The sequence below is a fragment of the Vicugna pacos genome, unplaced genomic scaffold, assembly GCF_048564905.1.
Source record: "Vicugna pacos unplaced genomic scaffold, VicPac4 scaffold_21, whole genome shotgun sequence".
Classification (NCBI taxonomy): domain Eukaryota; kingdom Metazoa; phylum Chordata; class Mammalia; order Artiodactyla; family Camelidae; genus Vicugna; species Vicugna pacos.
In genome coordinates this window covers 11522843-11593664 of record NW_027328742.1, presented here as the reverse complement: position 1 = coordinate 11593664, position 70822 = coordinate 11522843, and the positions used below count along the sequence as shown (strand labels likewise).

At 53.2% G+C, this 70822-nt stretch overlaps 1 protein-coding gene across 1 annotated transcript; it reads right to left on the bottom strand.

Moving 5' to 3' along the window:
- Positions 1-18477: 18477 nt before the first annotated feature.
- Positions 18478-44696, bottom strand: LOC116278544 (rho GTPase-activating protein 20-like). The gene is made up of 9 exons (XM_072957663.1): positions 44399-44696; positions 40278-40344; positions 37729-37917; positions 30467-30645; positions 28901-29062; positions 25477-25586; positions 22853-23042; positions 21580-21694; positions 18478-20431 (listed from the first exon to the last, which is right to left on the bottom strand). The coding sequence occupies exons 1-9, from the start codon at positions 44540-44542 to the stop codon at positions 18582-18584; spliced, it is 3006 nt and encodes a 1001-aa protein (XP_072813764.1). The 5' UTR covers positions 44543-44696; the 3' UTR covers positions 18478-18581.
- Between the last annotated feature and the right edge of the window lie 26126 nt (positions 44697-70822).

The window sequence follows — 70822 nt, the reverse complement described above, 5'->3', positions numbered from 1 at the left end:
GCCCCTCCCCCTCCCGCCTGCCTGACAGCAGCATGGAGGCTTGGCTGCCACTCCAGCAGTAGGGATGCTGCGAGTGGGGCCGGGCAGTGGGCCGGTGGAGCTTCGGGCGGTGGGGCGGTGGGGTGGTGGGGCGGTGGGGCGGTGGGGCGGTGGGGCGAGCCCAGCCCGCGGCCAGGGCTGGCCGGGTCCCCAACACCAACGCGGACCCCCACGCCCTCCTCCAGGGTCCCGGCCCCCAAGTAGGACCACCACGGGCCCAGGGCCAGGCCTCACCCCACCAGCCCCGCTACCACTGCTCGCCGACCCCCCACCCAGTCAATGCCTCCGCACCCCCTGCCACGCCCGGTCCCCGATCCACTGCACCCCCGAGACAAAGCTGCTTCTCCTCACACCCAAATCCCGCCCCAGGTCTGCGCCCCACTAGGTCCTAAGCTACAGCCCCTGTAAACCGCGATCACCCCTCGGGCCTCACCCCAGGTCCCCCCACCGTCCGCAGATACTCCCCTAACCCTTCACCGAGGAATAAGCCCCCACCCTCCAGCCAGGTCACTTCCGCTCCCAGCAACCCCTCCCCCTCACCCTGTCCGCCCTCATCGCCAGATCGCCGCACACCCGGAGTGCACCCCGAACCCAGATGACCCCCTCAGCCCTCTCCTCGCGAGAGCCGGGCGCTCCGGGCTCCGATCACCACCGCGACAGCCGCTAGACAGGGATGCCCCGGGCCCACGGCAGGCACGCAGTCCTGGCTCCCAGGGGCGCGGCCCTGGCGGCCGGGTGGGCGGGGCTTGAGGCCATTCCAATTCCCTGCCCCACCCCCACGCCCACGCCCCCATCCCACCCCGAAGCCCAATGCCTCCTCAGAGCCCATGGGATAGGTGGTCCCGAGCTGCACACCGCTCGCCAGTGGGCCTTGGCTGCTTGATGCTGGTGCGGGGAGGGAGGGTGCAGCCTTAGCCCGGCCCTCGGCCCCCGGGATGGACAGCGGGCAGCAGTGGCAGTGGCAGTGGTAGTGGTAGTGGGGGTGGCGGCGTCGGCGGCGGAGGCGGGACAGGGCGGCTGTCCTGGGAGAGCAAGTCCACTTGCTCCCAATTCCCCCGCCGCCTGGCCTCTGCTGCCAGAGCTTCCTGGAAGGAGTTTCCCCCTGTCAGCCTGCCCCTGGGAGGCAGGCCGGCTATGGCCAGGGGGGCGGGGCGGCGGCAGTGGCAGCAGCAGAGCTGGAGATGGCAGGATTGGGGCTGACCCATACTACTAGCCAGGTACTTGCTCCCATTGCCCGCTGTCTCTGTCGCTGTCGCTGTCGCTGTCTCTGTCCCTGTCGCTGCCCCCGCCCCTGCACATTGACTGCACCACGCCCACCTCTCAGGAGCAGGATCACCTGAGGACAAGCCTCCAGGGACCCTGGGGCAGCAGAGACCGCCCCCAGAGCAGGCTGAGGGGGACACGCGAGGAAATGCACAGGATTGCCTTGGCAGCCCCCGCCCCACGCTGCCGCCCGCCCTCTCTGCAGCCGCCCCAGACCCCGCCACCACCACTGCCCCCTGAGCACACCGCGCCAGCATCCCGGGAGCCGGACAACACGGACATGTGCACCCAGTGAACCTGGCGTAGCACAGGGCGCCCCCTGAGCAAGCTGAGGGGTCACGAGAGGAAATCCACAGGCTTACCTGGGCAGCCCTCACCACCGCTGCCGACCTCTCTGCAGCCTCCCCTTCCCCGCCCCGGGCCACCATCCCCTCAGCGCACCGCGCCTGCCTCCTGGGAGGCATCCAACACCTAGGCTTGCAGCCAGGGAACCTGGGTTATCAGAGTCCGACCCCAGGCCAGGCCAAGGGATCATGGGAGCAAATCCTCGGGCTTCTAGGGCAGCCCCGCCTCCTCTCTGCAGACCCTGACCGAACCTCCCCAGCCTCCCATGACCTGGCTGACAAGGAGACTTCAATCCCGCAAACCTGGGGTGGCAGAGGCTGTCCCCAGGCCAAGGAGAGGGGGAGATGGGAGGAAACTTACCAACTCGCCAGGGCAGCCCCCTTAGCCGCAGTGCCTCCGGCCCCTCCACCACTGACCTCTTTCACTGACCGCACCACGCCCGCTCCCAAGAGCAGGCTGATTAAATGGCTTGAGTCTGAGGAACGTGGGAGAGCGGCGGTCGCCCCCAGGCTAGGCCATTGGGGACATGGGAGAAAATCCTCTGGCTCACCAGGGGCACCCCAGTCCCCGGACCCTGTCCCCATCACTGTCCCCTGACTGCACTCCACCTGTAGTGAGTGTGTCTGTCCGTCTGCCTGCCTGCCTGCCTGCCTGCCTGACTGCCTGGCTGTCTATCTATCTGTTGGAGGAGGGGAGAGGCTAGTCTATGTCTGTGTGTCTCTGTGTGTCTATGTAATGGAGGAAGAGGAGGCTAGTATGTCTATCTCTCGGCCTATCTCTCTGACAATCTATCTAAGCAATGGAGGAGGCAGAGGAGGCTAGTGTGTTTGTCTATCTACCTAATTGAGGAGGAGAAGGAGTGTAGTGTGTGTGTGTGTGTGTGTGTGTGTGTAAGTGTGTGTGTGGGTCTGTCCATTTCTGTATGTGTCTATCTAATGGAGGAGGAGGTGGAGGAAGCTAGCGTGACTTTCCGTCTGTCTGTCTGCATACGCACCTAATGAAGTAGGAGGAGGCTACTATGTTCGTCTAAGTGTCTTTCTATTGGAGGAGGTGAGTGTGTCTGTCTCTCAGTCTGTCTGTGGGTTTCTTTACCTACTAGAAGAGGAGGCTAGTGTGTCTATCTACTTACCTACCTGATTGAGGAGGAAGAGGAGGCTGCTGTGTGTGTGTATCTCTCTGACAATCTATTTCATGGAGGAGGAGATTGGTGTGTCCATCTACCTACCTAACTGAGCAGTAGGAGGAGGCTTCTGTGTGTGTGTGTGTGTGTGTGTGTGTGTGTGTTGGTGTGTGCCTGTCTGTCTTTGTATGTATGTATCTGTGTACCTATGTAATGGAGGAGGAGGACGAGGTTAGTGTATCTATCTGTTAATAACAAAGAAAGAGACTAGCGTGTCTGCCTATTTATATGTCTGTCTCTCTGTGTATTGGAGGAAGCCTCCCGGGACTCCATTGACCTGGAGAGATGTCACATGCCACCCTGAGGCAGAAGAAGGCGCCCAGAGAGCTGGCTGAGGGGGACTCGGGAGGAAATCCACAGGCTTGCCTGGGCAGCTCCCGTCCTTCGCTGCTGCCCTCTCTGCAGCCGCCCCGCCCCCTACCCCAATCCCGGCCCCTGGGCATACAGCGCCAGCATACGCAGAAATAAATTCAAAATGGCTTAGACACTTAAACGGAAGACAAGACACCACACACCTCTCGGTAGGAAACGTAGGCCAAACAGTATCCCACGTACACCTCACCCATTTTCTCCTAGGGTAGTCTCCCCAAGCAACAGAAAACTCAGCAAAAATACAAACACAAACGGGAGCAAACTGAATTCATCAGCTTTGGCACAGCAAAGGAAACCAGAAGCAGAACTAAACCACGGCCTACGAAATAGGAGACAATCTTTGCCAAACATGAGACTGACTAGGGGTTCATTTCCACCATATCCAAACAGCTCATCCGACTCAACGGACAGAAGACGACCCAATCCAAAAATGGGCAGAAGACGACCTCAGGAAGCAATTCTCCAGCGAAGACCCACCAGCGACCAATGACAGGCACATGACAAAACAGGCTCAAGGTTGCTCATTATCCGAGGAATACAAGGCAAAACTACAATGAGGTGGCATCTCGCCCCAGTTAGAGTGGCCACCATTCCAAAGCCCACACAGGATCAAGGCTACAGAGGCTGTGGAGAAAAGGGATCCCTCCTACACTGTCGGTGGGAATGTCGTTTGCTGCAGCCACTGTGCAAAACAGGAGGGAGGGTCCTCAAAAGACGGAAAATACACTGGTCAGAAGCTTTGGATCTCGGGGGCAGGCCAACAAGCTCCCAAAGGCCCGGCCTCGCCCCTGCTTCTGCCCCAGCTCGCCTGTGCCCCACAGGGTCCGGGGCGGCCTCCACTCCCAGGGCAGGGCCACCCGCGCGGGAAGGCCTCGCAAGGCCTGAGGGCCAGTCTCGGCTGGCCCGGGGCCGTCCAGCGCCCTCCCATCTCCCGGGGCTGCTCCCACTTTGCCAAAGCCGCCTGTGAGCGGCGGCCAAGAAAGCCGCGCGGTTCAGCCAGTACTAAGGAGGGGGAGGAAGGCACCCCAACCAGGCCGGGGGGGCCCCGGGACCCGCCTCACGGTCCCAACCTGGACGCGCGGCCTGGACCCCACCGACGCACCCCTCCCCCCACCCCCGGGCGCCTCCGCAACTACAAAGCCCAGGCCTCACCCGCCGACTCCCCGACCTGCGCGCCCCCACCAGCGCCCCCTTACCTGGCTCGCGACGGCAGCAGAGGCGACAGCAAGCGGCGGGAGGCCGAGACCCCAGGCAGCCTTCCTCCTCCGGGAGCTGGTCCAGGAGCACCCAGCTCCCGCCCAGCTTCCTCACGTTCTGCGCGCGCCCCAGCGCCCCGGCGTCCCGGCGCCCGTGCGCGCGCGCGCACGCGCAGCTTTCAGCGCCCCTCCCCCTCCCGCCTGCCTGACAGCAGCATGGAGGCTTGGCTGCCACTCCAGCAGTAGGGATGCTGCGAGTGGGGCCGGGCAGTGGGCCGGTGGAGCTTCGGGCGGTGGGGCGGTGGGGCGGTGGGGCGTTGGGGCGGTGGGGCGGTGGGGCGAGCCCAGCCCGCGGCCAGGGCTGGCCGGGTCCCCAACACCAACGCGGACCCCCACGCCCTCCTCCAGGGTCCCGGCCCCCAAGTAGGACCACCACGGGCCCAGGGCCAGGCCTCACCCCACCAGCCCCGCTACCACTGCTCGCCGACCCCCCACCCAGTCAATGCCTCCGCACCCCCTGCCACGCCCGGTCCCCGATACACTGCACCCCCGAGACAAAGCTGCTTCTCCTCACACCCAAATCCCGCCCCAGGTCTGCGCCCCACTAGGTCCTAAGCTACAGCCCCTGTAAACCGCGATCACCCCAAGGGCCTCACCCCAGGTCCCCCCACCGTCTGCAGATACTCCCCTAACCCTTCACCGAGGAATAAGCCCCCACCCTCCAGCCAGGTCACTTCCGCTCCCAGCAACCCCTCCCCCTCACCCTGTCCGCCCTCATCGCCAGATCGCCGCACACCCGGAGTGCACCCCTACCCCAGATGACCCCCTCAGCCCTCTCCTCGCGAGAGCCGGGCGCTCCGGGCTCCGATCACCACCGCGACAGGCGCTAGACAGGGATGCCCCGGGCCCACGGCAGGCACGCAGTCCTGGCTCCCAGGGGCGCGGCCCTGGCGGCCGGGTGGGCGGGGCTTGAGGCCATTCCAATTCCCTGCCCCACCCCCACGCCCACGCCCCCATCCCACCCCGAAGCCCAATGCCTCCTCAGAGCCCATGGGATAGGTGGTCCCGAGCTGCACACCGCTCGCCAGTGGGCCTTGGCTGCTTGATGCTGGTGCGGGGAGGGAGGGTGCAGCCTTAGCCCGGCCCTCGGCCCCCGGGATGGACAGCGGGCAGCAGTGGCAGTGGTAGTGGCAGTGGTAGTGGGGGTGGCGGCGTCGGCGGCGGAGGCGGGACAGGGCGGCTGTCCTGGGAGAGCAAGTCCACTTGCTCCCAATTCCCCCGCCGCCTGGCCTCTGCTGCCAGAGCTTCCTGGAAGGAGTTTCCCCCTGTCAGCCTGCCCCTGGGAGGCAGGCCGGCTATGGCCAGGGGGGCGGGGCGGCGGCAGTGGCAGCAGCAGAGCTGGAGATGGCAGGATTGGGGCTGACCCATACTACTAGCCAGGTACTTGCTCCCATTGCCCGCTGTCTCTGTCGCTGTCGCTGTCGCTGTCTCTGTCTCTGTCCCTGTCGCTGCCCCCGCCCCTGCACATTGACTGCACCACGCCCACCTCTCAGGAGCAGGATCACCTGAGGACAAGCCTCCAGGGACCCTGGGGCAGCAGAGACCGCCCCCAGAGCAGGCTGAGGGGGACACGCGAGGAAATGCACAGGATTGCCTTGGCAGCCCCCGCCCCACGCTGCCGCCCGCCCTCTCTGCAGCCGCCCCAGACCCCGCCACCACCACTGCCCCCTGAGCACACCGCGCCAGCATCCCGGGAGCCGGACAACACGGACATGTGCACCCAGTGAACCTGGCGTAGCACAGGGCGCCCCCTGAGCAAGCTGAGGGGTCACGAGAGGAAATCCACTGGCTTACCTGGGCAGCCCTCACCACCGCTGCCGACCTCTCTGCAGCCTCCCCTTCCCCGCCCCGGGCCACCATCCCCTCAGCGCACCGCGCCTGCCTCCTGGGAGGCATCCAACACCTAGGCGTGCAGCCAGGGAACCTGGGTTATCAGAGTCCGACCCCAGGCCAGGCCAAGGGATCATGGGAGCAAATCCTCGGGCTTCTAGGGCAGCCCCGCCTCCTCTCTGCAGACCCTGACCGAACCTCCCCAGCCTCCCATGACCTGGCTGACAAGGAGACTTCAATCCCGCAAACCTGGGGTGGCAGAGGCTGTCCCCAGGCCAAGGAGAGGGGGAGATGGGAGGAAACTTACCAACTCGCCAGGGCAGCCCCCTTAGCCGCAGTGCCTCCGGCCCCTCCACCACTGACCTCTTTCACTGACCGCACCACGCCCGCTCCCAAGAGCAGGCTGATTAAATGGCTTGAGTCTGAGGAACGTGGGAGAGCGGCGGTCGCCCCCAGGCTAGGCCATTGGGGACATGGGAGAAAATCCTCTGGCTCACCAGGGGCACCCCAGTCCCCGGACCCTGTCCCCATCACTGTCCCCTGACTGCACTCCACCTGTAGTGAGTGTGTCTGTCCGTCTGCCTGCCTGCCTGCCTGCCTGCCTGCCTGCCTGCCTGCCTGGCTGTCTATCTATCTGTTGGAGGAGGGGAGAGGCTAGTCTATGTCTGTGTGTCTCTGTGTGTCTATGTAATGGAGGAAGAGGAGGCTAGTATGTCTATCTCTCGGCCTATCTATCTCTCTGACAATCTATCTAAGCAATGGAGGAGGCAGAGGAGGCTAGTGTGTTTGTCTATCTACCTAATTGAGGAGGAGAAGGAGTGTAGTGTGTGTGTGTGTGTGTGTGTGTAAGTGTGTGTGTGGGTCTGTCCATTTCTGTATGTGTCTATCTAATGGAGGAGGAGGTGGAGGAAGCTAGCGTGACTTTCCGTCTGTCTGTCTGCATACGCACCTAATGAAGTAGGAGGAGGCTACTATGTTCGTCTAAGTGTCTTTCTATTGGAGGAGGTGAGTGTGTCTGTCTCTCAGTCTGTCTGTGGGTTTCTTTACCTACTAGAAGAGGAGGCTAGTGTGTCTATCTACTTACCTACCTGATTGAGGAGGAAGAGGAGGCTGCTGTGTGTGTGTATCTCTCTGACAATCTATTTCATGGAGGAGGAGATTGGTGTGTCCATCTACCTACCTAACTGAGCAGTAGGAGGAGGTTTCTGTGTGTGTCTGTGTGTGTGTGTGTTGGTGTGTGCCTGTCTGTCTTTGTATGTATGTATCTGTGTACCTATGTAATGGAGGAGGAGGACGAGGTTAGTGTATCTATCTGTTAATAACAAAGAAAGAGACTAGCGTGTCTGCCTATTTATATGTCTGTCTCTCTGTGTATTGGAGGAAGCCTCCCGGGACTCCATTGACCTGGAGAGATGTCAGATGCCACCCTGAGGCAGAAGAAGGCGCCCAGAGAGCTGGCTGAGGGGGACTCGGGAGGAAATCCACAGGCTTGCCTGGGCAGCTCCCGTCCTTCGCTGCTGCCCTCTCTGCAGCCGCCCCGCCCCCTACCCCAATCCCGGCCCCTGGGCATACAGCGCCAGCATACGCAGAAATAAATTCAAAATGGCTTAGACACTTAAACGGAAGACAAGACACCACACACCTCTCGGTAGGAAACGTAGGCCAAACAGTATCCCACGTACACCTCACCCATTTTCTCCTAGGGTAGTCTCCCCAAGCAACAGAAAACTCAGCAAAAATACAAACACAAACGGGAGCAAACTGAATTCATCAGCTTTGGCACAGCAAAGGAAACCAGAAGCAGAACTAAACCACGGCCTACGAAATAGGAGACAATCTTTGCCAAACATGAGACTGACTAGGGGTTCATTTCCACCATATCCAAACAGCTCATCCGACTCAACGGACAGAAGACGACCCAATCCAAAAATGGGCAGAAGACGACCTCAGGAAGCAATTCTCCAGCGAAGACCCACCAGCGACCAATGAGAGGCACATGACAAAACAGGCTCAAGGTTGCTCATTATCCGAGGAATACAAGGCAAAACTACAATGAGGTGGCATCTCGCCCCAGTTAGAGTGGCCACCATTCCAAAGCCCACACAGGATCAAGGCTACAGAGGCTGTGGAGAAAAGGGATCCCTCCTACACTGTCGGTGGGAATGTCGTTTGCTGCAGCCACTGTGCAAAACAGGAGGGAGAGCCCTCAAAAGACGGAAAATACACTGGTCAGAAGCTTTGGATCTCGGGGGGAGGCCAACAAGCTCCCAAAGGCCCGGCCTCGCCCCTGCTTCTGCCCCAGCTCGCCTGTGCCCCACAGGGTCCGGGGCGGCCTCCACTCCCAGGGCAGGGCCACCCGCGCGGGAAGGCCTCGCAAGGCCTGAGGGCCAGTCTCGGCTGGCCCGGGGCCGTCCAGCGCCCTCCCATCTCCCGGGGCTGCTCCCACTTTGCCAAAACCGCCTGCGGGCGGCGGCCAAGAAAGCCGCGCGGTTCAGCCAGTACTAAGGAGGGGGAGGAAGGCACCCCAACCAGGCCGGGGGGGCCCCGGGACCCGCCTCACGGTCTCAACCTGGACGCGCGGCCTGGACCCCACCGACGCACCCCTCCCCCCACCCCCGGGCGCCTCCCCAACTGCACAGCCCAGGCCTCACCCGCCGACTCCCCGACCTGCGCGCCCCCACCAGCGCCCCCTTACCTGGCTCGCGACGGCAGCAGAGGCGACAGCAAGCGGCGGGAGGCCGAGACCCCAGGCAGCCTTCCTCCTCCGGGAGCTGGTCCAGGGGCACCCAGCTCCCGCCCAGCTTCCTCACGTTCTGCGCGCGCCCCAGCGCCTCGGCGTCCCGGCGCCCGTGCGCGCGCGCGCACGAGCAGCTTTCAGCGCCCCTCCCCCTCCCGCCCGCCTGACAGCAGCATGGAGGCTTGGCTGTGACTCCAGCAGTAGGGATGCTGCGAGTGGGGCCGGGCGGTGGGCCGGTGGAGCTTCAGGCGGTGGGGCGGTGTGGCGGTGGGGCGAGCCCAGCCCGCGGCCAGGGCTGGCTGGGTCCCCAACACCAACGCGGCCCCCCACGCCCTCCTCCAGTGTCCCGGCCCCCAAGTAGGACCACCACGGGCCCAGGGCCAGGCCTCACCCCACCAGCCCCACTACCACTGCTCGCCGACCCCCCACCCAGTCAGTGCCTCCCCACCCCCTGCCACGCCCGGTCCCCGATCCACTGCACCCCCGAGACAAAGCTGCTTCTCCTCACACCCAAATCCCGCCCCAGGTCTGCGCCCCACTAGGTCCTAAGCTACAGCCCCTGTAAACCGCGCTCACCCCTCGGGCCTTACCCCAGGTCCCCCCACCGTCCGGAGATACTCCCCTAACCCTTCACCTAGGAATGAGCCCCCACCCTTCAGCCGGGTCACTTCTGCTCCCAGCAACCCCTCCCCCTCACCCTGTCCGCCCTCATCGCCAGATCGTCGCACACCCGGAGTGCACCCCTACCCCAGATGACCCCCTCAGCCCTCTCCTCGCGAGAGCCGGGCGCTCCGGGCTCCGATCACCACCGCGACAGCCGCTAGACAGGGATGCCCCGGGCCCACGGCAGGCACGCAGTCCTGGCTCCCAGGGGCGCGGCCCCGGCGGCCGGGTGGGCGGGGCTTGAGGCCATTCCAATTCCCTGCCCCACCCCCACGCCCACGCCCCCATCCCACCCCGAAGCCCAATGCCTCCTCAGAGCCCATGGGATAGGTGGTCCCGAGCTGCACACCGCTCGCCAGTGGGCCTTGGCTGCTTGATGCTGGTGCGGGGAGGGAGGGTGCAGCCTTAGCCCGGCCCTCGGCCCCCGGGATGGACAGCGGGCAGCAGTGGCAGTGGCAGTGGTAGTGGTAGTGGGGGTGGCGGCGGAGGCGGCGGAGGCGGGACAGGGCGGCTGTCCTGGGAGAGCAAGTCCACTTGCTCCCAATTCCCCCGCCGCCTGGCCTCTGCTGCCAGAGCTTCCTGGAAGGAGTTTCCCCCTGTCAGCCTGCCCCTGGGAGGCAGGCCGGCTATGGCCAGGGGGGCGGGGCGGCGGCAGTGGCAGCAGCAGAGCTGGAGATGGCAGGATTGGGGCTGACCCATACTACTAGCCAGGTACTTGCTCCCATTGCCCGCTGTATCTGTAGTTGTCGCTGTCGCTGTCTCTGTCTCTGTCCCTGTCGCTGCCCCCGCCCCTGCACATTGACTGCACCACGCCCACCTTCAGGATCAGGGTGACTTGAGGAGAAGTCTCCAGGTTCCCTAGTGCAGCAGAGGTCACCTCGAGGCCAGGCTGCTTGGGCGTTGGTAGCAAAGCTACCGGCTGGCGGAAATCAACGCTCTCTTCTCCTGCTGTCTCTTCCGCCAGGGCATCAGCTGCCGTCGTTTTGGTCTTCCCTTGTGCTCCCTGACCGAACCGCGCAGTTGCAGGAATGAGGCTGTCCTCAACACGTGAGTGCTGCAAACCTCGGGAACCAGATGCTGCCCACAAGCCAGGCCGCTTGGGAACTGGGAGAATGTAATTTTTATCCTGATTATTTATGTTATTTGTTGGCCTGGGTTCATGCAGAGTGCAGCATCTAGCATGGTTGTTTCCTCAAAAGCTTTGCTACCATCCCTGGGAAACACCCAGCCCTGGGGACCACGCAGTCCTGGGGAACACGCAGCCCTGGGACCCCTGGTGATGCCTGATATGTTGGAAGCCTCTTCCCATGATCAGCCCCTTTCCTGGTCTTTTCTTGGAATTGTCAGCTCTTCTAACCTACTTGTGTCATGTCCTGAGGAATACTTTACACTCCAAAAAACAAAAAGTGTATTGGTTTGGTTTTGAATGGAATGTCCTGTAGTCTCTTTGAAGACTAAGTGTTCTATTGTATCATTTATGACAACTGCTGCTTTAATGATTTTCTGCCTGGATGACTTATCCATTCATTTAAGTGCAGGTGTTAAAATCCCCTAATATTTTTATAGTATTTTTAATTCTGCCTTTATGTCTGTTAGTATTTGCTTTTATGTTTCTTTAGATGCTACTGTTTTGGGTGCATGTGTTTACGGATGTAATACACTTTTTTTCTTGTACTGATCCCTTTGTCATTACAAAATGCCTTTCTTTGTCTTTTGTTATAACCTTTGGTTTCAAGTTTATTTTGTCTGATAGGAATACTGCTTTCCCTGCTTTCTTGTTTCTGTTAGCATGAAATACCTTTTCCATCCTCTCTCTTTCAGTCTGTGTGTCTTTAGCTTTGAAGTGAGTCTCTTTTAGGAAGCGTAGTGTTGACTCTTGTTTCTTTATCCAAACAACCACCCTTGTCTTTTGATCAAGAGCAATTAGTCCATTGACATTTAAAGTAACTGCTGATAGAGAAGAACCTATTGCCGCTTCATTATTTGTTTCCCAGTTGTTTTTGTAGTCCTCCTATGTTCATTTCTTCTTCTTTCTGTTTCTTTCCTTGTGGTTTGATGATTTCCCTTAGCAGAATGTTTGTGTTCCTTTCTTCCTAGTTTTTATGTTCTATTGTAGATTTTTTGTTTTGTGGTTACCATGCGTTTCATAGATGTTGATGTATAATTATATCTACTTGTTTTAAATAAGATAATCATTTAAGTTCAATCATATGGTAAATGAGCTACATTTTAACTGCCCTCCCCTACATTTGTTTTTTTATGTTACACTTTACATCTTTCTTGCTTATCTTTTATCTGTTTATTACAGTTATAGCTGCTTTTGCCATTTTTTGTCTTTAAACTATGTAGTGGCTTATTCAAGCAATTGATCCTCAGTCCTTACTACATATTTGCTTTTCCTCCTGAGTTTTTCCTTTTCCTGTAGATTCTTACTTCTTTTCTCAATTTTTAACATTCTTTTCCACCAAACCCCCCAAACCCCCCACAAAAACCAACCAACACACTTATGTGATTGCAGGTACTTTCTTTTGTCAGGACACAGACCTTATTTCCCCCCAGAGTTAACATTCTAAGTTCAGGAATTAGATCTAAAAGTAAAGGACACTGCTGCTGCTAATATCGTCATTAGCCTGTGCAGTTTGATAATTGGCTTTTTCACTGTTGAGATTATGTGTGTGTCTCCATTTCTGCTTCTGAGAGGCCCAGGCATTTGGGGACCCCGGACAGGGAACTCCTGCTCATCATAGTGTCTTTGAGAAAAGCTACATAGAGGGCATTTTTTTCCTTCAAATCACTGTTCTCCTTTTTAGAAGGAGCAAAAAATGCAGGCAGAGAATCTCTTTACAAAGTAATCTGTTTATTTTGATGGGAATGATGTTTCCAAATTTGGGAGACTTGGAAAACACTCTCATTACATTCTTGCCTAGGCAGCAGCTTAGGAGTCCTCAGACCCAGAAGTGTTGACCTGGGCCGGCCCTGTTATAGCTCATCACCAAGCCACCTGCTCCTGAACCTACCCCTCTCCCAGCTGTGCAGCCCCGGGAGATGCTGTCTCTCCTGGGCTCAGCCTGATGGCACAGGGGTCTTTGTTATCCTCCAAGCATCAGTCTAAGAAAGTCAGCAGTTTTGTTTTCCATCTCCTGAGTTTATGTAGGAGTGGAAAAACTCCAGATAAAATATTCAAATCTAGGCTCTATCCTGGCCCCGAGATGGGTCCTCTTGGCTTACGGGGGCATGTGACCTGCCTGAGTAAGTAACCTTAGACTAAACTGGGAGAAGAAGACATGGAGGCAGGATGAATGGTCCTCAACTGGCTACAGCATCACTAAACAATGAGTCCAGCAAACAAGAGGGATGGTAAGGGAACTGGTGTGATCCTCCAGGCTTCAAAAGAGGAGGGGTCTCTGTTCTCTGTGCGAGTCAGAGGAGGAGACTTGGGAGGTGGGGGCAGGTAGCAGAGATAAGAAGCCAGCAGCTGGGTGTCACGTTACAAAGTTGAAAGGAAGTAGAGAAACCACAAACAGGCGGAAGAAAGATCAGAGAAAGCTATTATTATGCAGTATGCCCATTGCAGTCGACAGGCGGCCCCTGCCCTTCATCTTTCTTAACCTCAGATTCCGAGAAAGCCTTTGTTACAGCCTGGTCAGTCACACACAGGCACACGCTGGGGTGAGGCCAAGGTCTCTGCCAACCCCACTCTGGACAAGAGGGTAACTAAACTTGGGAAACCCCTGAGGCCTTTTCAGGTTAGCCCCATCCTAGTTGTCAGTTTCCCAGTCTTAGCTTCCTTCTGTTGCCCCCGGCTCCAAACCAAACCCCTCTGAGGGCAGTGAGAAAGTGAGGCTGCCTCCAGCATGGCCAACAGCAAGGTGTTCAGGGCCCCAGTTCGCCCACGTACTTGGCAGGCGCCACCCTGGACTCATGCTGACTTGAGCTGAGGGAAGTGAAAAACCTCACTCATCAAAGAGTTGTTTTGTCCACATGATACGAGACCAACCACTGGTTGAGCTAGTGTGACAGGGCGCAGAGAGCTGCCTTGACTGAAATCAGCTCCTCTGAGTTTGTCCGTCGCCTGTGGCCTGTGTTGGACGCCAGGTCGGGGACAGGTAGAGCTGTAGGTCAGAGCATCCCTCAGACCCAGCCCGGCTGAGGGGAGCTCTGTTTGCGTGTTCCCCTCTGGCAGATCCAATTGCTGCTCTGTCCGCTGCCACAGCTCTGAGTGCGTGTGTGGCATCAGCAGGTGTCCCTGTTGGACGGCGCGTGGAGGGGAGAGGGCATTTTCTTACAGATATTTAGCAGAGACACAATAACATAGTAAGGTTTGGATGGGTCCTCATGTACACGCCTTGTGTCTGCTTTATTATGGAAGAAGTATTATCATGCCTATTTTAAGAAAGGGTGAAAAAAAGAGCCTGGAGTCAGAGTGAGGTTCTGAAGGTACCCACCACATAGGATACGGTGAACATTAAATGAAATAACACAATGTGAAGATTCTCTGCTTTTCAGTCATTTCATTCTTGGGAAAGATAGAATGTTCCTTTTCCTTCTGAAAATTTTAGGCAATAATATTCACCATCCCTGTGACCTGGGAAAGATGGAGTATTTCTTTAAAATACCTATTTTACTTGCTCAAAGTAAAGGGCCTGCCTCACAAGTACAGGTTTTTAGCTCATTTATTTACTCCTCACAGCAGACCAAGAGGCTGCGAGGAGTCCTAAACTGAAGTCCAAGTTGCTGTAATCTAAAGATCAAACCTAGGTAAAACAACTAGCATTTAAATCTCAACACCTCCCAAACCTGCGTCTCACATTGTCGTGTAATATCAAACTCCAGAAAGCATATTTACTTTGCCTTAACAAATTAAAATAGGTTAGAGAAACACTTTGAACTATCTACCTATGTACGTATGTGCACCCTGGCACTGCACAATGAGCACACATGCTGTACAAATGAAGTAACAGTATATATCTAATACCATCCTGTGTAAATTTTTTGAGGATTAGGAAACAAAATTTTTCAAATCACACCCCAGAGCCTCTGCCAATTCTATCACACATCTGACATCATGCAAAATGGAAGCTTAAGGAGTTTACTTAAAAAAAAATGAAGGACTTATACCCATAAGTGGCTCAGAAATAAGGGAGACCCATGCTTGGTGTAGAAAACCCAGAACTCAAGAGTACTCTTCCTTTCAGCAGGAAAGTTAGCTTATGAGATATCCTCATAACCAGAATAGATATTTTTTTAAAAAGTTAACATTTTACCCAACTTTATGGTTCAATTTTTTTCTTTGTATTGAAATAAACACTTTCCAAAGACTTCCTCTCAATTCATTAAAACATGACCAGGTAGGAAAAGATCAGTTAAACATTTACTACCAGAAGTCGGACTAAGATACATAATATTCTCAGTTACCTTTCAACAGACAAAATATGCCACTGGTTCAAGGATACATTAGACGCTTTCAATTCAATATCACACCATGAAAAGCAGAAAAATACAATGTGAGACAATTTATTCAATCCAACGTTTTCACAGTAGATTGAGATTCTTCTTTAAAAGCAAAAAATTACTTTATTTGTTTAACATTAAGTAGAAATTAACATCAGTATATGTGTACATTGCCCAAATTTAATCAGTGACATTTCTGACAGTGGGTGGTAGGTCTTTACTGCTCAAAGCAAATCATTTTTTTTTCTGGACTTAGGTAGTATATATATTTTTGAATCTCTTTGAAATGGTGCTTAAACTCACACGGAGTGAACTCCGTGAACTTTGAGAGGGCAAAAACGCAGCAGTCACAAGAAACCAGTAATACTGCTTAAGTTTACATGACTTTCGAAGTACTGATGTCTTGTAGTATCTGGATCCAGACATCCTGGGATGCCTGGATGTGTCTGGAATCAACTGGACACTCTGGTCAGAATGGTTCAAATTTAGATTAGAAAATCTTATACAATCAAACCAAGTTGATTTTTTTTTTTTGCTACAAGAATGTAGACTATATGTGTGCATCTGATTCTAGGAGCACCGTGAGAATATACTACCTAAGAAAATGAAGACTTTGTGTCTAAAGCATGACTTGTTTGGTAAATGATAAAATTAGAAAAGTGTCTTTTTCTGGAAAGACTGACCATGGCCTATGACGAAAAGTTCAAAGTTCCAGTTCAGTATTAATTACATTTTATGAAATTCCCAATGTTATGCAGAAATTGAACTCATTAGCTAAAACAATTACACAAAGGGCAGTATTACTCTGGTGGGATTGTTAACTGTTGAAGAATGGTGTTTCATTTAATACATAGCATGGACTTCATACACATCCATTATCAGTGCCTTGAAAAATCAAACAACTTTAAAAGTTAGTAGTGGTTTCTGCAAGTACAAAAATACACATTTCTTATATAACATATGGTAGTAAAATTTGTCAAGATATATTATACAAACTCAAAAGAATCTTAGATAAAGCATCAGTCTGATATATTACAGGTTGACAAGAGTGTAATAAAATGACATGTAGTCTGCCTTCAAATCATACAATATAATACTTTACAGCAATATTAAGTATTCACATTAAGTATGTAAGGAGTATCTAAGGGAACACAGAGTAGAAATGGTTATTAAAGAACTCGAGTGTCTATTCTTTTCTCTGCTTCAAACTGGGCGTATGATTTTCTCCCACCAATACAAAAGAAAAACAAACAAAAAAATGGCTAGAACTATTATTTTGTTAAGTAGAGAAGCAGTTTGCTTCTGCAAAAGACACTCCAAGCCATAGAGCTTCATTCACATATTGCAGTTCTGACAGTAGTGTGCCCTCAGGGTGAGGGGAATCCCTGCTGCTCTCATATATCATATCACGTGAGAGGCATATGGACACTTAGAGGAGTCTAAATATAGGAGTGGTTGGTGATAAGGTAAAATCTACTTCACATCTGTGACTGAGATGGCCATTGTCATAAAGGAGCTCTTTGGACACAGAATTCTAAAGGTTTATTATAATGCTAAGGACAAAAAGGGCCATGTCCCCAAGAGGTAGGTAGCACCTATGGCTAATACTGAAAGGACTTCTTCTAGCTTACAGAAAAAAAATTTTTTTTATAACGAAAAAATGCAATCTTTAGGACAACAGGGGAAGCATATTTGGCATGAAAGTTTCTGGGTGGCTAAGAAAAGTGATTTGGAATAAGCAAGTTTGTGGGAGAAAGGGCCATTGGAATTTGAATTAAAGAGGTCAAATGGGTTCTAAGCAATTTCTAATAAGTAAGTGTTTAAAATGAAGGAAGGTGCACAGCCATTCCTGCTTGTCCCTTCGTACTGTCTGGCAAGGCCTAATAATCCATGGAGGTAATCCAGGAGAGGTGTAACCTTTGAGAGAGAGGGGCTGGCAGGTTGTAAAGAGTCACACAACAGAAGAGCCACCACCGTGGTTGTCAGGCCTTCTTTCAGACAGTCCTCGACACTGGATTTTCTGACCTCCAGAAGTTTTTACATCTTTTTGTCCCAAGATGATTCATGGTATATACCCGACTGGAATAAACCAATGGGGTACACACCACCGTGTATGCCCCACTGGAATAGACCAGTGGGGTACACACCACCGTGTATACCCCACTGGAATAGTCTGGTGGGGTACACACCGTGGTGTATACCCCACTGGAATAGACCGGTGGGGTACACACCGTGGTGTATACCCCACTGGAATAGACCGGTGGGGTATACACCATGAATCATTTTGGGACAAAATGATGTAAAAACTTCTGGAGGTGAGAAAATCCAGCGTCGAGGAGTATCTGAAAGAAGGCCAGACAGCCACTGTGGTGGTTCTTCTGTTCTGTGACTCTTTACAACCTGCCAGCTCTCAAAACTGCTCTCTCAGCTGTTAAATGGCCATCAGAAAAGGGAAGATCTATCAGCAATTTTTGTTCTGGTTGATTGATCCAAGAGGCAAGGCTGCAGAAAAACATTTCAGCAAAGAGGAGTCCTGCTTTGATCACCTGTTGGCAACAGTGACCGTGCAACAAAGGAAGGACTGTTGTTGCAGACTCTTCCTCCTCACTAAGACAGCCAATGCTGTCAGGAGGGCACCTCCTAGGAGGAAAAAGTGCATTTCTGGAGAATGTTTCTGGCTCAGGCACCTCTGGAAAGAACACTGAAATGAGCACCCATTTCCTTCTTTCTCCCCACAGCTGTGTCCGGGGGCCTCTGCAGAGCAGTGAAACGCTCATGGAAAAATGAACTGACCAACAAAAACTATGATGTCATGGTACTCATGGCTCGAATTCCTCGAGTTTCTTCCACACTAGCTGCCTTAATGGGCTGGTACCTGGAATGATTCTGTGAGGGCACGTGATTGACCATGAGATGTCTCAGAACTGGCCACTTGCTTGGTTTCGGGGAAAAGTCTGATGTGATTTCCTTGATCATCTGACATGCTTTCCTTCTTAATGCTTTGATTGGTGGCATTCTTCTTGCTTACTTATTAAAAACATTTCATGGAATGTGGATGGTTTCTTTGCAGACTTCCCCCTCTGTCCATGGTTTTTATTCTTCACTTTTGATATCCTGGCCTTCTTAGTGTCATCTAAGGCATGTTTCCTCTAGAGATGATGCTTCTTTAGCCCTCTGCTGGGATCTCTTAAAATGCATGATAGGATCAATCCATGCTCTAATAAGGAAAAGCCTCCCAAGCAGTTAGGTGATAAAATCTTTTAGCCTTGACTTTTTGCCAAATAGTCTCAATAAAGAGGATTCTTTGTTTGTCCTAAGTATCAGCAGTGATAACCCCAATGCTACCTGTCTCGGTTATTCTATACACAGGGGTCATAGTAATTATTATCTTTATGTTATTAGTAGCCCGGTTTCTGTCCTTGCAAATATTAGATTCTGATTGTGGTTAAATGTCTTTGGTTACATGCGTGTCCTCAACATCAGAAACCACTGTTGGCCCTGAGTCTGGGCTGGACACGTCATCCACTGTCAAAGAGCTGGGTGAGGATCCTTCTAGAGGCAGAGTACCAGGAGAACACTGCCCATCCTTCTCTCCTTCCTCAGGTGACTTCAAGCAAAGCTCAAGTCCGTCTTCCGCCAGGCTGGATGGAGAGCTACCATCCTTCTCTGATTCCTGGCTGGGGTAAGAACTACAGGACTGGGCTGTTTGCACAGCCCCAAGCCCTTCGGCTGCCATTTGGGGAATGTCTGTCTGTCTCTCTTGCGGTGCGCTGGCTTCTGGAATGCCAGGAGCACATGGAGGTGGCTCCGTGGGTCCTTTTAGAGAACCTGTTTTATTGTTTTCTGGTCTCGGTGCCCTTGCCTTCTTTTTGAGAGACCAATTTTTCAAACTGGCGATACCATTTCTCAACCATGTGCTGGGGTGCAGAGTTACAGAACGCATTTGTGAATGCCCCTCTAGACTGTCCTTTTTTGTATGAGCCTGGTGGCTACTGGCCTGCCCTGATGAGGGACCGGGAATTCCAGAAATGAGGCTGGAACTGCTTAAGTCAGAAGAAAGCTCTTCCTGTTTTCCTTGAGGTCGAAAAGTGCAATCTATTGGAGAGGATGTTTCAGTGGGTGTAAACACTGACTGTTCAGAAATCTGAGAAAAAGCGCTGTCTTGGGAGCTCACTGGCGAGCCAGATGGGGACGTGTCTGGGGAGGACAAGCTGGAACAGCTACTCCTCGGGCAAATGTTTAACCTTGGGGAGAAGACCTTCTCAGTGTTCTGGTTTGCGGCACCACTCTTGCCAACCTCGATCCCCATGACCAAGCTCTGACTGATAAGCTTTTGCCCCTCCATCTGCAAAGACTTGTGCCGCTTGAGATAGTCCTCCTCTTTGTGCAAGAGACTGGCGTCACAGCTTGCGTTGTGCTGCTTCTTTTTTGAATAAAGTCCCCTGAGATAGGTCAGTTTGCAGTGTCGGTCATCGGTGCTGGGCTCTGAGCAGCGCCGCTGCCTCCTTGAGCCTTTGAGGGGCTCTGCTGGGCATGGCGGGGAGTACCCAGCCGTGTCCACAGCGATGGGCTGGTTCGTGGGACAATCGTGTGAGGACAGGTGGCTGTGAGAAATGGTCACTGGCTTGGATTTAGGAAAAAGGTTTACGTGATTTCCTTCGCTATCACACCAGCTTTTCTTCTTATCATTTTCATCAGTGGCATTTTTCTTGACATCAGTGTCTGTGACTAAACTTGTTTTAAAACCTGTCTTACCCTCTTTCTGGAGGGGTGGATTCTGACTCAGATGGTTCTCATCTTTTTTCAGGAGAATCGCATCACAGCTGGACTTGTGTTTCCTTTTCTGATAAAACGCCCTGAGAAAGGAAAGCTTTGAACCCAGGTAGCCGATGCTGGGCTCCGAGCAGCGCCGCTGTTGCCTCGGGCTTTTTGGAGCATCTTCCGTAGCTGCGGACAGGTGGCTGGGGGTGCTCATGCCAGAGGGGGCACTGGCCTGGTCCTGCAGCGAGGCCTTTCTGTACACTGCCGCCACGGTCACCGGCTCAGGCTCACTGGGCTGTTCCACCTGAACGTCTTCATCTTTAGGATGGTCTAAGTCAAAGTCGCTCAGGGTTAAAACGCCTTCCGCCTCAGGCTGCTCGAGGTCATAGTCACTGAGGGTTAACATGGAGTCCATGCTTCTGCTGCCTGGACCGAGTTTCTTTACCAAGTCACTGCATGGAGCATCAACTTCTTCGTTCAGCTCATTTTCCAGGCTGTCATAGGAGGAGTCATTCAGCTGGAAGAAAGAGTTATCTGTCGAAAAAAATCAAACCATGATTAACATTTGCATTTGCCTCAAATACATGCTGCCTTAAAAAAAAAAACTAAACAACTATGATGTTTAGTTTAATTCTGTTTTCATGCAGATTTTTCAGATTCCTACTCTCAAGAAAGAAAGCATCTTTCATAATCTTTCTAGTTGTTAGTGCAGAAACTAAAAGTAAATTTTGGGGGTATACTAGATTTACCTCAGTCCCTGAAGAAATAGCTTTTCTTTAAGTAAGGTTTCCTCAAAGCAATGAAGACATGTCATAATACCAGGAAATGGTAAAAAATACAAAGAAATTAATGCAGATACACTCAGGTTCTGAATAAGACTGTGTCTTTTAAATGGATTAGCTGGTGGATACACCTAATTAACTCTGTTAGTCTCAGAGAAACCATTTACCAACCTTATCAATTTCCCTTTGACAAAGTCCTTTAATATCTATTACTTTGTTTATTTTTTACAGCAATCAGACCAGTTAGATGTTATGGTTTCCCATAATTACAGGAGAAGATACTAATGTTACGGTGGCACAGAATAATTGTTCAAAGATAACCAAGAATTGGTGGTACAGGCATTCATATTTTGGAAGGCTGAATGTCTTCAAGCCCCACACACCCTGCCCCGCCCCATGAGGCTAGCTGTTTTCTCAAGTACTTTGCAGGGCGCTGGATTTCTGAGAGATGTCAGGGACCTCGGAGAGGAAGATGAGGAGCAACCAGGCCAGGCCTGCTTCTGGGTCTCCTACTCCAGTTTCAACCACAGCACTTGTTATATTGTAAGATATTGCAACAATATGTTGTAACAATATTGTTATATTGTAAATCTGTTAATTGTTCTATTGTATATCCTTGTAAGGTTTTATTTTGAAACAAGAAGTTAGAATTCTGCCACTAACAACTTCTTGGAGTTTGGGAACCTTGTCTTATACACTAGGTAACCTGACCACAGTGTTAACACAGCCTGACCTACGAGCAGGCCTTCTAAGGAAGGGGCGGAAGCCCGCGGCCCCTGACTCAGGTGAGAGGCCCCTTCACCCGAGCTGCTCTGGGCAGCAGGGTAATCGGTGCCCTTGCTGACCTTCACGTGTGTGTCTATTTCTCACACACAAAAACAACCCCATTATTCACAGTACCTGAGACATTCTCTTTCGTAGCACATGTCACTGAAACCTCTTCCAAAAGGGAAGTGATTTCTTCTCCAAATATTCTACAGCAATTTTCAATCAGAAATTGTATAAGCAGAGAAACCTGCACAAAAAAGGAACAAAAATGAAGGGTTACTTTTCACATAGCGCACCTATAAATCAGACTTCATATACGAATCCTGGTTCAAACCAAAAAAAAAAAAAAGTGAAGAATCCTGAGAAAAATTCAAAGTTCATATCTGCTTGGAAACTAAACAGAACTGTTTCCCCTAAAAAAACAACAGTAGTTTGAGTATAGAAATCCATTTTAATCAGTGGCTTAAAGTTATTATTTCTGGCCTTGGTTTAATGCTAACAGTTTTATACTAGTGGTCCTGTCTTTAAAATTAGGGTAATTTTAAGTATTCTCTGTACTGGGCATTTGGGATGAAGAAATATACTTTCTTATTAAAATTCATGAAGCGTCGTTAGATAGACTTATAAAATATGTTTCTTATGTAAAAGGCAGGTGTCATAAGTGTGGGAGGTGGGCATCCTCTGTGGATTAACTGTGAAGGAGAGGGACGGCTGGAGAGAAAAGCGTACATTTTCCCTGACCAGCCTCTTCCTATGCATTTGCCTCCCTGAGGAGCCAGAACTGGAGATGCTTGGAGAAGAGCTCACTGGGGAGAGCTGTGCCTCCACTGAGATATACTGGAACCTTTCCATAGTCTTCTTGCCCCAATAGCTGAGGCAAAGGAGCAGGCAGAACGTTGGGAGGAAGAGGAATCAGTGCCCCATCCTTGTACTAACCATCAGGTACTGCAGGAGTGTGATTTCAAGTAAGTACTGAGTGAGTGTGGTACCATCGCCACCTCCATTGTGTTAGATGAGGAAACTGTGGAACAGTGTAACTAATTCTGCCCTAGATTGTACATCTGGCAAGTGGGGAGGGCTGAGATTTCCACCTGCGCCTGTTCAATTTCAAAGTCTTTTGTTTCTTTTTAAAATCTTATCAACTGCTCTTCTCCCTCTATGGTTTCAGTCAATCACAGCTGTTTTGCCTCCTTAAAGGGAAAACAGAAGTAACCCAATTACTATCACTTTCTTTGCTTAAGAAATCAGCTTTCTGCAGTCTACCAGGAGAGGACAGAACAGTCGATGAACTCAGACTTATAAGAAGATGTACTTAAGGACGTGTCTTTCAGAACTAATACCCCAAACTTTAGGTTCAAAACGGGGACTCAGTGCCCCAGGGCAGAAAAATGAAAAACTTCATTACCTTATTTGTAAATTCACTTTCTATTTCGGGGCTGGAGGAAGCAGGAGGCCAAAGGATGCTTGGAGCGATGCACACTGCTAAGTTAAATGAATTCATCTGGTTCCATGAGGCATGGTTTTCAATCTTGTGCAATAACCCGAAAAGATACTTTAGCAGAACAACATTCGCTCTTGGGAGCCGGTCTAATAGCCTAAAGACAAAGGTGCTCTTTAAGCAAGACATTTCGTGGAAAACTTGTAGACAGGGCAACCTTTCTTCGCTTTTCATGGGGAACCACGCGAAGCAGAAACACAGTTCAGGTATGCGGGAGTGTCAGCTCATATGGTATGTGCAGAGCGAGGACTGTCTTACAGAGGGGAGAGAGTAAGACTCAGGGGGGTTATTCATTTATTTTGTATATTCTGTCTCTGGGTGAGAACCTTTATACATACATATATATATTTTCATGGTTGTTGCTTTTTTCCAACAAGAACCTGTAACTGAGACAGGAGGGAAGGGGGCAGGACACAGCCATTAAAGGAATGACACAGCAGTTAGCAACAAGGTGGAGGAAAAGTCAACTCCTGATGGACCTTGAGGACCAGGATGGATGGAGAGCTGACCTCCAGTGGACCCTGAGCTCCCTCACACACACTGTAATGTACTAGCACCGCAAATGGCACACCCACAGGTGCCATGACAGCTCTGAGGCTGACCATGGAAGTCAACGAGAGGGTAGTGGCCCAATTCCTGGGGATCCCCACCCCTTCCTCAAAGCAGTTGGAGTAATCCTCTCACTTGTTAACGTATAAAAACTCGCAACACCGTGCCTCGTGGACTCTCTTGCTCCCTCACCTTCCCAGATGCCCGGCACTCTGTCTATGGACTGTGTGTCTACTTCTCCTTTAAACTAAACACCCAACCCTGCTCCCCTCTACCCTTCTCCTGCGTTCTGAGATGGTCTGCGCTCTGTCTACAGAGTGTACATCTCTCTAAACAAATCTACTTTTACTCAACTAGGGCTCGCTCTTGAATTCTTTCCCGCGTGAAGCCAACGACCCTCACTTGGCGGGGTGCATCCCAGGGACTCAAGTGAGACCTGGGACACAGCCCTCCTCTCGTGCCCCGTTTTCCTGTATCACAGCCTGGGGAAGAACATCAGGTCATCTGGCTCTTGTTGCATAAATACCAGAGAGGCGCTTCTTCAGCACCACAGACTGACAATGAGTATGGTTTTCTAGGGACAAATTATGACAGATTGCAATGGGCCAAAAGATTACTGAATGTTTTCATTGGACAGTGAGGCCTTGCCTAGTGTGCTCTTTTGGGGTGTCAGATTCTGAGGGGGCCCTGAGCCTTTGAGTTATTTTACACCTCTGTAAACTATAGAATATTGACAGCAACACACATAAGACTTGTCCATAGACCTGAAAATTCTCTCTGGTGAAGAGTCACGTGATTTACTTGCACTGCCTCATGCCCCAGCAGAAAAAGCCAGTTTTGTTTTTTATGTCTATTTATAAATTCATTTCAGCATTTCTGATTCAACTATTACAACTTGTGGTAGTTAACTGTCTTCTCTGAACCGGCGGCAGTAACGTCTTAGTAGTTCTCTTTATTAATCCATGTTTTAAATAAAATTTCTTTCATGTGTATATGTTTATATGAGAGCCATAATTCTGGCCTTTTAAAAATCATCCTTTAACAGCTTCTACGATATAAAATTTTAGACAATGAGCAACAACATACAGAATCTCAAGTTCCCTGTACCTGAACGGTTCCCACCAAGCTGTCACGAAAGCAGAGACAGCATTTTGTGCATGGCTCTGAGTCTGGTGCCTTCAACACTTACACCATCAGTAGCTGCGTGTAGATAATGATTTACATTTGAAAGTTGCTCAAGATAACACTGCACTGAACAAGCGTTTGCAAATAAATGATACTGGGATTCCTGGGTTTCACAGAAATGCAAGTATTGCTTTTTGTTAATGGACACTTTTTTCCTATTCTCTTATGATGCGGGAAATACTCAGGAATGGGGGTGCTGGGTTCTGCCGGCAACTTCCCTTTCCATGAGGACAGACAATGCATTCTCTGTGATCAGGCTAAGGCTCTGCAACTCCCTTTTCCCTTGACACTTTTCAATGAGTTGACTGTCTCTCTGGAGTGTCCTCACATCCCCTTCTCCACATACCCCTGTCATGGCACTGACTGTACCGCACTGGAATTCTGGGTTTTATCTGTCTATTTCTACTAGACTGTGAGCTCCTTGAGAGGAAGGAATTTTCTCTGTATGAATTTGGCTGCTAAATGAAGTGTGTAAGGAATCGTCTGGTTAATTAAATACTTACCAAAATTAAGGTCATAAATTGTAGATTGGGTCTACAGTATTTGCTATTAGTCTAATCGGTTTCAGTGCCTATCAGATTAGAATATACAGAAGGTGTACAATGGTCGAGTATTCCATATTAATAAGATTAGGAAAAAACCCAGTAATAACAATGACAGTTGCTAGCATAAATCTATTTTTAAACTAGCCCCTATGGATATGACTTTGATAGTTATTATTACATTAACAGACAAGCTTGTAAAATATAAGTTTTTTAAAAAGTATTTTTGAGAAATGACCAAATTGGAATAACTACCTTTGAACTGCATTTATTTTTTCCTCATCATTTTCTTCGTCCATTACACAGACCCAATGATCATAGAGATCTGATGAAAAGATGCTTCCCGGAATACATCGTAGAAAATCCTTACATAGAGGGAAAAAAATTTTAAATTGTTATTCTAATAATTTGTATTGGAGAAATTAGAAAGAAGACACTTTATTGGAAAGTTCAGTCCTCCCTTCTTTGGAACACACAGAGCTCTGCACCAGCCCTCCAATGATGTGCGCACACAGAAAAATATGCTTTGATTTTTTTTCTAACAAAAAACCAGAGGGAAATTGGGGTCTGGACTACAGTGGGAAAGATAAAGGACAACCTGTTTGGGCTGAAACCTCCTGTTTGTATACATCTTAGCAAACTAGTATAACATGGCAGGGTCTGGCAAACCATCCTAATCTTGTTTTTTTTTTTCTCTGTCTCTCAAATCACTAGTTAAAAGGAATGCACGAAGGTATCTGTGAGATTCATAATGTGGTATTCAGTCATCCAGTCATTCTACACATATTTACTCATCTGTGCCAGGCACTGTTTCAGGTGCCGGGAACAGGGTAGTAAATAAAACAAAGTCCCTGGTAATTTAGAACTTTAGATTCCAGCAGCATTGGTGACTAATTCCATCCAGAGGTGTCTGCAGTTTCCCCCTGTATTCTTCATAGGAGGGGAGAAGGCATTCCAGGCTATGGCTGGCTCTGGAAGCCTGGGGCAGCACTCTCATCCCTAATGTATATTAAATAACATGTCCCTGGTACATTATCCTTCTCGGCCTTCGAGACTCCTCCTTAGAGCACTTGTGGGGCCAGGTGTGGGTGAAACCAGACTATGACACAAGTAGGATCTGACCAAGGGAGGTTGTTGTTTGACATTTGTTTATAAAAAAGCTTAAAAGTAGACACACTTTGGTCCTGGTCCTATGTTCCTTTCCTTTCTAGGCCAACACCCTCTGTTGCTTTTGGCACGGTCCTAACAAGCCAAGCTTGCGAAGTCTGATCTCCACCTTAGGAAACTTCAGGCAGAGAAAACCCAATTCCATGTCTAAGTGCTGGACCCATGGCTGACCACCCTCTTGCAAGTTCCTGCTTGCAACACAGAGACAGGTGTGCAATGGAGTAATTTTAATTCTTGCTGGAAAATCAAATAGCAGCCTTACATACGTGCCTTGCCAAAGGTGACACACAACTTGTGACAGACAACATGTCGTGTTTCTGTGACTAACATGGAAGCCTTGAGCCTCGGTGCTGCAGTCAGCTGATTAGGTGAGCATGTCTCCCACGAGCCTACGAGCTCCTTCAGGGCAGGATCAGACCAGACCCTTGCCTTTCACTTCATATACTCAATGCCAAGCATAGTCGCAGACGTAGCAGGGGTCATTACTGAAATGTTGCTGTATGTCCTATAGCCAAATATTAGTGAGGGACAAGGGAAGGCCAGCTAACTATAGCTGAGGCTCTCAAATAATTTAAAAGCCTCTTCGTGGTCATGTTACCTATTATAAGACAATGTTTTGGAGTGGTTAGTAAGCAGGAAAGTGACTGATTTAAAGTCTGTCTCTGTTCTATTGTATTTTCCAGGAGAGATGTACCTGGATACTCGTGATTCAGATGCATCATCACAAAAGTTACCTTTTTTTGGGGGGAAAGCTATCAAATTTTCATAATTCCTAACTAATATTAGTGCTGCACCTACTTGACAAGTCAGATTCAGAAGAGCCGAAATCAGTTATTTCAAAGTGGGGCAGTGACAATAGCTCTCTTTTTAAACTTCAGTGGAAAACATACTTATGATCTGTCTTGAAGAAAAACATCATTAAATCTTAAAACCTACACTTGAAAGATAATTCGTAACATCGCAATGGACTCTCCACAGCTGGAATAACAAGTTATGAAATAACAACCATCACAGCTGAGAAGGATGTGAAAGCTGGTTCTGAATTAGAATCGCCAGTGCCCAGCGCTTGACTCAAAGTCTCCTCCCCTCCAAAGGCAGGGCCCTGGCCATCAGCAGAGCTCCCAGATTAATCTGAGATGAGATTCTTACAGGATTAAAAAGCGAACTTTTCCTCAAACGTCTGATGGATCAGAGTTATGCTTTCTCAAGCAATTTTATTCCAATTATAGTTCAGAGTGAAGCTTATATTTAAGCAAAACCAGCCTAAGGGAAAAATTCAGGGAAAACTTAAGTACCACTCCCAAATAGTCTCAAGAACAAGAAACAAAACAAAACTAAAGCTCAATAACTTTTGGCAAAAAGCATTTCCTTTCCTGCCACCACTTGGGAAAAAATTGAGAGTAAAGCACAGTTCCATGATCACAAAGCTTTATTTAATTAGTTGGAACCCATCTAACCAGACTTTCCAATCATTTGGATTATTTTTGCCCTTTGCTTATTCTTGTACAACTACTTTCTCTGCAATGTGAAATGCAGCTTAACTCTTTTACACCCAAAATTCTTTGTTAACAGCCTCAGCAATTTAGTTGAAAATTTTGAGGAGTGTGGTGCTGTGAAGTATAGCAAAATTAGGAAAATCTTCTAAAACATAGCCTTTAACTTCTTAAATTAAGAGATGGGAGAAAGCCTAATCATATGGTTAAAAAAAAAGCAAAGAAAAATCCACCATGCATACACGTCCCTGACATGGGTCTTGCTCAGCTAGCGCACCACACATATCTCTACTGAGCTCCACGACTGAAAGGCAAGTGCAAACCCTGTGTAAAATAGAAAAGATGCTCCCCGCTTCCGCCCTCCAGCTCTTCTGAGTGACACTTCATTGTCAAAGTCTGTGGCAGGGATTGTTTTAAGAGCAGACATGGCCCTTTTACCAAGAGACATCTGACTGTTCCTAAATTCATAGAGTACGGTTCTGTGAGCAACTGACTGGGAGCAGGGACACGTAAGAGCCTTCTTCACCACGTTTTCCGGAATTTGGGTTTTATGCTCCAGGCCCTGGGATGCAGGCTGGGGCCCTGTCCCTACCCCTGGCACGGGTGCACACCAAGCCTGCTGAGAGACGGCAGCCTGACGCTGGTCTGCAGAAGCCATTGCTGTGGTCAAGAGCGCTGCTGAAAGCTCATTTTGACTTTAGCTTTTGCAAAGACGTGAGACATTTTCAAGAATGGGGGGAGGAAAACATTTTAGAAGAAGTCTAACTCAACTATGGATGTGAGTTAAGTGACCATGGGGCTGGGTTCCAGTTTTTTTTCCCCCATAAGTAAACCTATTTGCCATAGACATCTTTGCCACAAGAATTTCTGCTACAAATACTTTTATCACATAGCTAATTGGCTGTGAAACTCTAACTATGACGCTTCTTCACAGACGGGGATAGCGTTATAATGAGGGAGACCAGCTGTCTTCCCCCAGAGCTCCACTGTGGGGGGGACGAAGGGCATGTGTTCCCCACCTTTAAGACAGAGGCTACCACGAAAGCCGATTCACAGTCTAGCTGTACTTCAACTCCGGAATTCAGTTTCTCTCTCAGCTCTCTGCAGGATTTCATGTTGGCCGACTGTCTGAAGATCCCTTTTGTGAGGGGTCCTTTCTGATTAAGGAAGAAAAGCATATCCTATGGGGAAACAAAGGAAACAAAAATCAAAATGGCACTTGACGGAGAAGGAGCCAGAGAACACATCGCTGCCCTCCCCGGCTGCCAGGGGCCGGGGCGGCCCTGCGGGAGGCACTGAAGGGCTGGGGCTGGACAGGCTGCCAGAGGATTAAAGTCACTTTGTGTGTGTGTGTGTGTGTGTGTGTGTGTGTGTCTAAATCTATTTTCTCCCATTTGTTCTTGCTACATTTCAATACTTGCTTTCATGCGACTGTCCTTTTTCAGCGATCCAATAGTCACTTCAAGGTACCTGTTACCTCACGTCCCTCCTGTCTCACTATTCTTTGCCCACTGTTCTCTAACACAAAATCTTGTCCCCAGACATGGAAATGTTCTTGCCTAACTCATCCTCCACTTGCTTGTCTTTCTTTTCTTGTGACTTTACATTTCATCCTACTTTACACTTCATCCTACTTCCTATATTGACTTCTTTTAAAATCTGGCTCCAAAATCATCACCTCTGGGAAGCCTTCTCTGTCCCATTCCATTCCAATCAGTGTTTCATTTTGCTTCCTTTCCAGCTGCGCATCCTATGCTTGCAGAGGAGGAACAAGTGGGTGTCGGAGACATGCAACCCACAGGACCTTAGACCTAGTTACAGCTCAGGCTTGCTGTGTGTGACTTTCAGTAAGCTTGAGGGTTTTTTTGGGGGGGAGTGGGGCTTTAATTTGTAAAGTAGGAATGATGGAGATGGTGATGGTAATGATGATGATGGTGACAACTACCCTCTAAATCTGTTGTGAAAGACAAGCGATAAAGTGACTAGACTAGCGTCTGGTACTCACAGACACACAGCAGAGCATGAAGTGCCAGGCATCCGGGACGGTGCCTGAAGGGTACTGGACACTCAAAAAATGCTGCTTGACAGAGTTCATTTACTACCTTCACTGAAGACCATACACACTCAGTGGCTTTCACCTGATCTGTTGTACATACAAAAGGTAACTAAATGCCAGAGGATGTATCTTCATGCCTAAACACTTAGAATACTAATAAAAAGTATGAGGTTTAGTCCTTGCTGCTAAGGTGACTAAAAGAGTCATGTTCTGAACAACACAGGGTTCAAGAAAGGATGTGAGAGGAACGTGTGGGATAAAGTGCATTCTCCGTCCACAGAGCAGACAGACTCTAGTTTATCAGAGCAGGTTCATGCTGCTCCTTCCTGCGCCAGCAGACAAGACCATCTCTCCCCATCACGTCTGCCTTATGATGCTGCAATAGTTTAGTCAAGATTTGTATTCTTTGAAGTAATAGTAAAGGTTCTCAGCCAAAGCCATGAGTGTCCACAATTTTTCCATTTGGGGTAGATTTTCCCTCCGGAGCTCTCCTTTCCTGTTAAGTGTTACAGACCAAAACGAGACTTACCAAGATAGGTTTGGGTAGATTGTCATTCTCACAGATATCTGGCAAAGACACTCCAAAGAGCTGTCCCGGCATCAGAGACGTTGGTGACACGGGCTGGTTGTCCAGGTGGGTGCTCGAGCCTCGCCAGAAGGCCCAGTTAATGATAGATCTTCTTCTTTTAAACGTCTTCTGACCTGAATCTAAGGAAGAAGTGAGATTATTAGCAAAACTAATTTAATTCACTTAATCTTATTTCTATAGTTTCCATTGTATAGTATGCACAGCACCACGGCTCAGTATTTTATAAGGTAAGGAAACATTAAACGCTTGGGTTATTCTCCCCCCCCCCCATTTTGGGGACGTCACTGATGTATGTGCTTGAATTCTGGTACCAAATTTTCAAAGGTGAAAGGGCTCCCCGTTTACTGAACTTACAGCACAAAGCATTTCATACCAACACACAGGCCATTTTAAAGAGGAGACTAAGTGAACAAAAAAGCTGAAGATCAAATTAGACCACAATTCAGTAATGAGAAAAAGAAAGGAAGAAGGAGGAGGAAAAGGAGAGAGAAAGAGAGGGGAAAGGGGAGAAGGAAGAGGAGGAGGAGGAAGAAAAGGGGAGGGAGGAGACCTGGGGGAAGGGGAGGAGGCGTCGCTATGAAGGTGCTCTCTGAGAACAAGAAGGCTCTGCTACCTGATGCCCCACTCTGCTGTGGAGCACAGAGGCAGGAAGCTAATGCTCTGTGCCCCCCCCCTTTCTCTCCAACTGCAGACTTTTCATGTATCTTTTTGGTTCCTGACTTTAAAAGTATGTTTAAGGCAGCATGGATGGATGAAAACATGAGTGAGACTCACCCTTGCCACGGTAAAGTTTATAATCTTACAGGGGGACAAGACTGGTGATGGGTGGGTGGGGGAGAGCAAGTATATTAATAAATAAGACATCCTGAGGGAGGAACAAGGCACCAGAGGCGTTCAGAAGAACCATGAAGCACATCTGCCTCCCCGTCAGGAGAGAGGGAGTAGTCCTGCAGGCACCTGCATTGGATGTGAATTTGGAATCAACACGATTTCAACAGGTAGAGGATCCAGCATCATCCCTCATGTCTAGTGAGTAATCAATAAATCATTCTCGAACAGTAATTGAACTGAGCAGACATTTAGGTGAAACAAGACAGCAGGAACAAAACAGGCAGGAGAAAGGTCAGCAGTGAATCATGGTTTTGTGAGATCATAGTTCTAAAACAGTTCTGATGTCATCTGCATCTAATTTTAAGACAAAAATGGATGGATCTGCACAGGATCTGATACCTAAAAAGACAGCTCTTTAGGGCCCTTTTTGACCTTTCTGCCACCTACACCCCCTGGCCTAAACAAATACACACAGGTAACAGCTATAAACTCCAGGCAACACTTAAAGATATAAGAGCCGACCTGAAGACACTAAAGAGTGACCAAAGGAAGGCACAGAGTGGAGGTAACAGTTTGACACCTGGGAGGAAGGGAATGGCATGGCACTGGGTGAGTTTCCCACTTTTACAGCTTCTTCCATGAGCGTAGGACCCCGGGTTGGCAGGGGTGACTAAAACTTGGAGAGAAACCTATCCTCTTGCTGGTTTGAAAAAACTATAGAGAATGGAGATGGAGGTGACCACAGCAGCTGGAGGGTGAAAGGGGAACCCCAGGAAGGAGCAGACAGACTAGTGGGAGCCCCAACCCAAATAATGGGCATGAATTCTGCCCAAACCTCTGGCTGACCCCCGAAGCCTGCATTGCGTGGGGCAGATGCGAAACAGCTCTTGAGGCGAACGGGCCCACAGGTGGTGCCCACATAGATTCTGACTACATTTTTCACCAGGGACAGTGCATGAAACTGGTCATCACACTGTGGCTTTGAGGCCCTGACCCCCAGCCATGCTGCCAGAGATGGTGCATTACCCCCCAGCTCTCTCTGACCACGGGGCACGAAGGGGACAATCTCGGGGGGTGGGGCACCGAGGAGAACATTCGGGGGTTGGGGGACACAAAGGACACTATTCCGGGTGGTGGGGACACCGAAGGAGATGATTCCAGGGGGTGGGAGGGGACAGTCGGCAGTGCCCAGTGCTCATTTCAAGCAAGTGTTTCGTACTGTTTATTTCCTCAGCATACCCAACATAAACCAAATACTAAAAAAGCCACGTCGTGGGAAGATAATCAAATAGGAAACATTTTACTGAACAGCAGCTAGACCATCATCCACCCCTGGCTTCCTCAGGATACAAGAAGTGCATCATAAATGCTCATACACCCAGGTGTAAAGTTCTTTGCTTCAGGAGTCAGGAGCCCAGCTAGACTCCTGCTTCAGATATTTATTTGTGCAAGTTACTTATCCTGCTTCTTCACTTTAACATGAGAACACCACCTACAGCTAACAGCCTCACCGAGAGAATTAAGTAGGATAATGTTTGAAAAGTGTTACTTTGCCCAGGGCATAGGTCCACAGCAGCCTTGAACAGAGCTGCCAAGACACCAATCTCCTCCCCAGAAAGAGGACATCCTCCCCACATCCATTCTCCACTTGTTTAACAGCCTTCTGGAAGTGTGTGGACAGGAAGAAATACCAGAATCTGCTTAACTAAAGCACTTTATTCCTGTCCTGACATTCCCAACTTGCACCATCTTAAAGAACAGGAAAGAAAGCTGAACCCATTCTTAAATCCAGGAGGGGGTTCCTGTGTGCCAGCAATGCCAATCTGTGCAAATGTTTGTTGGGTATGTATGTTTACATATGATGAGTAGTTCTACTTAGTCTAGTTTCCTCACATTTAATCTGGTTTCATTATTTCTAAAACTATCAGAATTATTTGCTTTTTTTTTTAGCTTTCATACACTTCTTAGAAAGAATGCTCTATCATAAAGTTATATACCCAGCTATCCTACGAGTGCAGAGGATAAAGCAGAAATTGAGTCCTGAACTTTATTATAAATACTTTCAGCTGCAGCCATGTCTTTTACTATGTACAACATTCAATTTTAAAGCTCACGTTCCCTCTGGGACTGAGAGAAAAAAAATCTCATTAAAGTTTACATTCTTGCAGAGCTTTAATACACAGCTCTTACTTTCCAAATGTCAAAGACTGATGAAAAGACATGCAATTGCTATAAAAACTGTAAGGGAGATGTAAATGCAGGGCCGGTGGAGTTCAGGAAGGCTTAGCATCCCAGACAGCCCTGACAAGGTCCAAGCCGGTGTTTCTCCATGCTTCAATTAGGGAGCTGAATATTAAAAAGTATAATTCTCAGAAGTCTGTCCTCATAGATTATTAAAGAATAATCACAACAAAAAACCCTTTAATAAGATTTTAGCAAGATGGTGACATAGGAAGATCCTGATCTCACCTCCTCCCACGCACACACCATATCTACAGCTACCTATGCAACAGTTTTCTCTGGAAAAAAAACTAAAAACTGACAGAGAGACTGTCAAGTTGGGCAAATGAGAGGGAAGTGGCTACAAAAGGCTGAGACAATCTCACCGTAAAACCCATCCCTGGTGCAACAACCTACAGTTGGGAGGGAACTTAAAATCTCCTCAAAACCCAGACCTTCCCCAGAAGGAGTGAAAAGTTTGTACCCCACATAGGTCACCCCAACTTCTAAGGTCTGGCACCTGTGAGACAAACTCCTAAAACATCTCGCTTTGAAGGCCAACAGAGCTCACGCCCAGGAGATCTGTGGTCCATGGTGGACTGGGGAACAGTTCTTAAAGCACTTGTGTGCACACTACCCACCCCAGGGCTCAGGGCAGAGGCAGTTCTTTCCAAATCACTGACTTCATGTTAAAGAGACTCATTTCCTAATTTTAAGGCACTGGTCTGAGGGGCAGGGCCGCTGGGATACCCCCCAGAATATAAAATGGGAAAAGGACAGTCTCTTCAAAAGTGATGTGGGTTCATTTCTGGGCTCTCTATTCTGTTCCACTGATCCAGATGTCTGTTCTTGTACCAATACCATGCTGTTTTGATTACTGTAGCTCTGGAGTATTGTCTGAAGTCTGGGAGGGTTATTCCTCCCGCCTCCTTCTTTTTCTTCAGTAATGCTTTGACAATTCAAGGTCTTTTGGGATTCCATATAAATTTTATTATGATTTGTTCTAGTGGAAAAATTGGAGAGCAGTAAGTGAAAAGTGAAGCTGGACCACACCATACAAAAAAATTAATTCAAAATGGATCAGACGTGAATATAAGACCTGAAATCATAAAACTCCTAGAAGGAAACATGGGGGTAAATTACTTGACACTGGTCTGAGCAATGATTTTTTTTTTTTGCATTTGGCACCAAAAATGAAAAGCAAAGAAAGGAAAAATGCAGGAGTACATCAAACTAAAAAGCTTCTGCACAGCAAAGAAACCCATCAACAAAATGAAAAATCAACCTACTTCAATAAGTTGATGGGAAAAACTATTTGCAAATCACATATCTGATAAGGGGGTGACGTCTAAAATATATAAAGAACTCATATAACTCAACAGCAAAAAAATGAACAACCCAATTAAACATAGGCAGAGGATTTGAAGAGACTTTTTCCAAGAAACATATAAAGATGGCAACCAGGCACATGAAAAGATGCTCAACATCACTAATTCTCAGGGAAATGCAAATCAAAACCACAATGAGATAGAAACTCACACCTGTTAGAATGGCTATTATCAGCAGGACACAAATGACAAGTGTTGGTGAGGATGTGGAGAAAGGGGACCCTCACGCACTGTTGGTGGGAATGCAACTTGGGGCAGCCACTATGGGAAACAGCATGGGGGTTTCTCCAAAAAGTAAATATAGTACAACCATGTGACACAGCAATTCCACTGCTGGGTATTTATCTAAAGAAAACAAAAACACTACTTTGACATTTAATGACATTTAGTGATGAAGTAATGTCAAGCTACTTTCACATTTTTCTTGCCGTCTAAAGTCAAAACAAGAAGCAAGATCTCCATTCCCATAAAAAAACTGCAGCAGTGATATTTTCTGAGCTCAAACTACATGTCTAGCAGTATTTACCTGCCTCAAGGTAAGTGCAAAGGATATTTCTACATTTGAAAATCCTGTAACTGTGCAATTGACCTGTGCAAAGGGGAATTTCATGTTTCAAAAGTCTTTCACTTGTACCTAACTTTCAAGTGGAAGTGATTAATATGCAATGAAACGACATGCCAAAAGGCAAATATCAAAAGAAGAATCTAACAAAATTCTACAAATATCTCTGAAGAGAGAAACATGCTCAATTAAAATTGTACACTTGTAGCATTGGTATCTCAGTATTTGGAAGTACCTACTTGTGTGAAAAGGTATTTTCAAAGATGATGAAATACATAAAACCTAATTACGTATCAGAACACTTTCCAATCAATGGTGATAATTGGAATACTAACTTTTCACTTCAATTAAGCAAAATGTTATTCCCCCAAAACAATCCAATTCCTCTCATTAGTAGATCTGTACCACACAAAATTGTACTCTATTACTATGTATCGAATGTCATCAATAAAAAAATTTGTTAAAATTTGCTTTTCCTCTTGTCATTTAAGTACCTGTGTAATACCGTCAATTCTGTCTCTTGATCTGCAAATTTTACTATCTGGCCCTTTACAGAAAAAGTCTATTGAGCCCTGCTCTAAGTCAGTGGTTTCCAAAGCAGTTGTTCATCAAAATCTTGGGCATTAAAAAAAATACAAAACTGGTTCACTTGTTAAAGTTTTAGTTTCACAGGTAGGTTGCCACCATGGGTCTGTAGTCACTCCATTCCCTTAGCGTGAATCATCTTACAGCTGCAACCAATCTTATCCTAACTTCCAACAGAGAGAAACAGAGGACTAACACACAGAGGGTGCCTACAGTTTAATTAAGCAAGCTGTTGACAAAGTTGGGTAAAACTCTTAGGATTCTTGACCCCTGATTGTTTTGGTCAAGTCAGTTAAAATAAATTTATTTTACTGACAAGGGACCCAGAGAAGTCATTTTGAACAACATGGGTATAAAGATAGAAGAGTAAAACACCATTTTCCTCAGCTTAGTTATAAAGGCAACATTCCCTTTGTGTCTTCAATGAGTACCAGCAACAGACCTGTCAATAAAAGAATTCATTCAACAAATATTTATTGAGTTCAATTTATATATGCAGACACTGTTTCAGGTGCTGAAAACATAGCAGTGAACAAAACAGACTCAACTCTCTGCCTTCATGGAGCTCACGTTTCAGGGGATGGAAAACTGTAATATCTCCATAACACCCCAAAGATGTGAGTAAACAGCCTTAGAGTTCAAAAACTCACTTTAACTCTGTGGGAGAGAGGAGGACTGGTGCAAATGCAGGGTCAGTTTTTATCACTGGTATTGGCAAGATGGAGGAGTCCTGACCAGTGATTTCAATAAAGTATAAAGTTTGAGGCTAGGTCATCAACCGAAAGAGACAGGGCTGGACATGCATGTGTGTGGAGATGAGCATAAAACAGTGGCCACTGTCCATGGGGTATCCCAGTTTGTTCAGGTTTACAAAAGCAGCTCCAAAAATTCAGCATCAATTTTCAGCTACCCCCCCACCTCACACTTTTTGTTATGATACATATGCTTTTATTTCTATACAATCTTACTTTCAGATTGAGGGTTTAAAGCTCAAACATGGGTTAGGGTAATTAATGATGGTCCTCCTGTGTTGAGCACCACTTTTTATCACTCTGGAGTCTTTATTATGGGGAGGGTAACAGATGGCTCTGTTCCCAGGGAATTCAGATTAGCTTAGCAGGCTAAGGAGAGATTTCGGTGGAAATTACCCTCATCTTCCCATGATCATCAGTGCCAGATCCAGGTAGGGCACCAGCGTCTCCTGACACCCATCACTGAAGGCCTTCTTTTAATAATGTGATCATTTAGGGGGAACACACAATGCAATGCATTACAGTACAAAGAAGGCATTGAAGCACCTGCCGCACTGACTGGTGCCTTTGACTCTGCAGTGGGCATAAGGTTAAAGGGGGAAGGACAGTGAAGAAAGAACAGACCGTACCACAACCAACCGCTGATTACCCGTCAGTCACTCCTACCGCTGATTTATAAACCCATCTTCTAAAGCTCCATCTTTCCTTTCAAAACACTTAGAAAATTCAAAAGAAAAAAATACCTCATCTGGCTGGAAGTTTGGGTCTTTGCCTGTATAAAGGCAAAGAACTTTGAAAACTTGGTTTTCAGGAATGAAAAGTTTTGCTAAAAAAAGGCTCTCATGAAAGAGGAAGAAAACTCACCACCCAGTTGTTGGGCCACAGCCAGCCGGCTGGGCTTCAAGATGAAGTGGCACTGCTTCTCTTGGGGCAGATGTTCCATGAGGAAGGGCTCTTGGAGGTTGGAAGGTGTCGGGGAGTCCTTCGACCCCCACGTCAGGAGTGCCGTGTCTCGAAGGTGACCCATTTCAATCCCATAGGGGAATTCATGTCCTACACAGAGAAAAATCTAAATGTAGACTTTAGGCTGACTGGCACTGTGTCAGTATGAGCATGTGTGCTACAGGATGGAATGTCCTGCAATCTGCTCCTGGGACTTTTGGTATAAAGAATCCTTTTGTTGACTGAGCGATCACCATGCACACTCTTACACTTGGAGACCACTGTGTAATGCAGGTGGCCCCACCAAAGTAGTTCTTTTTGGGGGGGTGGGGGTAGAGAGGAGAAACAAAGAGGAAAAAGTCTTTAAAGAATATCTTGTTTGGGAATGCACAGGTTAGTTTGTGAGTTGCATCATGTTGACTTTTCCTATGTTCACATCTGAGAATACTGAAAGGCATTCTAGTTTCTCCTTTGACACTACCTACCTCTGTAAATCTTCAGCAAATCCCTGACCTCTCTCAGCCTTAAATCCATGATTTAAAATATTTATCCTACCCATCACACAGTATTATAAGGATCAAATAAGTAAAAATTCAGTGGTTAATAGTATTTAAATACAAAGGGCAAATAACTATATATTTCAAAGATCACTATTATTACTATTATTCAGTACAAGATATCTGCCTGAAAGAAGACATTTTATACTCTTTATTAGTTATACACAATTAGAGTTACTCAAGGGCTGGCTTGTCTGACTTATGCTTCCCTCCCACCACGCCACTCTGAGGCCGTTTTTCACAGGCAATAGTTAGGAGGAAGACTGCAGGGCATGAGAGACACAAAAACAAGATTCAAAAAGGAATTTTCAAACTAGAAAAACTAAACCCTGGACATCTGACTGCAATATCAGTTTTTGCTCTTTAGTACGCTGAGTAATTTCATTTTCTCAATTCTTAAGTACCATTGTGCTGTAGATTTGTTTACTTTTTAAGTACAGAGAGTAAGGTCTCTTCCATTCCAGACTTATCACTGAATCTAATTCAGTGAACTTTTCCTTTTCATCTCGCATAGGCCTACAGTGTCAATGTTTCATTGATATTAAGTACTACAGCAACTTTCAGGGACAAAGGCAGAAAAATAAAGACTTCTATGACAGCAATAAAACAAAATTGATTTACCAAAATAGCCAGTAGCTAATCCACAACTGAAATTTGCAAGATGCAGTAAAATATACAATGGAGAATTGCTGCTAAGTAACAACCATGTCCCATATCCTATGTGTCTTTTTTAGTGAGTTAAAAATGAAGCTTCATGTTGTTTTAAGCCTGACAGTTACTACCTACATAGTTTTAATTAAATTAATATATTTTATTAAAACAACTATTTTAAGTACTTATTTGACTTTTCATCACAGATTTAATTGTTGCTCATTGACTTTTACACAAATGACAACATTAAGAAATAAACTGGAAATGCAGGGAATTTTGTGCTATGTGCATGATGGCTTGCTTTAAAGCTTGAGAATATACATTTCATAGAAAAGTTTGGATTTAGATTATTCATATCACTTGAAACCTAAATTACACTGTAGTGATCTCACAGGTCAATGAAAGGATTACATGAGATAACTCATGTGATATGCTCTGCATAATGCTAGGCAGATAGCAAGCATTTAAAAATCATTAACAGAAATCGTCATCATCATCAATGTCATCATCTCAAGATTTGCTACAGATGCTGTCCCTTATTTTAATTGCCCTACTTCCGTTAACTATACTGAAGGACTTCACTGATCAAGAAATATTTTTGTAGCTAAATGGTTTAAATAAGGTGAGATGTGACCTATTTACCAGTAATTCCTCAAAACAGATGCTGGGAAATTTGGCTGGAGAAATAGCAAAGTAGTTAGTTGGTAAGGTAGTACCTATTGCTAAATAAGTCAATAAAGAGTCTTAGGAATCTAAACGGTTTGATTTCATTTTCTTTTTTGATGCCTAGCAAAGATCTGGGTACAGGGCAAGTGTTAAGTACTCACTGATAGATTAAGAGGCATGACTGGATCATAGGAGGTTTTCTATAGAGGCAAACGGTAGGAAAAGGAAAGGAGATTCAAGAACTAAATATGAAAAATAAATATACAGGGAAAATGGAATTCCAGCACATCTTGCTTTCTCTTAGAAAGAAAGTTTTAAAAGGTTTGACAAAATAGTTCTGTTTGTAAAGTGAAAAAAAAAAGAAAGGAAAATTGACATTTCTCTTCCCCTCTACACCACTAGTTGCTTGAATGAAGAGATATCATTTACCTGCACATAAGACATACTTGATATATGTATTTATTAAATGAATAGGTGAATATTACATGGGATTAATTATTTAATAGTATTTAAATTTAGGGCCATATGACCAATTCTCTGAGACATTTAGAACTATAATTAAAACACAATCCATCTTATATTTTCACAGAAACTTACCAATAAGTGGGTATGGTGCCTCTTCTTTGCTAGAATTCGCCCAGAAATGGTACTCTTTCTCAGAGCCCTTGGAGATAAAAGAATTAACAATCATTCTCTCACATTTGGTAACTAAACAAAGACATATTTTTGGCATTTCTATGTTTTGCAAAAACATAGGGCCAATATAAATGCTTTCATGGTTCATGGGGGTGATATGGTTTTAAAAGGTGGTAATGCTGGTTCCTACAACCCATCTCTCCTCTAACCCCTAACAGAGGATTCAGAAATCTTGCCCTTTTCCCCTAGTGATGATGAGGGATCCATGAACTTCAGTGGAATCAGGCTCTCAGTATTATAAATAGGGTAGCCCACAGAATGTGAGATCACATACATGCCCTTGTGTAAAGTAAACAAACAAACAAACAAACAAACAAACAAACAAAATCAAAAAAAAAAACCCAAAACCCTTCCTGGTTTACTAAAAGATCAATCTATCTTACTTAGAGTCCTGACTTCTGTTAGGTCTCTGCACTACTTAGCAAATACTAGAATTAATCTCCAATGTGCCCCTGCAAAGACAATCTTGTTATCCAGAAAACCACAACACTGCTGTGTCTGTGATGAAAAAGTAAAATCTCAGAGGCTGACTATTAAGTCAGCTGCTCCTGAGTGGAAAGAAAAGACTGACCAAGGGGCTTTGAGGAGACAGGTAGTTGGCACAGTGTACACTGGCTTTATTTTGGGCAAGTCCAGTCCTGGGGACAGAAAGGACAAGAATTCTGTCTAGAGAATAGGCCCAGGTATGGGAAACAATGAAACCGTTCACTAGCAGAATTACAACCCAGTAATACTAAAAATCCTATTTGAAAGAAATAATACCAAATTATACAGACTTTGCTGTATTGTCTAGAAGAGGATAAAGCAAAAATGTTTAAAGTGAAGTCAGAACAGAATGGCAATATTTAATATTCTTGCCTTTATCTTCTGATTAAAAATCATGAGCCTGACCTTATAATGAAGGGAATTGGCTAGGAGATCATCCTGCCAAGTCCCCTCCCCTACTTTGTCACTTCCTTTCCTATGCTCTAGTCAAAAATTTTTATTGCAAACAGGAAGAGCAATCTAGTAAAAATCCTTTCTTTTCATGTAGTGTAGTGTACACATTAATAATTCCTTAGAGCAGTATAACCAGAGAGACTCAATTCCTAATTACACACTGAACAGAAATACTTTTGGGGTGATGAGACCGATCACTTACCCAAAAGAAAAGCATAAATAAGAAAATGAGTCATGTCATTAATTAACATCAATTTACGTTTTTAAAAGATCACTCTGGTGCTTCAAAATGGAGACTGGGTCAGGGAAGAGCAAGAGAAAAGGTGTTAGGCATGTTAAGGACTTTCTGCAAAGGTACAAGAGAGATGGTGATGGTTTGGCTTGGACTACAGTGACAACAGTGGAGATGAAGTGGAGAAGTTCAAGACATGTTTTGAAGTGATAGTCAACTGGCCTTTCTGATGGTTGCTATAGAGTGAGGAAATGCCAGGAGCTGAAAATGAATCCTAGATTTTTGGCTTGAACCACTGGGACATAGTACTATGAATTACAACAGACATGCACGTTAAGTACAAACAATAAGAGCTAACACCTTTTGAGTGCTTATTATATGTCAATGTTCACTCAATTTCACATTCGATTTTCCCCCCAAATCTCGAGGCGTTAGGTACTATTGTTATTTTCATTTTACACATAGGAAACTGAAAGGTTCAGTAGGTCAGTAGGCTAGGACAGAAACAATGTAGAATTGAACCTAGGTCATCACACTCCAAATTTCATCACAGTGTACAAAACCGCATCCTTGGCAACAGTTTCTAGGACCATGAACCACATTCGAGGCACTGGTAACACCACTGAATTCACAGACTCTCAGGATGACTAGCTTGAAAGATCCTACTGCTTTACTGCTTGGCGTGTTCCTTTAAGGCCTATCATTTAAGAGCATCTTATTTTCATAGAGTAAAAGATGTATCTGTCCACTGTGTATGCTTCTCAAAGCACTTGCTGCAGCATTATCTCTTTGATTCCCATTTTACAGATGAGGAAACAAACAAGTTAAGTGATTTTTGTCAAGATTACTGAGACAGTAATAGAGCTAGAACTAAAAGCCAAGTGAACTCATCCCATACAGTGGTCTGGCCAATAAACCTATCTTTAAAAATTCTGACCACTCAGTAAGAAATACATTTTACATCCCTACCCAAAATACATATACGGATGTGAAACAGAGAAAAAGAAGTTACACAAAACAGTCTTTACCCTTACTACCCTGCTAATATTTTCTTTTCTATTTCATTCTTAAATGTTGATTATAACTGGTAATTTAAACAACATTGATCCAAATCCTAGTAATTAACATTACAACCACATAGTAGACTTTTTAGAAATAAATCCCATGACTCACTCGGACTACCAAGCACTAGAATGGTGAGATGAAATCTGAAAAAGAGCAGTCTGTTGAGTATTTGGGATACATGAAGATTGCGGTCCATGAGTGTAAATGGCAGTGTTCTCTGAGCTATGCTTTGGTAAATAATCTTTTATTAGTATTACTTTCTATTGCTCTGGGGGTCTGAAATCAAATAGACATGCCTACTAATATTTGAAACAGGCGGAGACGCACTTTTCTGGAAAAAAAATGTTAAAAGCAAAATGAAACAGTTCTTCAACCTTACTCCTGCTCTATAGGCAGTAAAATGCTGTCAAAAGACCAGACTGGCAACATCCATTTAGTTTTTTAAAAAAGGAAAAGGAAAAGACTGGATTGGTAACGAGACAACCCATTATGTTTTATAATGAAGGACAGCATTTTAGGACAATGGCTTAAGATGCAAAGCAACCTATCATTTATTGGACAATACTACTGATACATGAGCAAGCTCCTCTAATGTGTTCTCCCCTCACCAGTATGCCTAATTACCGTTAGTAAAAAAAGGAAGAGATCTGTTCACGAATAGAAATATTTGATTTTTCCCAATTCCTTAAGTTTACAAGAATAAAAATGCTTTAAAATGCTAATTACTGAACATTCAATTACCGTCCCAAATACAGCTCTAACCTAGTGAGTCCCCCCCCCATCCGTGCATCTCTGAAGGGGACAAGCAACAAGGACAAACCTCAGCCTCAATACATCAAAGGCTGAGCCTGCACTACAGCGATACATCGAGTTCACCGACACCTAGATGGCTTGCTGACATGGTCATGGTCCTTGGGAGCTCACACACACTTCTGAACTTGGCGCACGGACGCACGGATCTCGCCGCTCTTCCACTGACCTGGAGCCCATCTGGATCCTGGTCAGAGGAGTCATGAAAGGCTGTAAGATTCTGACATCAGGGAGCCTCCGCGGTCCCTTAGGGCTCCAAAGATATAAATAAAATGCCTCAAGGCATTTCTTAAGGAAGAGTTAAGTTATCCCTCGAATCCCAACTTGGTTCCACAGAAGCTGGAAGGGCACCACCGGGACACAGAGCAAAAATGGCCAACTAGCAGAAGGTCTTGGGGGAGGGGAGGAGCGAGAGAAGGCAAGGCTAGAAACACCCAAATCAATCACTTGGAGAGAGAGCCAAGCCGCAGAGGCTGCCGCTCGCGGCCGCGTGCACTTGCGGAGGGAACGGTTCCAAGGAAACCTCACCCGATCGTAATGGACACGCCACAGGGCGGCTGTGTTTATCGGCATGGTACGCTGCAAGTTGTGGCCCGCATCCCTCCTCCGAGCTTTGACAGGGATCAAGCGCACTGTCGGCACAACCACACTGACACCCGGCCCCTGCCCAGCCCCGCCGATTCCTGGAGCCAGGACCGAGCGCAGGGCCAAGGCGCTTCACCGCAGCCCTCACGACCCCCCGCTGCAGCTCACCGGCCCCACCCAGCACGGTCTCAGGCTCCTCCATGGCGCTGACCGTTAGCATCCCCAGCACACCTAGGAGGCTGCCCACCGCCTCGAAGACCCGGAGTCCATCCAGGAGCGCAGTGCGAGGCGCGCACCCACTCCCCGACCCCATCAAATCACGCGGAGCGGCCGCGCCGCGGGGTCCAGGTGAGGGGTTGGGTCCCGCGGGCGATGCAGCACGGCCATCTACCTTACTCAGCGCGGTAGCCGCGCCCAGGCAGACGCCGCCGGCCTGAACGACGTCGGAGCTGACCCGGTCAAGAAGCGGTGATCGCCCGGGGGACTGCGGGCGGGGCGCCGAGAGCCGGCACCAGGAGGGGACCGGAAAAGGCATTGCCCGGCTGCCGGCCCCCGCCCCCGCCGGGGGCGGGAGCGGGGCCGCCGGGGCCGCGGTGGATGGGCTGCCGCGGGGTCCTCTGTGGAGCGAGTGAGACTAGACGCGAAGAGGCCGGGAGGTGCTGGGAGCGCCGCGGGCGTGAGGGCGGGTAAGGAGGGAATGGTCTGGAACAAACGGCACCGAACGCGAGCTTCGAACGTTAAACCCCACGGAGGTGACGGGCGCAGAGGGCGCGCGCCTGGAATGCGGCGGCGGCGGCGGCGGCGGCGGCGGCGGCGGCGGTGGCGGGCGCGGGGTTCCGCTCGGCGTCCTCACCTTCTTGGTGCTGGGGCCGCCCGCGATTCGAGACACTCCTGTCAGGGAAGAGGAGCGCCCCGGCTGCCCCCCTAGCGTCTCCTGTTGGGGGGACATCGCTTCCAGGAAGAAGACTTCCAAGCAAATCCCAGCCCAAGAGGAGGCTACGCAGTCCTGTCCGCGGGACGGCGGCCGGAGTGCCTAGGACTAGCAGCGCAGAGGCGGCTGCAGCGCTCAGGAGGCGCGCGGAGCTCCAGGTCCGGGACGCGCACCTCCCGTCGGGGCCATGCACCGCCGCCCGCCTTCCGGAGCGTGGCTGCAGGCAACTGCGGCGGCGGCCACCCCGCCTCGGGTCCGCCCACCGTGCCAGGCGGCCTGCGCCGGGCCCGCCCCCGGCTGCCCTCCTCTGGCCACGGCCCTCCCTGTGGCGACCCGGCCTGCCGCGCGCCTTTCTAGATACACATTAGGAAACAGGCCACCGACTGACCTTCTCAGTCCGCGATGCCGAGTTGGTCCCGTCCGAAGGGGCTCAGCGGCCGGTGTCACTAACCGGGCCTCTAGCGCGCGGATGCGCGCCACTCCCGACGCTCAGCCCACTCGCCCCCGACCCCATCCCTTCCCGCGCTGCGCCCGCGGGAAAGGCGCCGCGGCAGCCCATGCATCGGCGAGGCCGTGGCGACCTGAGACCGAACAGAGGAGCGCCGGTGATGCCTGTCAGGCTTTCTCCGTGCAGCAGGGGGGGCCTCCGCTCCCCGTCCCGCCCTGCCCCGCCCCGCCCGGGAGGCCCGGGACGGAGTCGCGCGTCGCAGAGGGGTTTGGAAGCACCGGCTGACTTCCTGTGCAATCCTGCACGTTAGCCTCCCGGGGGGACCTGAGCTGGCTTCTGCAGCCACCAGGCCGGGCCGGGCCGGGCAGCAGCCCCCACGCAATTTGCACCGGCGTTTTCCGCTGTCTGTGAGCGGCAGAGACCCGGGCATTCCAAAAGTGCAAGCGCAATTAGGGAAAACGCACGCAGAGAGCGGACTCCGAAATTTGGCTTCTCAGGAAGGCTACAATATGCGGAAATGTTTACCAGGTATGGGTGCTGAGAGCATAACTTCCTGTCAGCCCGAATAGTGGCAAATTTTTTTAAGGCCAAAGAATAATCAGAGGGAGGGGATTTGGAGCCGACCCGGGCTGAGTTGAGCATTGCCGCACTTTGCAGGACTGGCTGACTGGTGCGGATGGTTGGGTAGGTGGCATTCTTCCCTTGGAGTCAGGACTGCAGAAAGGGCGGATTAGTGATGAAGCACGCCACTCTATGATACTAGCTTGTTGAAGGGGTTTGTTTGTATTTGTGATAAGAAAGAAACAGATCGAGGTTCCTGCCGGATTGGACTGTTACCGGGACAGGTTGAGGAAGAACAGGGTTCTGGCCGGCCCTATTCCAAACAGGAGTTGCTGTCCAAAACACACCCACACGTACACACACCCACACACAAACACCTCACCAAAGCCCGGAATTGTTTATAGTGGAAGTAATGGGGGAAAAATGTTCCAGCCCATTTTGAGCCTTGTCCATCTCATGTGGTTTAAAGTAGGCTTACACAGGCTTTATAAATCATGCACACATACACATATATAATTATATAAGTCATGCTAATACATATGTATGTGGATATATATGTATATGTGTGTATATACTTGTTTATATCTGTATGTGTATACACACACTCACAAACACACAAACACAGGATTGAGCACACCTTCTGTAGTAGCAAAAGATAATATTTATTGAATGCTTTCTTTATATCAGACACTATTCTAAGCATTTTAATATATTAATTAACGTAAATCTACCTTATAATCCTACAAGGTAGATATCCACACACGTGATTTTACACATGGGAAATCCATGCTGCAAAGATGTTAAAAAACTTGTTAAACACCTGGTAAGCAGTGAAGCCAGGCTTGAAACTACGGCGTCTGCCCGCAGGTCAGGCTCTTAACAACTTGGATTTACTGTTTCTCCTGTGTGTTACTGCCGCCAGCCCGCCCCCCTGGCCATAGCCTGCCTGCCTCCCAGGGGCAGGCTGACAGGGGGAAACTCCTTCCAGGAAGCTCTGGCAGCAGAGGCCAGGCGGCGGGGGAAGTGGGAGCAAGTGGACTTGCTCTCCCAGGACAGCCGCCCTGTCCCGCATCCGCCGCCGACGCCGCCACCCCCACTACCACTGCCACTGCCACTGCCACCGCTGCCCGCTGTCCATCCCGGGGGCCGAGGGCCGGGCTAAGGCTGCACCCTCCCTCCCCGCACCAGCATCAAGCAGCCAAGGCTCACTGGCGAGCGGTGTGCAGCTCGGGACCACCTATCCCATGGGCTCTGAGGAGGCATTGGGCTTCGGGGTGGGATGGGGGCGTGGGGGTGGGGCAGGGAATTGGAATGGCCTCAAGCCCCGCCCACCCGGCCGCCGGGGCCGCGCCCCTGGGAGCCAGGACTGCGTGCCTGCCGTGGGCCCGGGGCATCCCTGTCTAGCGGCTGTCGCGGTGGTGATCGGAGACCGGAGCGCCCGGCTCTCGCGAGGAGAGGGCTGAGGGGGTCATCTGGGGTAGGGGTGCACTCCGGGTGTGCGGCGATCTGGCGATGAGGGCGGACAGGGTGAGGGGGAGGGGTTGCTGGGAGCGGAAGTGACCCGGCTGAAGGGTGGGGGCTCATTCCTCGGTGAAGGGTTAGGGGAGTATCTCCGGACGGTGGGGGGACCTGGGGTGAGGCCTGAGGGGTGATCGCGGTTTACAGGGGCTGTAGCTTAGGACCTAGTGGGGCGCAGACCTGGGGCGGGATTTGGGTGTGAGGAGAAGCAGCTTTGTCTCGGGGGTGCAGTGGATCGGGGACCGGGCGTGGCAGGGGGTGCGGAGGCATTGACTGGGTGGGGGGTCGGCGAGCATTGGTAGTGGGGCTGGTGGGGTGAGCCCTGGCCCTGGGCCCGTGGTGGTCCTACTTGGGGGTCGGGACCCTGGAGGAGGGCGTGGGGGTCCGCGTTGGTGTTGGGGACCCGGCCAGCCCTGGCCGCGGGCTGGGCTCGCCCCACCGCCCCACCGCCCCACCGCCCCACCGCCCGAAGCTCCACCGGCCCACTGCCCGGCCCCACTCGCAGCATCCCTACTGCTGGAGTGGCAGCCAAGCCTCCATGCTGCTGTCAGGCAGGCGGGAGGGGGAGGGGCGCTGAAAGCTGTGCGTGCGCGCGCGCGCACGGGCGACGGGACGCCGGGGCGCTGGGGCGCGCGCAGAACGTGAGGAAGCTGGGCGGGAGCTGGGTGCTCCTGGACCAGCTCCCGGAGGAGGAAGGCTGCCTGGGGTCTCGGCCTCCCGCCGCTTGCTGTCGCCTCTGCTGCCGTCGCGAGCCAGGTAAGGGGGCGCTGGTGGGGGCGCGCAGGTCGGGGAGTCGGCGGGTGAGGCCTGGGCTTTGTAGTTGGGGAGGCGCCCGGGGGTGGGGGGAGGGGTGCGTCGGTGGGGTCCAGGCCGCGCGTCCAGGTTGGGATCGTGAGGCGGGTCCCGGGGCCCCCCCCCCCGGCCTGGTTGGGGTGCCTTCCTCCCCCTCCTTAGTACTGGCTGAACCGCGCGGCTTTCTTGGCCGCCGCTCACAGGCGGCTTTGGCAAAGTGGGAGCAGCCCCGGGAGATGGGAGGGCGCTGGACGGCCCCGGGCCAGCCGAGACTGGCCCTCAGGCCTTGCGAGGCCTTCCCGCGCGGGTGGCCCTGCCCTGGGAGGTGAGGCCGCCCCGGACCCTGTGGGGCACAGGCGAGCTGGGGCAGAAGCAGGGGCGAGGCCGGGCCTTTGGGAGCTTGTTGGCCTCCCCCCGAGATCCAAAGCTTCTGACCAGTGTATTTTCCGTCTTTTGAGGACCCTCCCTCCTGTTTTGCACAGTGGCTGCAGCAAACGACATTCCCACCGACAGTGTAGGAGGGATCCCTTTTCTCCACAGCCTCTGTAGCCTTGATCCTGTGTGGGCTTTGGAATGGTGGCCACTCTAACTGGGGCGAGATGCCACCTCATTGTAGTTTTGCCTTGTATTCCTCGGATAATGAGCAACCTTGAGCCTGTTTTGTCATGTGCCTCTCATTGGTCGCTGGTGGGTCTTCGCTGGAGAATTGCTTCCTGAGGTCGTCTTCTGCCCATTTTTGGATTGGGTCGTCTTCTGTCCGTTGAGTCGGATGAGCTGTTTGGATATGGTGGAAATGAACCCCTAGTCAGTCTCATGTTTGGCAAAGATTGTCTCCTATTTCGTAGGCCGTGGTTTAGTTCTGCTTCTGGTTTCCTTTGGTGTGCGAAAGCTGATGAATTCAGTTTGCTCCCGTTTGTGTTTGTATTTTTGCTGAGTTTTCTGTTGCTTGGGGAGACTACCCTAGGAGAAAATGGGTGAGGTGTACGTGGGATACTGTTTGGCCTACGTTTCCTACCGAGAGGTGTGTGGTGTCTTGTCTTCCGTTTAAGTGTCTAAGCCATTTTGAATTTATTTCTGCGTATGCTGGCGCTGTATGCCCAGGGGCCGGGATTGGGGTAGGGGGCGGGGCGGCTGCAGAGAGGGCAGCAGCGAAGGACGGGAGCTGCCCAGGCAAGCCTGTGGATTTCCTCCCGAGTCCCCCTCAGCCAGCTCTCTGGGCGCCTTCTTCTGCCTCAGGGTGGCATCTGACATCTCTCCAGGTCAATGGAGTCCCGGGAGGCTTCCTCCAATACACAGAGAGACAGACATATAAATAGGCAGACACGCTAGTCTCTTTCTTTGTTATTAACAGATAGATACACTAACCTCGTCCTCCTCCTCCATTACATAGGTACACAGATACATACATACAAAGACAGACAGGCACACACCAACACACACACACACACACACACACACACACACACACACACAGAAGCCTCCTCCTACTCCTCAGTTAGGTAGGTAGATGGACACACCAATCTCCTCCTCCATGAAATAGATTGTCAGAGAGATACACACACACAGCAGCCTCCTCTTCCTCCTCAATCAGGTAGGTAAGTAGATAGACACACTAGCCTCCTCTTCTAGTAGGTAAAGAAACCCACAGACAGACTGAGAGACAGACACACTCACCTCCTCCAATAGAAAGACACTTAGACGAACATAGTAGCCTCCTCCTACTTCATTAGGTGCGTATGCAGACAGACAGACGGAAAGTCACGCTAGCTTCCTCCACCTCCTCCTCCATTAGATAGACACATACAGAAATGGACAGACCCACACACACACTTACACACACACACACACACACACACACTACACTCCTTCTCCTCCTCAATTAGGTAGATAGACAAACACACTAGCCTCCTCTGCCTCCTCCATTGCTTAGATAGATTGTCAGAGAGATAGATAGGCCGAGAGATAGACATACTAGCCTCCTCTTCCTCCATTACATAGACACACAGAGACACACAGACATAGACTAGCCTCTCCCCTCCTCCAACAGATAGATAGACAGCCAGGCAGGCAGGCAGGCAGGCAGGCAGGCAGGCAGGCAGGCAGGCAGGCAGACGGACAGACACACTCACTACAGGTGGAGTGCAGTCAGGGGACAGTGATGGGGACAGGGTCCGGGGACTGGGGTGCCCCTGGTGAGCCAGAGGATTTTCTCCCATGTCCCCAATGGCCTAGCCTGGGGGCGACCGCCACTCTCCCACGTTCCTCAGACTCAAGCCATTTAATCAGCCTGCTCTTGGGAGCGGGCGTGGTGCGGTCAGTGAAAGAGGTCAGTGGTGGAGGGGCCGGAGGCACTGCGGCTAAGGGGGCTGCCCTGGCGAGTTGGTAAGTTTCCTCCCATCTCCCCCTCTCCTTGGCCTGGGGACAGCCTCTGCCACCCCAGGTTTGCGGGATTGAAGTCTCCTTGTCAGCCAGGTCATGGGAGGCTGGGGAGGTTCGGTCAGGGTCTGCAGAGAGGAGGCGGGGCTGCCCTAGAAGCCCGAGGATTTGCTCCCATGATCCCTTGGCCTGGCCTGGGGTCGGACTCTGATAACCCAGGTTCCCTGGCTGCACGCCTAGGTGTTGGATGCCTCCCAGGAGGCAGGCGCGGTGCGCTGAGGGGATGGTGGCCCGGGGCGGGGAAGGGGAGGCTGCAGAGAGGTCGGCAGCGGTGGCGAGGGCTGCCCAGGTAAGCCTGTGGATTTCCTCTCGTGACCCCTCAGCTTGCTCAGGGGGCGCCCTGTGCTACGCCAGGTTCACTGGGTGCACATGTCCGTGTTGTCCGGCTCCCGGGATGCTGGCGCGGTGTGCTCAGGGGGCAGTGGTGGTGGCGGGGTCTGGGGCGGCTGCAGAGAGGGCGGGCGGCAGCGTGGGGCGGGGGCTGCCAAGGCAATCCTGTGCATTTCCTCGCGTGTCCCCCTCAGCCTGCTCTGGGGGCGGTCTCTGCTGCCCCAGGGTCCCTGGAGGCTTGTCCTCAGGTGATCCTGCTCCTGAGAGGTGGGCGTGGTGCAGTCAATGTGCAGGGGCGGGGGCAGCGACAGGGACAGAGACAGAGACAGCGACAGCGACAGCGACAGAGACAGCGGGCAATGGGAGCAAGTACCTGGCTAGTAGTATGGGTCAGCCCCAATCCTGCCATCTCCAGCTCTGCTGCTGCCACTGCCGCCGCCCCGCCCCCCTGGCCATAGCCGGCCTGCCTCCCAGGGGCAGGCTGACAGGGGGAAACTCCTTCCAGGAAGCTCTGGCAGCAGAGGCCAGGCGGCGGGGGAATTGGGAGCAAGTGGACTTGCTCTCCCAGGACAGCCGCCCTGTCCCGCCTCCGCCGCCGACGCCGCCACCCCCACTACCACTACCACTGCCACTGCCGCCCGCTGTCCATCCCGGGGGCCGAGGGCCGGGCTAAGGCTGCACCCTCCCTCCCCGCACCAGCATCAAGTAGCCAAGGCCCACTGGCGAGCGGTGTGCAGCTCGGGACCACCTATCCCATGGGCTCTGAGGAGGCATTGGGCTTCGGGGTGGGATGGGGGCGTGGGGGTGGGGCAGGGAATTGGAATGGCCTCAAGCCCCGCCCACCCGGCCGCCAGGGCCGCGCCCCTGGGAGCCAGGACTGCTTGCCTGCCGTGGGCCCGGGGCATCCCTGTCTAGCGGCTGTCGCGGTGGTGATCGGAGCCCGGAGCGCCCGGCTCTCGCGAGGAGAGGGCTGAGGGGGTCATCTGGGGTAGGGGTGCACTCCGGGTGTGCGGCGATCTGGCGATGAGGGCGGACAGGGTGAGGGGGAGGGGTTGCTGGGAGCGGAAGTGACCTGGCTGGAGGGTGGGGGCTTATTCCTCGGTGAAGGGTTAGGGGAGTATCTGCGGACGGTGGGGGGACCTGGGGTGAGGCCCTAGGGGTGATCGCGGTTTACAGGGGCTGTAGCTTAGGACCTAGTGGGGCGCAGACCTGGGGCGGGATTTGGGTGTGAGGAGAAGCAGCTTTGTCTCGGGGGTGCAGTGGATCGGGGACCGGGCGTGGCAGGGGGTGCGGAGGCATTGACTGGGTGGGGGGTCGGCGAGCAGTGGTAGCGGGGCTGGTGGGGTGAGGCCTGGCCCTGGGCCCGTGGTGGTCCTACTTGGGGGCCGGGACCCTGGAGGAGGGCGTGGGGGTCCGCGTTGGTGCTGGGGACCCGGCCAGCCCTGGCCGCGGGCTGGGCTCGCCCCACCGCCCCACCGCCCCACCGCCCCACCGCCCGAAGCTCCACCGGCCCACTGCCCGGCCCCACTCGCAGCATCCCTACTGCTGGAGTGGCAGCCAAGCCTCCATGCTGCTGTCAGGCAGGCGGGAGGGGGAGGGGCGCTGAAAGCTGCGCGTGCGCGCGCGCGCACGGGCGCCGGGACGCCGGGGCGCTGGGGCGCGCGCAGAACGTGAGGAAGCTGGGCGGGAGCTGGGTGCTCCTGGACCAGCTCCCGGAGGAGGAAGGCTGCCTGGGGTCTCGGCCTCCCGCCGCTTGCTGTCGCCTCTGCTGCCGTCGCGAGCCAGGTAAGGGGGCGCTGGTGGGGGCGCGCAGGTCGGGGAGTCGGCGGGTGAGGCCTGGGCTTTGTAGTTGGGGAGGCGCCCGGGGGTGGGGGGAGGGGTGCGTCGGTGGGGTCCAGGCCGCGCGTCCAGGTTGGGACCGTGAGGCGGGTCCCGGGGCCCCCCCCCCGGCCTGGTTGGGGTGCCTTCCTCCCCCTCCTTAGTACTGGCTGAACCGCGCGGCTTTCTTGGCCGCCGCTCACAGGCGGCTTTGGCAAAGTGGGAGCAGCCCCGGGAGATGGGAGGGCGCTGGACGGCCCCGGGCCAGCCGAGACTGGCCCTCAGGCCTTGCGAGGCCTTCCCGCGCGGGTGGCCCTGCCCTGGGAGGTGAGGCCGCCCCGGACCCTGTGGGGCACAGGCGAGCTGGGGCAGAAGCAGGGGCGAGGCCGGGCCTTTGGGAGCTTGTTGGCCTCCCCCTGAGATCCAAAGCTTCTGACCAGTGTATTTTCCGTCTTTTGAGGACCCTCCCTCCTGTTTTGCACAGTGGCTGCAGCAAACGACATTCCCACCGACAGTGTAGGAGGGATCCCTTTTCTCCACAGCCTCTGTAGCCTTGATCCTGTGTGGGCTTTGGAATGGTGGCCACTCTAACTGGGGCGAGATGCCACCTCATTGTAGTTTTGCCTTGTATTCCTCGGATAATGAGCAACCTTGAGCCTGTTTTGTCATGTGCCTCTCATTGGTCGCTGGTGGGTCTTCGCTGGAGAATTGCTTCCTGAGGTCGTCTTCTGCCCATTTTTGGATTGGGTCGTCTTCTGTCCGTTGAGTCGGATGAGCTGTTTGGATATGGTGGAAATGAACCCCTAGTCAGTCTCATGTTTGGCAAAGATTGTCTCCTATTTCGTAGGCCGTGGTTTAGTTCTGCTTCTGGTTTCCTTTGCTGTGCCAAAGCTGATGAATTCAGTTTGCTCCCGTTTGTGTTTGTATTTTTGCTGAGTTTTCTGTTGCTTGGGGAGACTACCCTAGGAGAAAATGGGTGAGGTGTACGTGGGATACTGTTTGGCCTACGTTTCCTACCGAGAGGTGTGTGGTGTCTTGTCTTCCGTTTAAGTGTCTAAGCCATTTTGAATTTATTTCTGCGTATGCTGGCGCTGTATGCCCAGGGGCCGGGATTGGGGTAGGGGGCGGGGCGGCTGCAGAGAGGGCAGCAGCGAAGGACGGGAGCTGCCCAGGCAAGCCTGTGGATTTCCTCCCGAGTCCCCCTCAGCCAGCTCTCTGGGCGCCTTCTTCTGCCTCAGGGTGGCATCTGACATCTCTCCAGGTCAATGGAGTCCCGGGAGGCTTCCTCCAATACACAGAGAGACAGACATATAAATAGGCAGACACGCTAGTCTCTTTCTTTGTTATTAACAGATAGATACACTAACCTCGTCCTCCTCCTCCATTACATAGGTACACAGATACATACATACAAAGACAGACAGGCACACACCAACACACACACACACACACACACACACACACACACACACACACACACACACAGAAGCCTCCTCCTACTCCTCAGTTAGGTAGGTAGATGGACACACCAATCTCCTCCTCCATGAAATAGATTGTCAGAGAGATACACACACACAGCAGCCTCCTCTTCCTCCTCAATCAGGTAGGTAAGTAGATAGACACACTAGCCTCCTCTTCTAGTAGGTAAAGAAACCCACAGACAGACTGAGAGACAGACACACTCACCTCCTCCAATAGAAAGACACTTAGACGAACATAGTAGCCTCCTCCTACTTCATTAGGTGCGTATGCAGACAGACAGACGGAAAGTCACGCTAGCTTCCTCCACCTCCTCCTCCATTAGATAGACACATACAGAAATGGACAGACCCACACACACACTTACACACACACACACACACACACACACTACACTCCTTCTCCTCCTCAATTAGGTAGATAGACAAACACACTAGCCTCCTCTGCCTCCTCCATTGCTTAGATAGATTGTCAGAGAGATAGATAGGCCGAGAGATAGACATACTAGCCTCCTCTTCCTCCATTACATAGACACACAGAGACACACAGACATAGACTAGCCTCTCCCCTCCTCCAACAGATAGATAGACAGCCAGGCAGGCAGGCAGGCAGGCAGGCAGGCAGGCAGGCAGGCAGGCAGACGGACAGACACACTCACTACAGGTGGAGTGCAGTCAGGGGACAGTGATGGGGACAGGGTCCGGGGACTGGGGTGCCCCTGGTGAGCCAGAGGATTTTCTCCCATGTCCCCAATGGCCTAGCCTGGGGGCGACCGCCGCTCTCCCACGTTCCTCAGACTCAAGCCATTTAATCAGCCTGCTCTTGGGAGCGGGCGTGGTGCGGTCAGTGAAAGAGGTCAGTGGTGGAGGGGCCGGAGGCACTGCGGCTAAGGGGGCTGCCCTGGCGAGTTGGTAAGTTTCCTCCCATCTCCCCCTCTCCTTGGCCTGGGGACAGCCTCTGCCACCCCAGGTTTGCGGGATTGAAGTCTCCTTGTCAGCCAGGTCATGGGAGGCTGGGGAGGTTCGGTCAGGGTCTGCAGAGAGGAGGCGGGGCTGCCCTAGAAGCCCGAGGATTTGCTCCCATGATCCCTTGGCCTGGCCTGGGGTCGGACTCTGATAACCCAGGTTCCCTGGCTGCACGCCTAGGTGTTGGATGCCTCCCAGGAGGCAGGCGCGGTGCGCTGAGGGGATGGTGGCCCGGGGCGGGGAAGGGGAGGCTGCAGAGAGGTCGGCAGCGGTGGCGAGGGCTGCCCAGGTAAGCCTGTGGATTTCCTCTCGTGACCCCTCAGCTTGCTCAGGGGGCGCCCTGTGCTACGCCAGGTTCACTGGGTGCACATGTCCGTGTTGTCCGGCTCCCGGGATGCTGGCGCGGTGTGCTCAGGGGGCAGTGGTGGTGGCGGGGTCTGGGGCGGCTGCAGAGAGGGCGGGCGGCAGCGTGGGGCGGGGGCTGCCAAGGCAATCCTGTGCATTTCCTCGCGTGTCCCCCTCAGCCTGCTCTGGGGGCGGTCTCTGCTGCCCCAGGGTCCCTGGAGGCTTGTCCTCAGGTGATCCTGCTCCTGAGAGGTGGGCGTGGTGCAGTCAATGTGCAGGGGCGGGGGCAGCGACAGGGACAGAGACAGAGACAGCGACAGCGACAGCGACAGAGACAGCGGGCAATGGGAGCAAGTACCTGGCTAGTAGTATGGGTCAGCCCCAATCCTGCCATCTCCAGCTCTGCTGCTGCCACTGCCGCCGCCCCGCCCCCCTGGCCATAGCCGGCCTGCCTCCCAGGGGCAGGCTGACAGGGGGAAACTCCTTCCAGGAAGCTCTGGCAGCAGAGGCCAGGCGGCGGGGGAATTGGGAGCAAGTGGACTTGCTCTCCCAGGACAGCCGCCCTGTCCCGCCGACGCCGCCACCCCCACTACCACTACCACTGCCACTGCCGCCCGCTGTCCATCCCGGGGGCCGAGGGCCGGGCTAAGGCTGCACCCTCCCTCCCCGCACCAGCATCAAGTAGCCAAGGCCCACTGGCGAGCGGTGTGCAGCTCGGGACCACCTATCCCATGGGCTCTGAGGAGGCATTGGGCTTCGGGGTGGGATGGGGGCGTGGGGGTGGGGCAGGGAATTGGAATGGCCTCAAGCCCCGCCCACCCGGCCGCCAGGGCCGCGCCCCTGGGAGCCAGGACTGCGTGCCTGCCGTGGGCCCGGGGCATCCCTGTCTAGCGGCTGTCGCGGTGGTGATCGGAGCCCGGAGCGCCCGGCTCTCGCGAGGAGAGGGCTGAGGGGGTCATCTGGGGTAGGGGTGCACTCCGGGTGTGCGGCGATCTGGCGATGAGGGCGGACAGGGTGAGGGGGAGGGGTTGCTGGGAGCGGAAGTGACCTGGCTGGAGGGTGGGGGCTTATTCCTCGGTGAAGGGTTAGGGGAGTATCTGCGGACGGTGGGGGGACGTGGGGTGAGGCCCGAGGGGTGATCGCGGTTTACAGGGGCTGTAGCTTAGGACCTAGTGGGGCGCAGACCTGGGGCGGGATTTGGGTGTGAGGAGAAGCAGCTTTGTCTCGGGGGTGCAGTGGATCGGGGACCGGGCGTGGCAGGGGGTGCGGAGGCATTGACTGGGTGGGGGGTCGGCGAGCAGTGGTAGCGGGGCTGGTGGGGTGAGGCCTGGCCCTGGGCCCGTGGTGGTCCTACTTGGGGGCCGGGACCCTGGAGGAGGGCGTGGGGGTCCGCGTTGGTGCTGGGGACCCGGCCAGCCCTGGCCGCGGGCTGGGCTCGCCCCACCGCCCCACCGCCCCACCGCCCCACCGCCCCACCGCCCGAAGCTCCACCGGCCCACTGCCCGGCCCCACTCGCAGCATCCCTACTGCTGGAGTGGCAGCCAAGCCTCCATGCTGCTGTCAGGCAGGCGGGAGGGGGAGGGGCGCTGAAAGCTGCGCGTGCGCGCGCGCGCACGGGCGCCAGGACGCCGGGGCGCTGGGGCGCGCGCAGAACGTGAGGAAGCTGGGCGGGAGCTGGGTGCTCCTGGACCAGCTCCCGGAGGAGGAAGGCTGCCTGGGGTCTCGGCCTCCCGCCGCTTGCTGTCGCCTCTGCTGCCATCGCGAGCCAGGTAAGGGGGCGCTGGTGGGGGCGCGCAGGTCGGGGAGTCGGCGGGTGAGGCCTGGGCTTTGTAGTTGGGGAGGCGCCCGGGGGTGGGGGGAGGGGTGCGTCGGTGGGGTCCAGGCCGCGCGTCCAGGTTGGGACCGTGAGGCGGGTCCCGGGGCCCCCCCCCCGGCCTGGTTGGGGTGCCTTCCTCCCCCTCCTTAGTACTGGCTGAACCGCGCGGCTTTCTTGGCCGCCGCTCACAGGCGGCTTTGGCAAAGTGGGAGCAGCCCCGGGAGATGGGAGGGCGCTGGACGGCCCCGGGCCAGCCGAGACTGGCCCTCAGGCCTTGCGAGGCCTTCCCGCGCGGGTGGCCCTGCCCTGGGAGGTGAGGCCGCCCCGGACCCTGTGGGGCACAGGCGAGCTGGGGCAGAAGCAGGGGCGAGGCCGGGCCTTTGGGAGCTTGTTGGCCTCCCCCCGAGATCCAAAGCTTCTGACCAGTGTATTTTCCGTCTTTTGAGGACCCTCCCTCCTGTTTTGCACAGTGGCTGCAGCAAACGACATTCCCACCGACAGTGTAGGAGGGATCCCTTTTCTCCACAGCCTCTGTAGCCTTGATCCTGTGTGGGCTTTGGAATGGTGGCCACTCTAACTGGGGCGAGATGCCACCTCATTGTAGTTTTGCCTTGTATTCCTCGGATAATGAGCAACCTTGAGCCTGTTTTGTCATGTGCCTCTCATTGGTCGCTGGTGGGTCTTCGCTGGAGAATTGCTTCCTGAGGTCGTCTTCTGCCCATTTTTGGATTGGGTCGTCTTCTGTCCGTTGAGTCGGATGAGCTGTTTGGATATGGTGGAAATGAACCCCTAGTCAGTCTCATGTTTGGCAAAGATTGTCTCCTATTTCGTAGGCCGTGGTTTAGTTCTGCTTCTGGTTTCCTTTGCTGTGCCAAAGCTGATGAATTCAGTTTGCTCCCGTTTGTGTTTGTATTTTTGCTGAGTTTTCTGTTGCTTGGGGAGACTACCCTAGGAGAAAATGGGTGAGGTGTACGTGGGATACTGTTTGGCCTACGTTTCCTACCGAGAGGTGTGTGGTGTCTTGTCTTCCGTTTAAGTGTCTAAGCCATTTTGAATTTATTTCTGCGTATGCTGGCGCTGTATGCCCAGGGGCCGGGATTGGGGTAGGGGGCGGGGCGGCTGCAGAGAGGGCAGCAGCGAAGGACGGGAGCTGCCCAGGCAAGCCTGTGGATTTCCTCCCGAGTCCCCCTCAGCCAGCTCTCTGGGCGCCTTCTTCTGCCTCAGGGTGGCATCTGACATCTCTCCAGGTCAATGGAGTCCCGGGAGGCTTCCTCCAATACACAGAGAGACAGACATATAAATAGGCAGACACGCTAGTCTCTTTCTTTGTTATTAACAGATAGATACACTAACCTCGTCCTCCTCCTCCATTACATAGGTACACAGATACATACATACAAAGACAGACAGGCACACACCAACACACACACACACACACACACACACACACACACACACACACACACACACAGAAGCCTCCTCCTACTCCTCAGTTAGGTAGGTAGATGGACACACCAATCTCCTCCTCCATGAAATAGATTGTCAGAGAGATACACACACACAGCAGCCTCCTCTTCCTCCTCAATCAGGTAGGTAAGTAGATAGACACACTAGCCTCCTCTTCTAGTAGGTAAAGAAACCCACAGACAGACTGAGAGACAGACACACTCACCTCCTCCAATAGAAAGACACTTAGACGAACATAGTAGCCTCCTCCTACTTCATTAGGTGCGTATGCAGACAGACAGACGGAAAGTCACGCTAGCTTCCTCCACCTCCTCCTCCATTAGATAGACACATACAGAAATGGACAGACCCACACACACACTTACACACACACACACACACACACACACTACACTCCTTCTCCTCCTCAATTAGGTAGATAGACAAACACACTAGCCTCCTCTGCCTCCTCCATTGCTTAGATAGATTGTCAGAGAGATAGATAGGCCGAGAGATAGACATACTAGCCTCCTCTTCCTCCATTACATAGACACACAGAGACACACAGACATAGACTAGCCTCTCCCCTCCTCCAACAGATAGATAGACAGCCAGGCAGGCAGGCAGGCAGGCAGGCAGGCAGGCAGGCAGGCAGGCAGGCAGACGGACAGACACACTCACTACAGGTGGAGTGCAGTCAGGGGACAGTGATGGGGACAGGGTCCGGGGACTGGGGTGCCCCTGGTGAGCCAGAGGATTTTCTCCCATGTCCCCAATGGCCTAGCCTGGGGGCGACCGCCGCTCTCCCACGTTCCTCAGACTCAAGCCATTTAATCAGCCTGCTCTTGGGAGCGGGCGTGGTGCGGTCAGTGAAAGAGGTCAGTGGTGGAGGGGCCGGAGGCACTGCGGCTAAGGGGGCTGCCCTGGCGAGTTGGTAAGTTTCCTCCCATCTCCCCCTCTCCTTGGCCTGGGGACAGCCTCTGCCACCCCAGGTTTGCGGGATTGAAGTCTCCTTGTCAGCCAGGTCATGGGAGGCTGGGGCGGTTCGGTCAGGGTCTGCAGAGAGGAGGCGGGGCTGCCCTAGAAGCCCGAGGATTTGCTCCCATGATCCCTTGGCCTGGCCTGGGGTCGGACTCTGATAACCCAGGTTCCCTGGCTGCACGCCTAGGTGTTGGATGCCTCCCAGGAGGCAGGCGCGGTGCGCTGAGGGGATGGTGGCCCGGGGCGGGGAAGGGGAGGCTGCAGAGAGGTCGGCAGCGGTGGCGAGGGCTGCCCAGGTAAGCCTGTGGATTTCCTCTCGTGACCCCTCAGCTTGCTCAGGGGGCGCCCTGTGCTACGCCAGGTTCACTGGGTGCACATGTCCGTGTTGTCCGGCTCCCGGGATGCTGGCGCGGTGTGCTCAGGGGGCAGTGGTGGTGGCGGGGTCTGGGGCGGCTGCAGAGAGGGCGGGCGGCAGCGTGGGGCGGGGGCTGCCAAGGCAATCCTGTGCATTTCCTCGCGTGTCCCCCTCAGCCTGCTCTGGGGGCGGTCTCTGCTGCCCCAGGGTCCCTGGAGGCTTGTCCTCAGGTGATCCTGCTCCTGAGAGGTGGGCGTGGTGCAGTCAATGTGCAGGGGCGGGGGCAGCGACAGGGACAGAGACAGAGACACCGACAGCGACAGCGACAGAGACAGCGGGCAATGGGAGCAAGTACCTGGCTAGTAGTATGGGTCAGCCCCAATCCTGCCATCTCCAGCTCTGCTGCTGCCACTGCCGCCGCCCCGCCCCCCTGGCCATAGCCGGCCTGCCTCCCAGGGGCAGGCTGACAGGGGGAAACTCCTTCCAGGAAGCTCTGGCAGCAGAGGCCAGGCGGCGGGGGAATTGGGAGCAAGTGGACTTGCTCTCCCAGGACAGCCGCCCTGTCCCGCCGACGCCGCCACCCCCACTACCACTACCACTGCCACTGCCGCCCGCTGTCCATCCCGGGGGCCGAGGGCCGGGCTAAGGCTGCACCCTCCCTCCCCGCACCAGCATCAAGTAGCCAAGGCCCACTGGCGAGCGGTGTGCAGCTCGGGACCACCTATCCCATGGGCTCTGAGGAGGCATTGGGCTTCGGGGTGGGATGGGGGCGTGGGGGTGGGGCAGGGAATTGGAATGGCCTCAAGCCCCGCCCACCCGGCCGCCAGGGCCGCGCCCCTGGGAGCCAGGACTGCGTGCCTGCCGTGGGCCCGGGGCATCCCTGTCTAGCGGCTGTCGCGGTGGTGATCGGAGCCCGGAGCGCCCGGCTCTCGCGAGGAGAGGGCTGAGGGGGTCATCTGGGGTAGGGGTGCACTCCGGGTGTGCGGCGATCTGGCGATGAGGGCGGACAGGGTGAGGGGGAGGGGTTGCTGGGAGCGGAAGTGACCTGGCTGGAGGGTGGGGGCTTATTCCTCGGTGAAGGGTTAGGGGAGTATCTGCGGACGGTGGGGGGACGTGGGGTGAGGCCCGAGGGGTGATCGCGGTTTACAGGGGCTGTAGCTTAGGACCTAGTGGGGCGCAGACCTGGGGCGGGATTTGGGTGTGAGGAGAAGCAGCTTTGTCTCGGGGGTGCAGTGGATCGGGGACCGGGCGTGGCAGGGGGTGCGGAGGCATTGACTGGGTGGGGGGTCGGCGAGCAGTGGTAGCGGGGCTGGTGGGGTGAGGCCTGGCCCTGGGCCCGTGGTGGTCCTACTTGGGGGCCGGGACCCTGGAGGAGGGCGTGGGGGTCCGCGTTGGTGCTGGGGACCCGGCCAGCCCTGGCCGCGGGCTGGGCTCGCCCCACCGCCCCACCGCCCCACCGCCCCACCGCCCCACCGCCCGAAGCTCCACCGGCCCACTGCCCGGCCCCACTCGCAGCATCCCTACTGCTGGAGTGGCAGCCAAGCCTCCATGCTGCTGTCAGGCAGGCGGGAGGGGGAGGGGCGCTGAAAGCTGCGCGTGCGCGCGCGCGCACGGGCGCCAGGACGCCGGGGCGCTGGGGCGCGCGCAGAACGTGAGGAAGCTGGGCGGGAGCTGGGTGCTCCTGGACCAGCTCCCGGAGGAGGAAGGCTGCCTGGGGTCTCGGCCTCCCGCCGCTTGCTGTCGCCTCTGCTGCCGTCGCGAGCCAGGTAAGGGGGCGCTGGTGGGGGCGCGCAGGTCGGGGAGTCGGCGGGTGAGGCCTGGGCTTTGTAGTTGGGGAGGCGCCCGGGGGTGGGGGGAGGGGTGCGTCGGTGGGGTCCAGGCCGCGCGTCCAGGTTGGGACCGTGAGGCGGGTCCCGGGGCCCCCCCCCCGGCCTGGTTGGGGTGCCTTCCTCCCCCTCCTTAGTACTGGCTGAACCGCGCGGCTTTCTTGGCCGCCGCTCACAGGCGGCTTTGGCAAAGTGGGAGCAGCCCCGGGAGATGGGAGGGCGCTGGACGGCCCCGGGCCAGCCGAGACTGGCCCTCAGGCCTTGCGAGGCCTTCCCGCGCGGGTGGCCCTGCCCTGGGAGGTGAGGCCGCCCCGGACCCTGTGGGGCACAGGCGAGCTGGGGCAGAAGCAGGGGCGAGGCCGGGCCTTTGGGAGCTTGTTGGCCTCCCCCTGAGATCCAAAGCTTCTGACCAGTGTATTTTCCGTCTTTTGAGGACCCTCCCTCCTGTTTTGCACAGTGGCTGCAGCAAACGACATTCCCACCGACAGTGTAGGAGGGATCCCTTTTCTCCACAGCCTCTGTAGCCTTGATCCTGTGTGGGCTTTGGAATGGTGGCCACTCTAACTGGGGCGAGATGCCACCTCATTGTAGTTTTGCCTTGTATTCCTCGGATAATGAGCAACCTTGAGCCTGTTTTGTCATGTGCCTCTCATTGGTCGCTGGTGGGTCTTCGCTGGAGAATTGCTTCCTGAGGTCGTCTTCTGCCCATTTTTGGATTGGGTCGTCTTCTGTCCGTTGAGTCGGATGAGCTGTTTGGATATGGTGGAAATGAACCCCTAGTCAGTCTCATGTTTGGCAAAGATTGTCTCCTATTTCGTAGGCCGTGGTTTAGTTCTGCTTCTGGTTTCCTTTGCTGTGCCAAAGCTGATGAATTCAGTTTGCTCCCGTTTGTGTTTGTATTTTTGCTGAGTTTTCTGTTGCTTGGGGAGACTACCCTAGGAGAAAATGGGTGAGGTGTACGTGGGATACTGTTTGGCCTACGTTTCCTACCGAGAGGTGTGTGGTGTCTTGTCTTACGTTTAAGTGTCTAAGCCATTTTGAATTTATTTCTGCGTATGCTGGCGCTGTATGCCCAGGGGCCGGGATTGGGGTAGGGGGCGGGGCGGCTGCAGAGAGGGCAGCAGCGAAGGACGGGAGCTGCCCAGGCAAGCCTGTGGATTTCCTCCCGAGTCCCCCTCAGCCAGCTCTCTGGGCGCCTTCTTCTGCCTCAGGGTGGCATCTGACATCTCTCCAGGTCAATGGAGTCCCGGGAGGCTTCCTCCAATACACAGAGAGACAGACATATAAATAGGCAGACACGCTAGTCTCTTTCTTTGTTATTAACAGATAGATACACTAACCTCGTCCTCCTCCTCCATTACATAGGTACACAGATACATACATACAAAGACAGACAGGCACACACCAACACACACACACACACACACACACACACACACACACACACACACACACACACACACAGAAGCCTCCTCCTACTCCTCAGTTAGGTAGGTAGATGGACACACCAATCTCCTCCTCCATGAAATAGATTGTCAGAGAGATACACACACACAGCAGCCTCCTCTTCCTCCTCAATCAGGTAGGTAAGTAGATAGACACACTAGCCTCCTCTTCTAGTAGGTAAAGAAACCCACAGACAGACTGAGAGACAGACACACTCACCTCCTCCAATAGAAAGACACTTAGACGAACATAGTAGCCTCCTCCTACTTCATTAGGTGCGTATGCAGACAGACAGACGGAAAGTCACGCTAGCTTCCTCCACCTCCTCCTCCATTAGATAGACACATACAGAAATGGACAGACCCACACACACACTTACACACACACACACACACACACACACTACACTCCTTCTCCTCCTCAATTAGGTAGATAGACAAACACACTAGCCTCCTCTGCCTCCTCCATTGCTTAGATAGATTGTCAGAGAGATAGATAGGCCGAGAGATAGACATACTAGCCTCCTCTTCCTCCATTACATAGACACACAGAGACACACAGACATAGACTAGCCTCTCCCCTCCTCCAACAGATAGATAGACAGCCAGGCAGGCAGGCAGGCAGGCAGGCAGGCAGGCAGGCAGGCAGGCAGGCAGGCAGGCAGACGGACAGACACACTCACTACAGGTGGAGTGCAGTCAGGGGACAGTGATGGGGACAGGGTCCGGGGACTGGGGTGCCCCTGGTGAGCCAGAGGATTTTCTCCCATGTCCCCAATGGCCTAGCCTGGGGGCGACCGCCGCTCTCCCACGTTCCTCAGACTCAAGCCATTTAATCAGCCTGCTCTTGGGAGCGGGCGTGGTGCGGTCAGTGAAAGAGGTCAGTGGTGGAGGGGCCGGAGGCACTGCGGCTAAGGGGGCTGCCCTGGCGAGTTGGTAAGTTTCCTCCCATCTCCCCCTCTCCTTGGCCTGGGGACAGCCTCTGCCACCCCAGGTTTGCGGGATTGAAGTCTCCTTGTCAGCCAGGTCATGGGAGGCTGGGGAGGTTCGGTCAGGGTCTGCAGAGAGGAGGCGGGGCTGCCCTAGAAGCCCGAGGATTTGCTCCCATGATCCCTTGGCCTGGCCTGGGGTCGGACTCTGATAACCCAGGTTCCCTGGCTGCACGCCTAGGTGTTGGATGCCTCCCAGGAGGCAGGCGCGGTGCGCTGAGGGGATGGTGGCCCGGGGCGGGGAAGGGGAGGCTGCAGAGAGGTCGGCAGCGGTGGCGAGGGCTGCCCAGGTAAGCCTGTGGATTTCCTCTCGTGACCCCTCAGCTTGCTCAGGGGGCGCCCTGTGCTACGCCAGGTTCACTGGGTGCACATGTCCGTGTTGTCCGGCTCCCGGGATGCTGGCGCGGTGTGCTCAGGGGGCAGTGGTGGTGGCGGGGTCTGGGGCGGCTGCAGAGAGGGCGGGCGGCAGCGTGGGGCGGGGGCTGCCAAGGCAATCCTGTGCATTTCCTCGCGTGTCCCCCTCAGCCTGCTCTGGGGGCGGTCTCTGCTGCCCCAGGGTCCCTGGAGGCTTGTCCTCAGGTGATCCTGCTCCTGAGAGGTGGGCGTGGTGCAGTCAATGTGCAGGGGCGGGGGCAGCGACAGGGACAGAGACAGAGACAGCGACAGCGACAGCGACAGAGACAGCGGGCAATGGGAGCAAGTACCTGGCTAGTAGTATGGGTCAGCCCCAATCCTGCCATCTCCAGCTCTGCTGCTGCCACTGCCGCCGCCCCGCCCCCCTGGCCATAGCCGGCCTGCCTCCCAGGGGCAGGCTGACAGGGGGAAACTCCTTCCAGGAAGCTCTGGCAGCAGAGGCCAGGCGGCGGGGGAATTGGGAGCAAGTGGACTTGCTCTCCCAGGACAGCCGCCCTGTCCCGCCGACGCCGCCACCCCCACTACCACTACCACTGCCACTGCCGCCCGCTGTCCATCCCGGGGGCCGAGGGCCGGGCTAAGGCTGCACCCTCCCTCCCCGCACCAGCATCAAGTAGCCAAGGCCCACTGGCGAGCGGTGTGCAGCTCGGGACCACCTATCCCATGGGCTCTGAGGAGGCATTGGGCTTCGGGGTGGGATGGGGGCGTGGGGGTGGGGCAGGGAATTGGAATGGCCTCAAGCCCCGCCCACCCGGCCGCCAGGGCCGCGCCCCTGGGAGCCAGGACTGCGTGCCTGCCGTGGGCCCGGGGCATCCCTGTCTAGCGGCTGTCGCGGTGGTGATCGGAGCCCGGAGCGCCCGGCTCTCGCGAGGAGAGGGCTGAGGGGGTCATCTGGGGTAGGGGTGCACTCCGGGTGTGCGGCGATCTGGCGATGAGGGCGGACAGGGTGAGGGGGAGGGGTTGCTGGGAGCGGAAGTGACCTGGCTGGAGGGTGGGGGCTTATTCCTCGGTGAAGGGTTAGGGGAGTATCTGCGGACGGTGGGGGGACGTGGGGTGAGGCCCGAGGGGTGATCGCGGTTTACAGGGGCTGTAGCTTAGGACCTAGTGGGGCGCAGACCTGGGGCGGGATTTGGGTGTGAGGAGAAGCAGCTTTGTCTCGGGGGTGCAGTGGATCGGGGACCGGGCGTGGCAGGGGGTGCGGAGGCATTGACTGGGTGGGGGGTCGGCGAGCAGTGGTAGCGGGGCTGGTGGGGTGAGGCCTGGCCCTGGGCCCGTGGTGGTCCTACTTGGGGGCCGGGACCCTGGAGGAGGGCGTGGGGGTCCGCGTTGGTGCTGGGGACCCGGCCAGCCCTGGCCGCGGGCTGGGCTCGCCCCACCGCCCCACCGCCCCACCGCCCCACCGCCCCACCGCCCGAAGCTCCACCGGCCCACTGCCCGGCCCCACTCGCAGCATCCCTACTGCTGGAGTGGCAGCCAAGCCTCCATGCTGCTGTCAGGCAGGCGGGAGGGGGAGGGGCGCTGAAAGCTGCGCGTGCGCGCGCGCGCACGGGCGCCAGGACGCCGGGGCGCTGGGGCGCGCGCAGAACGTGAGGAAGCTGGGCGGGAGCTGGGTGCTCCTGGACCAGCTCCCGGAGGAGGAAGGCTGCCTGGGGTCTCGGCCTCCCGCCGCTTGCTGTCGCCTCTGCTGCCATCGCGAGCCAGGTAAGGGGGCGCTGGTGGGGGCGCGCAGGTCGGGGAGTCGGCGGGTGAGGCCTGGGCTTTGTAGTTGGGGAGGCGCCCGGGGGTGGGGGGAGGGGTGCGTCGGTGGGGTCCAGGCCGCGCGTCCAGGTTGGGACCGTGAGGCGGGTCCCGGGGCCCCCCCCCCGGCCTGGTTGGGGTGCCTTCCTCCCCCTCCTTAGTACTGGCTGAACCGCGCGGCTTTCTTGGCCGCCGCTCACAGGCGGCTTTGGCAAAGTGGGAGCAGCCCCGGGAGATGGGAGGGCGCTGGACGGCCCCGGGCCAGCCGAGACTGGCCCTCAGGCCTTGCGAGGCCTTCCCGCGCGGGTGGCCCTGCCCTGGGAGGTGAGGCCGCCCCGGACCCTGTGGGGCACAGGCGAGCTGGGGCAGAAGCAGGGGCGAGGCCGGGCCTTTGGGAGCTTGTTGGCCTCCCCCCGAGATCCAAAGCTTCTGACCAGTGTATTTTCCGTCTTTTGAGGACCCTCCCTCCTGTTTTGCACAGTGGCTGCAGCAAACGACATTCCCACCGACAGTGTAGGAGGGATCCCTTTTCTCCACAGCCTCTGTAGCCTTGATCCTGTGTGGGCTTTGGAATGGTGGCCACTCTAACTGGGGCGAGATGCCACCTCATTGTAGTTTTGCCTTGTATTCCTCGGATAATGAGCAACCTTGAGCCTGTTTTGTCATGTGCCTCTCATTGGTCGCTGGTGGGTCTTCGCTGGAGAATTGCTTCCTGAGGTCGTCTTCTGCCCATTTTTGGATTGGGTCGTCTTCTGTCCGTTGAGTCGGATGAGCTGTTTGGATATGGTGGAAATGAACCCCTAGTCAGTCTCATGTTTGGCAAAGATTGTCTCCTATTTCGTAGGCCGTGGTTTAGTTCTGCTTCTGGTTTCCTTTGCTGTGCCAAAGCTGATGAATTCAGTTTGCTCCCGTTTGTGTTTGTATTTTTGCTGAGTTTTCTGTTGCTTGGGGAGACTACCCTAGGAGAAAATGGGTGAGGTGTACGTGGGATACTGTTTGGCCTACGTTTCCTACCGAGAGGTGTGTGGTGTCTTGTCTTCCGTTTAAGTGTCTAAGCCATTTTGAATTTATTTCTGCGTATGCTGGCGCTGTATGCCCAGGGGCCGGGATTGGGGTAGGGGGCGGGGCGGCTGCAGAGAGGGCAGCAGCGAAGGACGGGAGCTGCCCAGGCAAGCCTGTGGATTTCCTCCCGAGTCCCCCTCAGCCAGCTCTCTGGGCGCCTTCTTCTGCCTCAGGGTGGCATCTGACATCTCTCCAGGTCAATGGAGTCCCGGGAGGCTTCCTCCAATACACAGAGAGACAGACATATAAATAGGCAGACACGCTAGTCTCTTTCTTTGTTATTAACAGATAGATACACTAACCTCGTCCTCCTCCTCCATTACATAGGTACACAGATACATAGATACAAAGACAGACAGTCACACACCAACACACACACACACACACACACACACACACACACACACACACACACAGAAGCCTCCTCCTACTCCTCAGTTAGGTAGGTAGATGGACACACCAATCTCCTCCTCCATGAAATAGATTGTCAGAGAGATACACACACACAGCAGCCTCCTCTTCCTCCTCAATCAGGTAGGTAAGTAGATAGACACACTAGCCTCCTCTTCTAGTAGGTAAAGAAACCCACAGACAGACTGAGAGACAGACACACTCACCTCCTCCAATAGAAAGACACTTAGACGAACATAGTAGCCTCCTCCTACTTCATTAGGTGCGTATGCAGACAGACAGACGGAAAGTCACGCTAGCTTCCTCCACCTCCTCCTCCATTAGATAGACACATACAGAAATGGACAGACCCACACACACACTTACACACACACACACACACACACACTACACTCCTTCTCCTCCTCAATTAGGTAGATAGACAAACACACTAGCCTCCTCTGCCTCCTCCATTGCTTAGATAGATTGTCAGAGAGATAGATAGGCCGAGAGATAGACATACTAGCCTCCTCTTCCTCCATTACATAGACACACAGAGACACACAGACATAGACTAGCCTCTCCCCTCCTCCAACAGATAGATAGACAGCCAGGCAGGCAGGCAGGCAGGCAGGCAGGCAGGCAGGCAGGCAGACGGACAGACACACTCACTACAGGTGGAGTGCAGTCAGGGGACAGTGATGGGGACAGGGTCCGGGGACTGGGGTGCCCCTGGTGAGCCAGAGGATTTTCTCCCATGTCCCCAATGGCCTAGCCTGGGGGCGACCGCCGCTCTCCCACGTTCCTCAGACTCAAGCCATTTAATCAGCCTGCTCTTGGGAGCGGGCGTGGTGCGGTCAGTGAAAGAGGTCAGTGGTGGAGGGGCCGGAGGCACTGCGGCTAAGGGGGCTGCCCTGGCGAGTTGGTAAGTTTCCTCCCATCTCCCCCTCTCCTTGGCCTGGGGACAGCCTCTGCCACCCCAGGTTTGCGGGATTGAAGTCTCCTTGTCAGCCAGGTCATGGGAGGCTGGGGCGGTTCGGTCAGGGTCTGCAGAGAGGAGGCGGGGCTGCCCTAGAAGCCCGAGGATTTGCTCCCATGATCCCTTGGCCTGGCCTGGGGTCGGACTCTGATAACCCAGGTTCCCTGGCTGCACGCCTAGGTGTTGGATGCCTCCCAGGAGGCAGGCGCGGTGCGCTGAGGGGATGGTGGCCCGGGGCGGGGAAGGGGAGGCTGCAGAGAGGTCGGCAGCGGTGGCGAGGGCTGCCCAGGTAAGCCTGTGGATTTCCTCTCGTGACCCCTCAGCTTGCTCAGGGGGCGCCCTGTGCTACGCCAGGTTCACTGGGTGCACATGTCCGTGTTGTCCGGCTCCCGGGATGCTGGCGCGGTGTGCTCAGGGGGCAGTGGTGGTGGCGGGGTCTGGGGCGGCTGCAGAGAGGGCGGGCGGCAGCGTGGGGCGGGGGCTGCCAAGGCAATCCTGTGCATTTCCTCGCGTGTCCCCCTCAGCCTGCTCTGGGGGCGGTCTCTGCTGCCCCAGGGTCCCTGGAGGCTTGTCCTCAGGTGATCCTGCTCCTGAGAGGTGGGCGTGGTGCAGTCAATGTGCAGGGGCGGGGGCAGCGACAGGGACAGAGACAGAGACAGCGACAGCGACAGCGACAGAGACAGCGGGCAATGGGAGCAAGTACCTGGCTAGTAGTATGGGTCAGCCCCAATCCTGCCATCTCCAGCTCTGCTGCTGCCACTGCCGCCGCCCCGCCCCCCTGGCCATAGCCGGCCTGCCTCCCAGGGGCAGGCTGACAGGGGGAAACTCCTTCCAGGAAGCTCTGGCAGCAGAGGCCAGGCGGCGGGGGAATTGGGAGCAAGTGGACTTGCTCTCCCAGGACAGCCGCCCTGTCCCGCCTCCGCCGCCGACGCCGCCACCCCCACTACCACTACCACTGCCACTGCCGCCCGCTGTCCATCCCGGGGGCCGAGGGCCGGGCTAAGGCTGCACCCTCCCTCCCCGCACCAGCATCAAGTAGCCAAGGCCCACTGGCGAGCGGTGTGCAGCTCGGGACCACCTATCCCATGGGCTCTGAGGAGGCATTGGGCTTCGGGGTGGGATGGGGGCGTGGGGGTGGGGCAGGGAATTGGAATGGCCTCAAGCCCCGCCCACCCGGCCGCCAGGGCCGCGCCCCTGGGAGCCAGGACTGCTTGCCTGCCGTGGGCCCGGGGCATCCCTGTCTAGCGGCTGTCGCGGTGGTGATCGGAGCCCGGAGCGCCCGGCTCTCGCGAGGAGAGGGCTGAGGGGGTCATCTGGGGTAGGGGTGCACTCCGGGTGTGCGGCGATCTGGCGATGAGGGCGGACAGGGTGAGGGGGAGGGGTTGCTGGGAGCGGAAGTGACCTGGCTGGAGGGTGGGGGCTTATTCCTCGGTGAAGGGTTAGGGGAGTATCTGCGGACGGTGGGGGGACCTGGGGTGAGGCCCGAGGGGTGATCGCGGTTTACAGGGGCTGTAGCTTAGGACCTAGTGGGGCGCAGACCTGGGGCGGGATTTGGGTGTGAGGAGAAGCAGCTTTGTCTCGGGGGTGCAGTGGATCGGGGACCGGGCGTGGCAGGGGGTGCGGAGGCATTGACTGGGTGGGGGGTCGGCGAGCAGTGGTAGCGGGGCTGGTGGGGTGAGGCCTGGCCCTGGGCCCGTGGTGGTCCTACTTGGGGGCCGGGACCCTGGAGGAGGGCGTGGGGGTCCGCGTTGG

Excerpts from the sequence above, each read along its gene's own strand:
- LOC116278544 (XM_072957663.1), bottom strand. The coding sequence starts at position 44,542 with ATGCCTTTTCCGGTCCCCTCCTGGTGCCGGCTCTCGGCGCCCCGCCCG. Across the intron at positions 23,043-25,476 it reads AAAATAAATGCAGTTCAAAG|GCTATTAGACCGGCTCCCAA; the intron begins GTAGTTATTCCA and ends CTTTGTCTTTAG. Across the intron at positions 20,432-21,579 it reads TACGAAAGAGAATGTCTCAG|ATAACTCTTTCTTCCAGCTG; the intron begins GTACTGTGAATA and ends TTTTTTCGACAG.